Consider the following 72,089-nt stretch of genomic DNA (forward strand, 5'->3'; position numbering starts at 1 on the left):
CAATGTACTTTAATTCTCTCTTTAATTTTGTAGTTATTTCTTCAAGTAATTTATCAACTTGTCCCACTATTCTTGACGAAAAGGAAGATGATCATGAAGAATGTGTCTGAAATATTTCTTAATCGTTGATTTTATATTTATCTGTTTAACCTCTCCTATGACTTATTTATGGGGATGTCAAGACCTTTTTTTGGAGAGCTAGTAACTCTTTTTTATGTAATTCATTATGTCGTGAAATTAGTTTGTTTGTTATTATTAAGTGTGGTCGAATTCATGAATTAGTTTTCTATTGTGTTGTATTTAGAGGCTTGTTTGTTTCATAATTCAGTCATGTGATAAGAAGATTATTTTTTTTATTTTAAAAAAATTTGGATCTCACGGGTTTCACGGGTCTACCCAACCCCAATTCGTATTCGGGGTGGGGCGGGTCCGAAAATATTTAACCGGGGTAGGACGGGTAATGGGTCAAAGTTTTCTTCATGGGGCGGGTCTTGGATTTAGCTATACCCGACATATTGACATCTCTACTCACCACCTGTCTCAAGCAATAAAACCAATACATCATAAAAATTCCCACAATAATACATAAATATATACAAAATAAAATTCATAAATAACAATTATAAGATGTCATTCCATTAAACATCATTTTCATTTCCTTTGCAAGGCATTGATAGGTCATCCGTCGATGGTATACATGTACGTTTCAGTTAAAATCAGTCACAGTACATATGAGTTTAGAATTACCATAGGTAACACCACTATACTATAAACCATCAAGCCATAAAACATTCATTGAAACATTTTATCAAACACGTGGTGTGCGAGTTAAAACCTTAGCTCTTTACTTTGCCCTTGGCATCAATTCCATCTCTTTTCAATATATCAATACATACAATATACATAATCAATGAGTTAAAGGAGCTAAAATCATTTAAAACATAATTTATTATATACATAGTTCATAAAATGCATTCAAATGGAAAAGTATACTTACAACCCAATACACAAGTGGTTGCTAAGCTCTTGAGGGACTCCTACAACACAATAATAATAATATCATCAATCATTATATTAACAACCTTACCTCAACATTCAAACCAAACAACCCAATATCTTCCCGTCAATCACTAACCCAAGGAAATAAGCTTTCTTACCTTGCTCCTAAAGTCTTGAGGAGAAGAACTTCTAATCTCCGAGCAAAGATTAAGGTTTCAATAAAAGATTAATTTCTTGGAAGAAGTTGGATTAAAGGATAAATGAGGAACCCTAGCTTCCAAGCCGATGGAGAGAAGAGAAGAAATGAGGAAAAATTGATACAACATATATTAAAAGCATTCCAAATCCTCAAAACACGTTTTTTAACTTGTTGGGCGCTCGGACGGTCACAAATACCACCCTAGCATGGACCATACTGTTAGAACCCAAAAATCAAGAAGCAGCCGCGCTCGGGCTGTCAAATCTTACCGCTCGGACGTGCTCTGTGCACAACTACTTTTAAGAAACTCCTCTTCCCTTCCGAATTATAAAAGTGGTAAACATGAAAGTTGTAACTCTATATCTTGGCTTGCATCTCCAATTGTCCGCATGGCATTTGAAAGTCTAAGTAAAGAGTTATGTTCATTCTCCCAACATGTGTCATTGTCGGAACGACGATATGCACGACACACTTCGGTGCGCTTTTGGCTCGTCTTCCCTGATTATTGGAACAAAACTCTAAACAGGAAAGTTATAGCCTTATATTTTATATTTCTAATGGAAGTGGCCTCACATCAATTGGATTAATATACAAAACATTATGATAAAAACCACAACTAATGTCACAGTTTCATACCGTTTCAGCACTTCCATTACCTATTTAACTCAAATTCAACCTTCTATTCTACCCATCCATTATCTATTCCATTTTATAACATTCATTACCATTCATATCACAATGTAAAGCCATAAACCATCACAATTAAAATACCGTAATTCATAATAAAAGAAATGAACGATCGACTATTACAATTCTCTTCCCTTTATAAAAATTTCGTCCCCGAACTTTACCTCAAGACGTTAACAAGTCAGGGTAACGTTGCTTCGTCTTTTCCTCAGGTTCCCATGTTGCATTTTGATGACATGATTACTCCATAACACCTTCACAATCCAAATTTCTTTGTATCTAAGCAATTTAACCTTTCGATCCAAAATTTGTACCGGTCGTTCATGATAAATCAAATTTGGCATTAATCTAGTGGTTCGTGACGAAGTACATGAGTTGGATTCGATACATATTTACGAAGCATTGAGACATGAAATACATTATGCACCCTATCGAAATCCGGAGGCAAAGCGACTCGATAAGCTCGCTCGCCAATTCTGTCGATAATCTCGAAAGGTCCAATAAAACAAGGACTTAACTTCCCCTTCATTACAAATCTCATAACTCCCTTGAGAGGAGCTATCTTAACAAATGCATGGTCACCTATATCGAATGTCAAAGGCATTCTTCGAACATCTGCATAGCTTTTCTGTCAAGACTGAGCAATTTTCATTCTTTCTCAAATCAATGCTACAACATCAATCATTTATTGAACCAACTTTGCCCCTAACATCTTTCTTTCACCTACTTAATCCCAAAGCAAAGGTGAACGACACGTTCTCCTATACAAAGCTTCATAAGGTGCCATGCCAATCGAGGACTGATATCTATTATTATATTTGAATTCCACAAGAGGCAGCTTCAAATCCCAACTTCCACGAAAATCAATAATGCATGCCCTTAACATGTCCTCAAGAATCTGAATAACTCGTTCTGATTATCCGTCACTCTGAGGATAATAAGCTGTGCTGAAGTCAAACTTTGTACCCAAAGCTCTATGCAAACTCTTCCAAAATTCAGATGTAAATCTTGGATCACGATCAGAAATAATCGACACTGGTATCCCATGAAGTCTAACAATCTCTTGAACATAAGCCTCAGCATATTGATTCATCGAATAAGTTTTCTTGGCAGGAAGAAAATGTGATGACTTGGTTAAACGATCAACAATGACCCAAATTGAATTATAACCTTTCTGCATCCTTGGAAGTTCGATAACAAAGGTCATTGTGATGTGTTCCCATTTCCACTGAGGTATGGGCAATGACTGCAACAAACCTACAGGTCTTTGGTGCTCAAACTTAACCTGCTAACATGTTAGGCATTCATATACAACGCAATATCCTTCTTCATACCTGGCCACCAGAAGAGTCGACGAAGATCTTGATACATCTTGGTATTACTTGGATGTATCGAATATGGTGACGTATGTGCCTCAATCAAAACATCTCGTCCAATATTATCGTCGATAGGAACACAAATTCGACCTCTGAAGGTCATCAACCCATCACTGTTTAAACCAAACTCAGACTTTCCTTTCAGCTTAGCCTTAGATTTCATTTTAAGCAATTGCTTATCATTCTGTTGTTCATCTTTAATCATATCATTCACAGTAGGTCAAATCACAAAAGCTGAAAGTTGAGCTATCGTACCTTTCTAAACCAAAGCAATCTCATTCCTTTGCAAGTCCAACAATAAAGGTTTTTGAATCATAGAACTCAACAAATCTCCTGACTTCTGACTCAATGCGTCTGCAACTACATTCGCATTTCCAGGGTGGTAACTAATAGTATAATCATAATCCTTAACAAGTTCCAACCATATTCCCTGACACATGTTCAATTCCTTCGGAGTAAACAGTTATTTAAGGCTTTTATGAACTGAGAAAATCTCACACTTCACTCCATACAAATAATGTCGCCAGATCTTCAAAGCGAAAACCACAGCTTCCAACTCAAGATCGTGAGTCGAATAATTCTTTTCATAATCCTTAAGCTGACAGGAAGCATAAGCAATCACTTTTCCAAGCTGCATCAGTACAACACCAAGACCTTTCTTAGAAGCATCAGTGAACACTACAAAGTCTTCAACTCCTTCAGGAAGTGACAACACTGGAACTGATGTCAATTTTTCTTTCAACTCCTGAAAACTTTGTTGACACTCATTTGTCCATTCAAATTTAACTGTCTTTCTTGTCAATGTGGTTAATGGCAGGGCTATCTTTGAGAAATCGGCTATAAAACGATGATAGTAACCTGCCAAACCAAGAAAACTTTGTACCGCAGAAACTGTCGTAGGAATAAGCCATTTCTTCACTGCTTCTATCTTTGTTGGATCCACAGTAATTCCATCTTTAGAAACAATATGGCCTAGGAAAGTCACTTGGTCCAACCAGCACTCGCACTTCTTTAACTTGGCATATAACTGGTTATCCTTCAATTGCTGCAACATAGTTCTCAAATTTTCTCGATGAAGTTCTCGAGTCTTCGAATAAACCAGAATTTCATCAATAAATACAATGACGAAAATGTCCAAATAAGGCTTGAAGACTTGATTCATAAGTTCCATAAAAACTGACGGCGCATTCGTTAACCCGAAAGACATTACCAGGAATTCATAATGATCATACCTAGTTCGAAAAGCAGTCTTAGGTATGAAATCTTCTTTCACCTTCAATGGTGATATCTCGATCGCAGGTCAATCTTGGAAAATACCGTTGCCCTTGTAATTGATGAAAAAGATCATCAATTCGTGGCAAAGAGTACCTGTTCTTAATTGTAACTTTGTTGATCTCTGGGTAGTTAATACGCAAACGTAGTGACCCATCTCTCTTTTTTACAAACAACACTGGTGCCCCTCATGGTGAAGAATTTGGTCTAATAAAGCCCTGATCTAACAGCTCTTGCAATTGGTTCTTTAATTCTTTCATTTTAGTCGGTGCCTTTCGTTAAGGGGCTTTAGAAATAGGAGCAGTACCAGGTACAACATCAATGACAAACTCGACTTCTCTATCGAGTGGCAACCCCGGCACATCATCGATAAAGACATTCGCATACTCTCAAACAATTCAATATCATTAACATCCACATTATTTTCCTTACTCACATCCATTACTGATGCCGAAAATCATTGACACCTTAACCAAAATCTTATTCACCTTCAAGCAAGAAATAAAAGAACTGTCAAGCGAAGTACCTGAATGCTTGAAGACCTTGCTGTCACCTTATTCTGTCGGAAATCGCACCATATTTTCAACATAATATATTACTGCACGATACGATGATAGCCAATCCATACCCAAAATCACATCAAACTCTATCATAGGAATCACAATCAAATAAGCAAATAATTTTTCCTCGTTCACTTGGATAAGACAAGCCTTAATCACACTAGTTGGACAAATCTCATCAACTGAAGGAAGCAAAATATTATACTGGAGAGGTTCAAATCTATGTGCAATACCCAACGATCTCATGAAAATTTCAGACATAAAGGAACGCGTAGCTCCAGTATAAATTAAAGTAAGAGCTACTTTACCTGAAATTAGAATACTACCTGATATAATTGATGCATCCGGATTAACATCCTCCTTGGTCAAAGAGAAAATGCGTCCTTGGACTCGTCCTCGGCCTGAAGATTGGGTGCAATTGATGACAATATGACTTGCACCTCGACATCTATAACATTTTTTGGTCCCTACAAAGCATTTACCCTTGTGTGGCTTGCTGCATTTGGGACATAAAGGCCTATTCGTCTCTACCTGAACCATAAGAGCTTTACCTCGATGTTCTTCTTTTCCTTTTCCTTTGTATCACCCTTTCCAACTTTGACTCGAAGCTTGGCTCTTTGATTAAAGCTATGTCTTCTCAATTGCCTTTCCTTAGCAATCTCTTTCTCGTCATGCTCCGTCATAAGGCTTTCCACACTATCTCTTTGTACGTTGCGGCCTTGGACATTCTGACATCTCTTCTGATCTCGGCTCTCAAGTCTCTCATGAAGTGTTCACCTCGGTCTTTGTCCTTCGAGGCAATGAAAGGAACAAACAAACAACCTTCTTCAAACTTCAAAATATAATCATTCATATTCAAGTTACCTTGCTTTAACTCCAAGAACTTCTTTACTTTCCGGGTTTTGACATCATTAGAGAAATATTTGTCATAAAATAACTCCTTGAACTCACTCCATTTAAGGGTTTGAACATTGATGGCTACCATCATGGCTTCCCACCAAATGCGTGCAGTCTTGGTCAGAATAAACACTGCACAACTAACTCGATCATTATCCTCAACGTGCAGATAGTCGAATATTGCTTCAATAGCTTTAACTCATTCCATAGCTGCAAGAGGATCCGCACTTCCTATGAAATCAAGTGGATTCATTCTTTTAAATCTGTCATACGCTCCCTCTGAACCGATCTCCTGTCTCACAAGGCCTCTATCTCTCCCTTGTACTGGGTTCTGCAATCTCAATAACTGTTGGATATGATCTCCATGAACTTTAACTCGTGATGAGGAACTATCTTCTCCCTCTACAGCTTTCATCTTAGGTGGCATCTCCTACATTGCATCTCAGTTTAAAATCATTTTAAATCATCTTCATACCATTAAATATACTTATCATCATATCAGTACATCAATGAGATGCATAAATATACATACTGAAATGTCTCCAACATACGAAGTCATGTGCCAAACATTGGTCCGAAAAACGTTTGCTCTGATACCACTAAATGTGACACCCTGACTTGTTTTAAAAAAGTAAACTCTATAATGCGGAAGATTTAAAAATAGACTTGGAGGAAAGTATGTGCTTTAAAAATTTCGGAGTTTTCCCTTAAAAATGAACTTAGCCCTCTCTCAAGCAATAAAACCAATACATCATAAATATTCCCACAACTAATACATAAAAATATACAAAATAAAAAGTATTGCATTTTTTACCAAAATAATTGAATCAAGTTTAAACTCTCAAAATATCAAATGTGTTACAACAAAAGATATTAACCACTTCAACCATTTCAAAACAAAATAATTTCTTAACAATTCATAGACAAAATAATCATTTCATCCTTCCTCCAAGCTTGGCACATTTCCTTCTTCCGTCTTAACACCCTGCCGTATCAATTTCGGTTACCTGCATCTGCATCTCATGAACATAACTTAAATGAGTTATAAAACTCAGCAAGTAGACATTGTAATAACAAATACATATACCATAGTGTAAAGAAGGAATATGTATCATTTCTTAACCGTAGTATGCCATCAGTCAATAAAATTCATAAATAACAATTATAAGATAGCATTTCATAAAACATCATTTTCTTTTCCTTTGCATGGCATTGATAGGTCATCCGTCGATGGTATACATGTACGTTTCAGTTAAAATCGGTCACAGTACATGTCATTATGTTGATCAATATCCGTCGTGTGGGTTTAGAATTACCAAAGGTTACACCACTATACCATATAACCATCAAGCCATAAAACATTCATTGAAACATTTTATCAAACATGTGGTGTGGGTGCTAAAACCTTAGCTCCTTTACTTTGCCCTTGGCATCAATTCCATCTCTTTTCAATATATCAATACATACAATATACATAATCAATGAGTTAAAGGAGCTAAAATCATTTAAAACGTCATTTATTATATACATAGTTCATAAGATTCATTCAAATTGAAATGTATACTTACAACCCAATACACAAGTGGTTGCAGGAAATAAGCTTTCTTACCTTGCTCCTAAAGTCTTGAGGAGAAGAACTTCTAATCTCCGAGCAAAGATTAAGGTTTTAATCAAAGATTAATGTCTTGGAAGAAGTTGGATTAAAGGATAAATGAGGAACCCTAGCTTCCAAACCGATGGAGAGAAGAGAAGAAATGAGGACAAATTGATACAACCTATTAAAAGCATTCCAAATCCTCAAAACACGTTTTTTAACTTGCTGGGCGCTCGGGCGGTCACGAATTACCACCCTAGTGCGGACCATACTGTTAGAACCCAAAAATCCAGAAGCAGCCACGCTCGGACAGTCAAATCTTACCGCTCGGGCGTGCTCTGTGCACAGCTACTGTAAAGATCGCTTCCGAAATGCCTCTTCCCTTCCGAATTAGAAAAAGTGGTAAACATGAAAGTTGTAGCCTTATATCTTGGTTTGCATCTCCAATTAGCCGCATGGAATTTGAAAGTCTGATTAAAGATTTATGCTCATTCTCCCAACATGTGTCATTGTAGGAACGACGATACGCACAACACAATTCGGTGCGCTTTAGGCTCGTCTTCCCTGATGATTTGAACAAAACTCAAAACAAAAAAATTGTAGCCTTATATCTTATCTTTTTAATGGAAGTGGCCTCACATCAATTGGATCAATATACAAAACATTATGCTAAAAACCACAACTACTGCCACAGTTTCATACCGTTTCAGCTTTTCCATTACCTATTTAACTAAAATTCAACCTTATATTCTACTCATCTATTATATATTCCATTCTATAACATTCATTACCATTTCATATCATAATGTAAAGTCATAAACCAACACAATAAAAATACCGTAATTCATAATAAAAGAAATGAACGATCGGCTATTACATGAACCAAGCCATGGACCAGACCCTGGTGGGGTCTGAGACATGGCCCAGGAAGGCTCAACCACAGCTAGAACCAACCATGGAGCCAGCCGATCGCGTGAAGTGAGATTGGCGTGGGTGGTGTGTTTGGGTTGCTTCTAGACTGTTGGCGTGTTGCAGCATGCATGGGGATATGAGCTTAGGTTATGTAGGTCCAATAGGATCCTAAGGTAGGCTAGGAAGGGTTGGTCCAAGGCTGGTCCGAGACGGTAGAGCCTAGGGTCGACAATTTTCAAGTTTAGCATATTAGGGTTTCGAACGTGCATTGGGAGAAAAATTCAAGCAGCATGTGGCCTTGTTTCCGTGGGTCTTAGTGGGCTGGAAAGTGTGGTTTTAAGGCTGGTTGGGTAGGTTTAGTACATGATTAGAGTTTGAGAAAATTTGGTTTAGTTTCGGGTTGATTTGGGTAAAATCGGGACCCCGATCCAAGTTTTAAAACGAATCGATTAAGTTTGAAACGGGCTTCAGTTTACGTCTAAGAAACGCTTATAAATATGTTTTGGGATGTTTTAAGGAGTTTGGTAAGTTTCGGGTCGAAATTTAAAGGTCCATGGGTAAAATGGTCAATTTGGGTTTCCAAGGGCAAAATGATCATTTTGTACCCGAGTTAAGTTTTTAGTCCTGGCAGTGTCCTGAGCAAAAATTTTTCATGTTTTAAATGTTTATGTATCATGTTCATGATTTTTATGTAAATATGAAAATAAGTTGCATGCTTGGTTTCAAGGAAAATTTACGTATATGCATGATTTTATTAAGTGACGAATATGATGACATGTTTTGAATGATGTGCATTGATTGTGACTAATACAATGAAATGATGACATGTAAGGCTAAGACTCAGTGGACAGGCAATGTTGTCGCTGATGTCCCCACCGTCAGATACCGCGATTACACGTAGATGGATCCATCGACTGCATGATGATACCAAAGTCACAACTAATGAACGGAATTCAATTAAAAGAAATGAACCGTATATGATGTTATGTTGAGATATGTTTTGACACGTATACTTTATTATGTTTACGTTTACGCTTTAAAGATCATGAATAGTACTTTTATTACGGTACTTTTCACTGTTGCCTGCATATATATGTACTTGGTATTAACGTTACAGGTGTGTTGAGTCTTTAAACTCACTAGGTGTGAATAATGAAGGTGAGCATGTTGATGAAGAGGCTGGAGGTGCCGAATTCTAAGTAAGCAGATATGGTTGTGCGTACATGACCCGAGGACCTTATTTTCCGCACATCACGTGTTATGAGTATTGAGTAGACTTGATCAATTGATTCGCTTGTATGATAAGTTGAGTATTCCCATGATTTTTACTTGTTTGATTATCGATGGTCGTGTTGGCAAACTTTAAACAACAGTTTTTTATTTGTAATTTGATTACGATTATTTTTAAAAGGCGTATTTTTCAGAAATCTTGAATGCATGCATTTAAATGGGGTTTTCGTGTATTAGCTTTTTAAAAAAATAAAAATTTTAGTAGTATTTTTAAGCACTAGATGTTTGATAATATTTTAAAATATTCTACTAACAAATTTACATCTATATTAATCTATATATACTATACTTATATTATTATTAATATTGATGAATTTAGAGTAATTAATTTTAGTATCATGATTTTTTTTTATTATCAAAAATAGCCTCCCCAAATTAAAAAAATGAATTATTTTTTTAATAAAAATATCATAAAAATATATTTTAATAAATTATAACTGATCTGCAACTATTACATCTTATCAATTTACAAATTTTTTGAAATTATAAAACAATTTTTTAATATAAAATTTTGAACTTTTAAATAATCTCACACACTTCCTACAATAAAAAAGTTATAAATAGTCATAAATTAAAAAATAGCAATAGCTATTTAATACAAAAACCTTGTGTAAATGCATTTATTGTATACGCTAATTTAATCTATATAGGCGTTGATTTAAAAAATAAAGGTAAAGTATTTTCTGTTCAAAAATAATATTTAAAATATGTGTATTAAATATTTGAATGTTGAAAATAAGAGTTGTAAATATTGAAAATTAATGTGTGATGATGTAGATAATGATTAATTTATTTTTGGATTATTTGTAAAGAAATTCTATAAATAGCCTCACCATTTGTGAAAAATATATAATTGAGTAGAGAAAAAAATATTATAAAGTATATAGTTTGGTAAATTTTAAAAGATTGATATTTTTACTTTTTACCGTAAATTTTTATTTTTTCACGATATTTCCCATGTAATTCAAGTAATATATATATATTTTTTTTTTTGATTTGAATTGAATGGATGAAGAAACCACCGTGTTTGGTTTGGTGAGCGCAGACAGAGTATACACGTGCGCATGACAACTGAAAATGGGAAAACCCCAAAATATTGCTGACTGCATCCTTTCAAGTTCTAAACTCAAATCCTCGTAATCTCCCTCTCCAAAGGGCACGAACACTTTCACCGTCAATGCGTCTCCTCTCTTGGTCTGTATATAAATCCATCCCAAGAAACAAAGCTGCTTTAGGGTTCCTCACAGAACAGGAGGGCTGAATGAATTCTTGTAACAACTCTTTCTTTGTTTATCTTTTCATGATTGTTTTCTCACCCTTTCTGATATGCGGCCGCGCACTTCTCAGAAGAATTGCCTCCTTTTAATTTTTGTTTAATCTTCATACGGTGCAATTCAGTTTCTTTTTTCCTTTTTGCTCGTTTCTTTGTGCTTCACTTCACGGCATTTGCTGAATTTGGTGATTTTACGGAGACCATCTTGGTAATTTGTTGCAATGATCAAATCTTTATTAATTTTCCATGCTTCAATGGGATTGGACATTAATTATGTTGATTCAAGGGGTTTGGGGTTCTTTTTTGTGCTTTGATACATAAGTTAATTGATGTGTATAATTGTTTTCTTTAATGTAAAGGGGTTTTGAAGGAGGGAAGAACTGCTAACGTGGAATGAACAGTGTCTTCAGTGAAGAAATTCTTTCCGACAAGCTTTCAAAGCTCAACAGCACTCAGCAGTGCATTGAAAGCATCCTATCTTCTACTTTTACTTGGTTATGCCTTTGATTAATCTTCTATATATGTGTGCGTTTGTGCGTGTGTGTGTGTGTGTAGTGCGTAGTGCATGTTGAGTACTTCTTGGATTCCTTTATATAATAACAAGGACAAAGTGACTTCGGCGGTTTACTCGAATTTGTAATTTTGGAAACTATAATACTTCCAATGCTCAAAGTGGATTTGGCGGTTTAACAATTAAGTTTAGCGAAGAAAATAGGATGAGAAATTGACCTTGTTTCGAAACTGATCTTTCGTAGACATCTTTACTTTCTTGTTATGTTTGCTATGTTTTGGGTTGTTTCTATATTTTTATGATCAGGGGCGTCAGACAATGGAAGTCTGTTTTTTATGTTATTTTGACATGCATTTAGTCTTGAATTTAACGGTTATAACGGTTTCTTACCTACCAAAGCGGATATGTTCGGTAACCTCTTATTTTAATGTTAGTTTAGATAATTTTGTTTGATTTCCATAATTTTCAGTCGAACGATTTTTGTTAAAATTATAAAAATGTTTTACACATGTTCGTTGTCCTATCATGTAGCTCTATTGTTGGATACATGTCTACTTTTCCTTGAATTTCGGTGATTTATGATTCTATACATTGATTAAATGATCAAATCTTAAGTTTTTCTTGTATTTTCCAATTTCCTCTATTTTTTTAACTTACTTTTGTTAATATTTTTAGTACAATTGATGATATGTTGACAGCATGGAGAATGTATCAAATGTTAGGAACTGCAATAGTATGAATTGGGAGTTGGTAATGACTATATAACATTTACGAATCTGTTTCCTCTGCTAGTCTTCTTATGGCATGGAATTTACTGAGATTTAGGAAGTTTATTCATGAATTGTGGTTCAAGATACTTCTCTATGTTTTTCTCTTGTAATAGCAAGCCTCATTATACATGTGTGTGTGTGTGTGTGTGTGGATTTTCACATATAGAACCCTTCGTATTAACTACTTTTGGACAATTTGGTCATTAACTGTAACATTCTTTTCTACAGCTTTTCTATCAATATGCGACTTTTCTTATTTTGTATGAGAAGTGGCATTTATCAAACGTCACTGTCTATTTGTATTTTGTTTTTTCCTCTTATTGTAATTCTGATGATTAAAAATTTCTTAAACTCATAGCTTGATATTGTTTTGTGGATGTTTTGTATGGATACTTTTTGGAGTTCCTCCTTACAGGGAACGATTACCTCATGATATAAAGCACTGATTTTATTTTCGATAAATTTCTCGGCCTACTATTTTACCTTGACTTCATCAATAGCATTGTCCCACTGGTGCATCTTTCATCGTAGCAAAGCGGAACAGGTTGTTGCAACATGGGATAAACAGTTTCATAGTTCAGAAATAGCTCAAAAAGTTCCTCTTCTGTACCTTGCAAATGACATTCTGCAGAACAGCAAGCGAAGAGGGACTGAATTCGTTACTGAGTTTTGGAAGGTGCTTCCTTCAGCAATCAAAGAGGTTGAAAACAAAGGTGACGATCGTGGAAAGAATGTGGTATCTCGATTGGTGAGTTTATTCTCAAGAGGATGCCACTGCTATATCTCGAAGTCCCTCAACACTCACTTGAACTTAATCTGAATTTTTTTTCGTAATAATTTGTTATATGGAATTGTTTAGTAGTGTATTTAAGCCTTCAAAATTTTAACATAATTTTCATATCATGTTATAATGTCAGTCTAACGAGTCTTGACATCAAACATGCCACAATGAATTTCGCATTTGATTCTTTGAAATTTCTCAGCTGATTATGTCTGTTTACAAAAGGTTGGCATATGGGAAGAAAGGAGAGTCTTTGGTTCCCGAGCTCAAAACCTTAGAGACACAATGCTTAGTGTGGAATTGCCTCAACCATTGGAGCTTGGGAAAAAGCGTTCTCGTTCGGTGCGAATAGTTAAAAGGGATTCACGGTCTATAAGAACTGTAAGTTCTTAATGATATTGTTTTCTTGCATTATTATGCGGGTACTTTTGGCATTTCTTTATCTAATACCAGTGACCTAATTGCTATATATTTTAGATAAACGATTCTTACATCTTGAATATTTGTTTTCAAACCAGAAACTGAGCGTAGGAGGCACTACAGAAAAAATAGTGTCTGCTTTTCACTTGGTGCAAAGTGAATGTGCCAAAGAAGATGAGGAAATGAATAAATGCAAATCTGCAATTCATCATGTCAGAAAGATGGAAAATGATGTTAACATTGCTTTGACAAAGGGTAAGCTGACATGACAAAAAATAAATCACATTTTACACGAAGTCATTCACTTTTGATTGAAAAACTTCAATGTAGTTCACGTGCAAAAATCAAGACCCTATATATAAAGTAGAAATATTCACATTTATTCTTGGCTAACATTTTGACCCTTGTAATGAAAATGTCAATTTTTTTGCTGTTTGGGATAGCAGCTAGGGATCCATCGAGGAAGACTCTTGCCAAGGAATTGGAAGGGGAAGAAGCTCGTTTAAAACAGTGCATCGAAAAGCTTAAAGTTGTGGAAGCAAATAGGCTGGCACTCGTTTCTCAACTACGTGATGCACTTCACGAGCAGGTGGGTGAGAAATCCTCTGAAAAATTTTGTTTCAACTTTGTTACTATGGAATTTTTCATTTTCTGCTTTGACGTTCAATATCTGTGCTGATTTTGTGATGTTTTTAGGAATCTGAGCTAGAGAATGTCCGGACACAGATGCAGGTTAGAAATAATTTGCTTACAATTTTTTTGCTTCTGTGCTTCTTTTCGAAGAAAGCTGAGTCTATTTGTTATTCCATGATATATCTGTCTACACCATCATTCCCAGCGAATAGGAAATATTTTGCTGCTAAGGGCAACGAGATGAGTTACACATATACAGAGACTGGAGATAACTATAAAAAAGGGGTGGGAGATGTTTGAACAGATTGTTTTCTTTTTTATTTTTTGGATATGGATTGCTGTCAAGTGAAGTAATTGCATTGTCTTCATTGTAAAAATGGATTGCTGTCAAGTGAAGTAATTGCATTGTCTTCATTGTAAAAAATTACCATTATAATAATTTGACTGATTTTTAGTATGCATGAGTGTGGATTAAAACTAATTTTGAATATACTAATATCTGTGCATCTACATGAACTTTCAGGTTGCGGAAGCTCAGGTCGAAGAAGCTGCAAGCATGCGAAAGAAATTGGAAGAAGATCGGGTGTTCTCGAACAAACCATCTGCCCCATCATCTTTTGCCAATGCAAAACAAGAGCAAATGACAAAAAAATCTGCAGCGGCAATTGCAGCCGAGGTTGCGGACAAGCTTACAGCTTCAAGCTCTTCCCAGGACATTATGATATCTGCCCTTTCTTCCTTAGCAGCCGAAGAAGCTAAAAATGCTGCCCTGATGAATTCTTTAGCCTCATCAACTCCTTTCTCGACGGCATTCAACAGTAGCTCAATACCAAAATCCATTTCAGAACATAACTTGCCAGCACAACCAAATCCTCAGAACAGCCCTTATCAATCATTTATGCCGCAGGCCTCAATTCAAGGCCAAATTTCCAGCACACCAGCTCTCTATCATTCTACCCTGAACCCACCCCCGTTTCAGTATTTGCAACCATCTGCTGGAAATATAATCTCCTACGAGTATGGTAATCTTCCTCCTCTGCCACCTCCACCTGTACTTCCGTCTTACATGGTTAGCCCAATGGTGTCGTTGAACCAGAACAAAATGCAGATGGCTCAGCAGGAAACACATAGTATCCTTCAGCCCTCCACATTATCTATGCAGCAGCCAATGCCATTGCCTCAGCAACTTCCTGCACCTATGAATTTTCGCCCTTTGGCTCCAGGTCAGTCTCCAGGAGTTTTGTACTATACACACCCCTATCAGTCACATTGAGAAACTTATATCAATCTCCTGACCTATCGAAGGGCCAACTTTTTATCGACTATCTTGAACTTTATTTTAGAAATGACCGTGTAGTTACAGAAATATTTAGATTATTGTAACGGAAGGTGTCTTGTAGTTTTCGGCATGAACAGAAATTTTTATGGTAATTTTCGGGTTGAATCTAGTCTGTTTGATTGCAAAATTCTTGTTGTGTAATGAGAAGACTTAGGCTAGAGGGAGCTGGCAATTTTGTATTGCTATTTGAGTTACATGATGAAGTAATGCTCTTTTATGGTAAAATACATTCATTTTGACATAGATTTATTTGGGTCTGGCAGTTTATTGTGACAGTTATTAGAATTATTTTGAACATTAACGTGTACTAATTTATTTGGAGAAAATGATGATTTTAGTCCCCTACTTTCGTCCCAGAACATTTTTGATCTCTTGAACATTTCAGCTTAACAATTTTGATCCACAAACTTAAAAGAACATGACATATTTAGTTCCTACTGTTGTTTTTAATCATAATTAACGATAAGGACTACACACGTCACATTTTTTAAAACTTGTAGCTAGAAATGTTGCTTTGAAATATTAAAAACTAAAAATATTATTAGTAAGAATAATATGAAAAATAAACTCACATTTATGACATGAATTTATTTATTTGTGATATTTCATCATAATAATATACATAAAAATTTGAAATAATTTTCAGATAAAATTTAAACATAATAAGAAAATTATAACGAGGTTTAATGATTCAAATCTCATTAGCAATTTTTGTAACATATTATTTTAAAATAAATAAAAAAATTTACCGCCATTATAAAAATAATTGATCTGCGTAAAACGTTTTTTGTTGAGATAAATTTGAACCTAAGTGTTGGTGATCACAAACTAAGCTGCTCTAATTTAAGTTAAATTAATAAATGCATATCAGGAACTGAATTGACAAAACTATCGCTGTTTTAATATCAAGTGTGTTGATCAACTACATTAATATAAGATGAAACGGAAAGATAATTCGATTTTTCCAACTATTTTGATCTGAAGAGTATCTACATCATCTTGAAGTGAATCAAGCTGACCACAATTACTTTGTAGCAGAACAGATCAGCTTGTAGACTGATTTGACAATATTTATCTGCAGACAACATACAATCATCTTCGAGTATATTTCATAGATTCAACTAAGACATATTAAAAGATCCGCTGGTTACCTTTTTTAGCTAGTGTCCAAGAATTTGAATTGGCTGTTAATATTTTCGGAAAAATGACAAGGATACGTGACACTCTATTCTTAATTTTTGACTATCCAGTACATCTGTGAGTACCGCCTTTATTTTTTAACGTTGGGAACCAACACTTAAAAAAGTAAATGCATCAAGAATGAAGAAAGCTACTGTAATGCCCCAAAAATTTGAAAGTCCACGCGAACCACATGCATACAAGTTATTAAATTCCTTGTATATTTCAATTAATTGTTTTAATTGCATAAATTAATTATGTTGTGCATATTGACATGTTTAAAATATATTTTTCTACATGGTTGTATTAAAATGTATTTTTAAAGGTTATTCGAGTTGCGATCGAAGAACGGAGATCGAGTGCTGGAAAATAGAAAATGTTTTTACTAAATAATTATTTTTAATTATTTAAAATATGATTGATGCTTTTTATTATTTTGAAAATAAAAGGTTTTGAAGTGATTTATACGCCGGAACGTAAATTTTATCGGTGTTGGATGTTCAACAAAAATACAAACGTTTTGACAACCCGGCTAATAAATTCACAAACTTTAGTAAACAAAATAATTTTTAATATTTTAATTAAACACTAATAGGTAATTGGGCCTAATTAAAATTGTTAATGAGCTTATGCTACCATTAGTATTTTATTAACTATTTAAAGTACAAAACCAACCACTTTACCCTTATTGTTCTTTCACAAATACATTAAACACACCATAGCATCACCACAAGAAAAATTGTGTTTAACGACCGAAATTAAATATGTTGTCATTAATTAACGACAGAATAAAAATCTGTCATAAATATAATATAACGACATAATTTATTTTTTTGTCACAACTAACGACGGATTTATAAAAATTGTCGTTAATTTACCGACAATTAATTTTTTAGTCGTTAGTTAACAACAAAAATTTTTAAGTTGTCATTAATTAAGGTTAAAAATTCATATATATGTCATTAATTAAGCCCCAAAGTCCAAATTTTTCTTTGCAGATACAAACTCGTCGCCCTTCTTCCCCAAAACGGCAATAACCCCTTTTCATCCCCAAACCCGTCGCCCTTCTTTCCTCGCCAGAAATGGATCGTGCATTTACCTGAATCGAAGCAACAACCTTTGTAGAGGCTGGAACGGGAAGAAAGGAGCAGATCGAGCCCTGTTAGCGAGCCGTGCGTGAGCTTCCTCTGCTTGTGCTCTTGGTTCGCATTAGGTGAGCTCGTGCTTGTAACTTAGTAGTTTTGATGTTTTTTGAGGTAGTATTTGAAGCCATTTCAGTTCCCTTGTTTTTCCAGCTTAGTTTTGGTCGACATTTAAAATTTTTCGGCAAGTTCTGGTAAACGCACCTAACAAGGGATGTTTTTTGGGATGTCATTTACTGCGTGTATGTAAACACTGGAGTAAGATTGGTATCAACTTTTTTTAAGAAGAGATTGGTGTAGTAAACTTTAAGCTTTTGTTTGGTTGTTGAAGAGTCATTTCAACACTGGATGTCATTTTATTTGGCTCGTAAATGAAGCAAGATTATCGAGCCATGCTCGTCCCAGTTTTCGTTCTTGACGAACTCTAGTTGAATTCCACATAGCTTTTTAGATAATTCCCAAGTTCTAAGCAAGCCAATTTGATATTCTGTTCAAGATTATTGAAGATAGGGTCATTTGATTTATTGTTCTTGCTAAACTTCGATGAGTTGAATCTTAACTCCTAGATGAACTTAAGAAGCTTTTAGTAGCCATTATGTTTAGCGATTGAAGGGATATAAGCTTACCGGAACCTACTACTAGCCTCAAGATTTTTTTAATGTTGATTAGATATTAAATGGCATTGAGTTCAATTTGGCTTCATTGAATCAGATCCCTCGTCTGTTGCATGTTCTTTATCTGTAAACAAGACACAAAATGATACAAATATTATTTTCACAGATTTACAGTGTCCCAGGTTTTCAATACATCAATGTGTTGATCATACTCTTGGATAAGACCTGAGAAGTATACTAGAACACACTCACGCACCAACACACTAAAGTTGCATCATTTTCATAACTGAATTTGGGATAGTTGGCATCAAGATTTGCAATTAGCCGAAAACCACAAGTGTGCATATTGTTCCTTTCAAAAATTCTATACTTTCAATTTAGAACTCCTTGAATGATTATTTGTTGACTAGTAAATGAGGGAATATCTTTGATTACTAAAGAATTGTTGACTTAATATCTTCTCTTTTTTTATATCATTTTATTACTTTACAAATGTATATATTATGTAAATATTGTTAATAATTATATTGCAATTGTGTTAGGCATTCTAATTAAACCATGAACGATACAAGATCTTGGATGTACCGTAGGTTGGAAAATGGGTTCATAACTAATGACTTCTTTAATGGTGTTGAAGAATTCAACCCCAGAGGTTCAAAATCAACTTTATATATTGGCGGTTGGTGGGGTTAAAAAGAGAAAATTGTATGGTGTTGGCTCGCAGGCTGAGGTGTTGTATCCTGAAGCTATGTCGGGACGTGCAACACACACACACGTGCTAACTGTATGGATGTGGCTGCCGCTGCGACTTCTAAAGTAGAGGAACTTACAAGGGAGTTGAATAGCTTAAGGCAGCAAGTTCGTTACTTGATGGCGCATGCACTTATTGACCCCCAATCCATCTATTCTTCGAGTACTCAGGATTATGACGATGATAGCACACAACCATAGTCCCCTTAGATTATGACGATGATAGAACACACTCTTTTTGGAGATGTGGCTACTGATTTTGTAATTAAGCAGGGGGATGTGTTGATATTTTTGGATATGGATGGATTAATATGTTTTGAATGTTAATAGGTGGAATGAAGGTGTTTATTTTAATTTGATGTGATTTTTATTATGTATATTGTTGGTTGCAAAATTGACACTGTATTGGATTTGTTGAATTAGAAATTGTGTTGGATAAAAGGGAATTAATAAAAAAAAAAAAAGGGATCAGGGGGCTGCCCAATTCAACATTTAACGACTGAAATTATAAATCCGTCACTAAAATTAGTGAAGAAAACTATCATTTTGTCACTAATTTTAGAGACAGATTTATAATTTTTGTCGCAAATATCAACGACTAAAACATATATCTATCGCTAGATTTAATGACGGATTTATGATTTCTGTCGCAAATATCAACGACAGAAACTTTAATCTGTCGCTAAATTTACCGACGCCTTTATAATTTTGGTCGCTGCTTTAGTGACGGATATATAATTTCTGTCACAAATTTAGCGACGAAATATTTTTTGGTCACTAAAATATTGCGACAAAATTTAAATTTCCGTCGTTATTATTTAACGACAAACATAAATATTCCATAGTAAATAACGACAGAATTGCAGTTTGCGTCGTTATACAAGACCGCGACGCTAAATTCTTCGACGATCGATATTTCGTCGCTATTATGTCGCTAAATACTTTTAGGGACAGAATAGCGACAAATAATTTCGTCGTTATTTGTTAATTTTTTTGTAGTGCATGCAAGAGGAAAGTTTCGGCTATTGCTAGGGGAATTCAAGCCAAAGTCCCTTCGTCATCGTTCTTCGATTCATCGACATTTATTCGTACGTTAAACACGCAATGACACGCCATATTCTTCCTTTAAATCATCTATCATACTATAGTATTTTTTGGTCATGTTTTAAATGAAAATAAGTCGCACAATTCACAATTTTCATAACTATGCATATGCTTGTGCTTAACCCTTGATATTGGATAAAAAACATGTTTATATGGTTGTTCAAGGGGCTGTCATGATAAGATATGATCAAGGATGATTTGCACAAGTTTTAGAGTCATAGAAATCACCACAAACGTTGCACAACATGAATAGAACACCAGCTGAAACCAACTTTCTGTCATGGGGTTTGAAGGGCTCGGATTAAGGGAGATAGTTGTTGGGCTTGGGTTCGACTTGGACCAGGGCTGTCTAGGGGTGTGTATGAGCCAAGGGTGGAGTCCTAGCCACGCTAGGACTCGAGCACCAGAGGTTGGGAGGAGTCCTACCAAGCGAGGACTCCCTCCCGAGAGCATGAAGGGGACGCATAGGGTGTGTGGCTTACGCAGGATGTAGGGTCTCAGCCAGGGGGCTTTGGGCTGGAATGGGCTAGGGCTAGGTCCTTAAGGTCCTAGGAGGGTGAACAAGGGTCTGGGCAGGTGCTGTTGCAGCTTGGTTGCCTGCTGTTTTAGAAAACGAGAGGGAACCATGGAGGGGCGCAGCTACTGATTGCTCTAATAGGTGGCTCGCTTTGCAGGTTCCAGGGCTTGCGCTGGTCTGAGCAGGGTCTGGGCATGGTCCAGGGTTAGTTAGGGTCAGGGTGATTGCGGTGTGGCTCAGCTAGAAGAGACCTAGGCTAGCTAGGAGTCCTAATATAGTCTAGGAAACACTCAAGCACACATGCAGAATATTGGGTCAAGTTTCAGCAGGGTTTGAGCGAGCTAGGGCTAGGTTCTATGGGTCAGGGTTGGTCAGGAGGGTTCCTAGGTGGGTTTTCTAGGGTTTGGTTCCGCGTGGCTCGGGCGTGGCTCGAGTAAATTGAGAGAAAGCTCGGTGTGTTTGGGTGAGGGTCATTATTTCGAAAATCAAAAGGAAAATTGGAACCATGGGTCCACGGGAGTGGTTCATGGCTCACGAGGGTAGAATAAATGATAAAAATGTTCTGATTAAAGTTTGGGAAGAAAATAACGAGTTTTGGATTTATCCGGGATTTTATTGTCGTACGAAACGTTAATTAAAGAATTAATTGAAACGCCTAGTTTTATGCAGAATAAAATTATGAAAAATTATATTTAAGCTCAAATGATTATTAAAAGTCTAAGTTTGTTATTTGGGAATTTTATATTAAGATTTGGTTTTATTCGTGATTAAAACGCATTAATACGTTATATTTAAAGATTAATTTAAAAGTCCTCGATTTATGCTAAATAAAAATATGAGAAAATTCATGTAAGCTTAAATAATTATTTGGGACATGTTAGATTCAGCAAAATTAAGAAAATGTCAAAAACGTGATAGTTTACGTCTAGGGATAAAACAGTAATTTCACACATGAAAATTAGTAAACGTCATGACATTGTCCTGAATGCTGTTTTATATGCTAATATGATTATTTCAAATGTTTGTGAATTTTTATGATATTAAAATGTTGATTTTAAAGGTTTATGATTTAATATGTCAAAATGTTATTTTAAATGTTTATGATATTAAAATGTTATTTTAAAGTGTTTATGGATTTTTAATATATTGAAATGTTTGTTTTGAATGATTATGGATCTTATGATCTAACATTTTATGATTTATTATGTTTGTGGATTTTATGGTTAAACGATAACGTTAAAAGATATGTTGCATGCATAGTTTAAAAGAAAAACGTTATATGCATGTTTAGATTTTATAAAGTGATGAGAAAATGAAACTGTTGAAGGAAGTGAAGTAATTGTGACTAATACGATGATATGTTGGAGATATCGTGAGGATTATGGTCTCAGTGTGAGTCCGACGAATGTATTTCTATATATACAAATATGATGATATGAATGGAGATATTGTGAAGGAAAAGCCTTAGAGGGAACCCATTTACGGGAGAAGGCCTCAGAGGGAGCCCATTCGTAGGAGAAGGCCTAGAGGGAGACCGTATATGAGAGAAGGCCCCAGAGGGAGGGGGCTCGACGATCGTATTTCCATATGAGAATATGATATGCCAAGGCTCAGTTGACGGGTGGGAGTGTCATTGATGTCCTCGTCGCCCAATACTGTGGTTACATGTAGATGGATCCATCGCTCAATACGTAGACGAACACGAAAGTCACAATTAACGATTTGAATTCAAGGAAAGGAAAAAGAATACGTATATGTTGATGATAATATGTATATGAATATGTTGATGATGATATGAAAATGATTATAAAATGTTTATGAAAATGGTTGTGTTTAAATGAAAGGATCGGTTGGTAAGAAGATAAGTGTTTAGAAGGGGAGGTTGAATAAACATTTACTGATTTTTTAAATTCTTTCCGAATAATGGGTGTAGTTTCGTTACAAACTGACACTAGGTATCTCGTCAGTCGATAACAATCAATTCAACTGAAATACAGTTGCGGAAGTGAACTGACTGAAAGATATAATAACTCAAAGTAACTGAATATGAAAAACACGCGATATGTTTCTGGATGTTCGGAGAATAGAATAACTCCTACGTCACTCCTTCTATCACAAGGATATGATTTTTAATAAAAGACTTTGATCAAATACAAACGTTGTACTGACCCACTTCAGTTTGGACTTAACACTGCCAAACTGTAACTCTTAGTTAACAATACTTTTACAGTGTAACACAACTGAATGAATCTTAACGAAGATCTCAAAATGCTAACAAGCTCGTAAGGTAGCCTTAATTGCTACTAATAAATCTGATAAGAGTGAGCTTTGAAATCTGAATGTGAATTGTGATTTTAGCAGAGTAACAGCAAGCTTGAATAGAATAGTAGTTCGCGTGATTGTTAAAAGTTGTTTCTCAGCTGCTCTCTTTACTTATTTATAGGCTTCCATCTCAACGGTAATATTAAATATCATTTGAATCTTTATATCCGTTGATTGCCACGTCTATATCTTCTGACATTCGTACACTTCAATCTCTGAAATGCAACGTCCCACTACTAGTTTCAGTCTGTTGTACTATTTGTCGGTTGTCGTTGTCAACTGATAATATGTACAGTTGAGGGATCAGCTGAAAGATACATTGCTGGAAAGTTCATAACTAATTTGTTTCAACTGATTAGTTTCTAAACTGATCAGTCAGTTATAATGTTGCTTCAGCTGATGACGTCTATAATTTATAGCTGGTACGCATTAATCTTCAGCTAGTGGCAAATAGATCAGTTAGCTCGTTGCTTCGTTTACTTTGATAAGTTATACAAATACGTTTCGAAGCTTATTTTGTCAAATCACTGAAATTTCGTTTACAACAATTTCCCCATTTTTTGTGATTGACAAAACTTAGAATGTAATAAGCCGATTTGAAGATAAGATAATTTCTAATGTACAGATCCGTGCAAAGAAAACAAATAATCTTCAAGTAATAACTGATAAAAGAATGTCTCTTCTCTTCAGGCAATACTGATAACAGAATGTCTCTTCTCTTCAGCTGTATCCTCTCTTATTCTTTCATTGACCTAGCTCCTTCCCCTTTTTGTCAAGCACATCGACCTTGAGAGAAATAATCCTAACATCAGCTGCAATGTCTTTGACGACAGTCAATACAGTAGTCTGCAGCAAATCGATCTTCTTGGACACAGATAGTTCCATGGAATCAACTCTCTTGATGATTGATTCTTGAGTAATAGAAAGGCTTTCAGCTATGCCTTTGTTCTTTTTGATTTCGTCGATGGCAAAGGTGATGGAAGTCACAGATGTTTGAATGGATTTCAGTTTGCCTGAATTAAATTCACTGGAGGAGTTCAACTGCAGAGAATGAGAAAACTGAGTGTGTTGAATCTGCTTTATTTCTTGTATTATTTTATACATGTTGAGTTGAATGTCCTGAATTTCTTCAAGAACCAAATCCATGTCTGAAGGTGGAGGAGGTGATACGGGTCCAGATGGCCCTGGTTCTTGTTCCTTGGATGATTGATCAAATTTTACAAAAGTTCGGTCAGAAACATCTGTAACCTCCTGTGTCAGCTCTGGCACATCTTCCATATTTACTTCTTGTTGGACTGGAGGGGAAGAAGACAGAATAGGATCAGTAGATGGGTTGCCCGGCTGATTCAATTGTGTATCTGCTGTAGTTTCAGTTGGCGGGTCAGGGACTGATGGTTCTGACTGTTGGTCAATTGAGTCTTTCTGCGGTTCTTCAACATGCAACTGAGCTTCCTCAGTGACAACATTGACTTCAGTTGGCTCAACGTTTGATTGAATGGGTACATCAGCTTAAGCCTCTTTTTCAGCAGAGACAGGTAGAGGAGATTCAGTAATTGCTTGATCAGTTGGGATGTCATCTGATTCTGTTGAAGGCGCATTTGCTTGAAATTCTTCTACCACTGACTGAATGATTTCATCAATATTATCAAGTGTCAAGTCAGCTTCTGAGTATATTTGATGATCAGCAGCATTAGATTGAGGCACATCTTGAGCTGGCTCTTCAGTCGTAGCAGCAGCTTGTTTAGGGGATGGCTCTCTGGGTCGAGAAGGTGAATCATCTTCTTCTTCCGAAATGCCTTCATAATTGACCTAGTTCCTGATCCATCTCCCAAAATTTTATTTGAGATTGCAGCGACATAAGATCAGTTTCTAGCTGTGTGAGCACAGCTCGATCATTGTAGGCTGTTGGACTTGTGGGAATATAGTTAGCTTTCAATTTCCCGATCAGTTGGCCCAACTTCTTGGCTCTGATTTGATCAAAGAAATAATTCTTGCACCCTAATGCCTCAACTATCGTAGCAGCCTTGACTATTCTTAGAACGATTGCCTCCATTTTGACAAATGTGTTCAGCTTTGACTTCTTCTTCAGCTGTTTGGCAAAAATATGTGTTATAAACCTCGTCCAAGTTTCAAAAAATTTCATTTTTGAGGCAGCAAAGACATTCACCTGTTCTCATATGAGGTCAATGTGAGTTTGAATGACATTTAAGGGCCTTGGTTCTTGGATCATCTTGCCCTTTCCTTTCTCATCAGTGAGAATATGTGGAATATTCAGTCCAGAGTGAGTAGCGTCCACTTTTTCCTGAATGACAATCCCTTAGGTCGAGCAGGAGCAAGGATCGAAGGTCGATCGATTTGAATTAAAGGGGCTACAGCTTTTGCTGATTTTTTCTTCTCATCAGCTAGAATTGCTTTCAAAAGAACAGCCTGAATGGGCTGTTGAGCATCCGAGGGCTTTAGTCTTTCAGTGGGGATAGAAGTCAACGAAGCCACGGTCTTTGTTTTATGTGTTCTTTGTTTCTTGGTGATGAACTGAAGCGGTGTTGCCTCAGAATCTGATCCACTGACGATCAGTTTCCTCTTGGTAGATTTCAGTTGAGCCAGAGACTTAGCCTTTTTTACTGATTTTGGAGCAGCCTGCTGAATCTCAATCTCCTTATTAATCTTCAAAAACTGCTCGGGAGAGATGTCCAGTTTGGTCTTCGGTGGCTGAACATTTTTAGCATTGAAAACCTTGAACTTAGATGTTCTTTCTGAATCATCAACCACCATCCCTTTGATTTTCAGCAAGTAGCTCAGTGGAACAGCAAATGCCTTGGATTGCTTGGTGGATTGGATCATATTCTTTAAAATATTGAAAATAAGACGCTTCTGGATGAGTCTTCGTTTAGCCATGATGACAGAGATGGCTTGAAATTTTTCCAACGTCCAGCAAAGGATCGTGCCTTCGCCAAAAGCCCTTTGACCACAATATCGGCTAGCAACTGTACTTCATGCTTTAGTTCTTTCTTTGGATCGGAAACCTTGATTTTCCATCCATCAGCGGAGAGAAGGGTTTGCATCTCTTCAATGTCAGATGCTTTCACCTCAGCAAGATGTGTCATACCATCAGAAGGCAGCAAGAATAACTCTCCAAAGGAATCTTCAGAAATGGTCAACAACTGACCATTGATAGTAGAAACGATGTTTCCATCAGAGGTGATTTTTCCAGTCGAGTAAAATTCTTGAAGTTCCTTTGGGTATATATCTTGAGACGATTGCCCCAAAAATGTCTTTAGTCCAGATGATTCGAGCTTTAGAAAAATGTTTTTGATATCGGCTTCTCCAACTGTTAGGACTGATCCAAAATTGATCGCCATAACATTCAACATATGTGCGAGAGTTTGATTTGCCATTTGTCGTGAATGAATTCCTATGAGAAAGAGGGCTTGATTTTGCTTTTGCTCTAAAAATTTGTTGTAAGCGTAAGAAAGAACTGAATGGAGCGGGTAAAGTACTAATGTACGTGACTGTTCGAATTATTGGACACGTTTCAGTCCACAAAATTTTGAATTCAAAAATGTGTATACGTGTGCTGCATGCATGTTAAGAATACGTGGATTAAAGGGGTCCACGTTTCAACCTGTCATTTGATGAAAGATATCATTTAATGCTTGATAATCAGTCACGTCTCTTGATTTGGAATATATTAATGGTTAACTTGTTAACTTACGTGAGAAGTTTAGCGAAATCATCAGCTGAACGATCAGTTGTAAAACTTTCTCATTTCAGTTTGAAGATTTACTAACTGATGTCTTCTCAATTAAATTGTTAAACCAATATTCCCCCTTAATAAATGCATAAAACAAAATTTACGAGAACTTTAAATGAGATGAACTAAATAAAATCTTATGCTTAGAAGACTAATCGTCTTCCGTAATGACTTGTCTTTTCATCTTCCTTGACCCTGGACTATAAATAAAAGTAGCTTAGTTAGGCTTAAACATATCAGCAAGTAATATTCAGTAGATAAAGAAAATGGCATACACAGGTAGTTCAAAGGCCCCGGATATGGCATATGATTTCATGCGCGCAGCTCTAGAGAAGCATAAGGTAGAGATGGAAGATGAAGTCTTTCATCAAATCCTTCGCTACTGAGAGGAGCTGCAGCGACTCCAGTTTCTTTGGTAGAATGAGATAGCTACCACCCCCATCCTGCTGGAAAAACTGGAGAAGTACCGGGAGCGTTTGCACGTTGCTTATACGGAAAGTATTTTCGAATCAGACCATATCTACGAGCTGATGCTTTATAAGGAAAGTAGAATCCTGGAGCTCATAGCTGAGTCTGACAGCTTCCTCAAGACTTCCACTGGAGATATAAGACAGTGGATGGCTAATTGGAGAGCTTTTGTTCAGGAAGAATTGTACGATGTAATTCACAACAATTTCTTCAAATAAATAAAAAGATATTTTTCAGTTTATCTTTGCCTTTCTTTTCCTGCATTTTCTAATTCTCATTGATTAAATCACTAACTGAACAAGATAACTGAAGAGAAATTAGCTGACGTGTGATTAACTGACATCAGTTGAGATTCAAATAGATGAAAGACTCACTGAATGATCAGTTCATGACAATAGAATTGACACATTAACAGTTAATATAACAGCAGCAAAACTAATTATGATAAATCAATTAATCCAAGTATATTGCGAAAATGAGAAAACTTAGTCTCGGGCAATGGTTTGGTGAAGATATCAGCTGCTTGTTATTCAGTTGAGACGTATTCCAGTCTGATGTCCTTCTTCAAGGCATGATCTCTGATGAAGTGATGCCTGACATCTATATGCTTGGTCCTGGAGTGAAGAACTAGATTGTAGGTAATAGCAATAGTACTTTTATTATCACAAAATATGGGTGATTCTTTAGCATCAACTCCATAATCTCTCAATTGTTGTTGAACTCAGAGCAGTTGAGCACAGCAGCTTCCAGCAGCAAGGTATTCTGCTTCAGTTGTGGAAGTTGCTATGGATGTTTGCTTCTTGCTGAACCAAGAGATCAGTCTGTCTCCTATAAACTGACATGATCCACTTGTACTTTTACGATCAAGCCTACATCCTGCATAATCTGCATCTGAATATCCAACTAAATTGAAGGATGAGTCTTTAGAATACCATAACACAACATTTTGTGTGCCCTTAAGATATTTCAAAATACGTTTGGCAGCTGAAAATTGTGATTGCATAGGATTCGCCTGAAATCTAGCACATACAGACAGCAAATACAATATCAAGACGACTAGCAGCTAGGTACAGTAATGAACCTATTAAACCTCTGTAAAGTGTCGTCTCAACTGATATTCCCCTCTTGATCAGTGTCTAATTTTACTGATGAGCTCATGGGAGTACTTGCAGCTGAACACGATTCCATGCCAAATTTCTTCAGCAATTCCTTCGTGTATTTAGTTTGACTGATGAAAGTGCGTGTCTCCAATTGCTTCACTTGTAATCCAAGAAAGAATGTCAGTTCACCCTATCATGCTCATTTCAAATTTCTCCGGCATCATTTTAGCAAATTTCTCGCATAATTTGGGGTTATTTGACCCAAATATGATGTCATCAACATAAATTTTAACAAGTAAGATGTGATCATTCTTTGAAAATTTGAACAATGTCTTATCAACTGATCCAACAGAAAAATCGTGATCAGTTAGGAATTTTGAAAGAGTGTCATACCGAGCTCTTGGAGCTTGTTTAAGACCATACAATGCTTTTTTCAAATAGTAGACATGATCAGGGAAGTGATGATTGACAAAACCTGGAGGTTGTTCAATGTAAACTTATTCTTGCAATTGGCCATTTAGGAATGCGCTTTTTACATCCATTGGTGGACTTTGAAATTTTTGAATGAGGCGTAGGCAAAGAATATTCTGATAGCTTCCAATCTTGCGACTGGTGCATATGTCTCATCGTAATCAATTCCTTCTTCTTGCCTATATCTTTTTGCTACAAGTCTCGCCTTGTTGCGCACAACTGAACCATCTTCGTTCAGTTTGTTCCTGTACACCCATTTTGTACCTATAACAGTTTTTGAAACTGGTCTTGGAACTAGGTTCCAGAAATTGTTATGGGTAAACTGATTTAGCTCTTCTTTCATTGCATTTGTCCAGTTTGGATCAGCAAGAGCTTCATCAGTTTTCTTCGGTTCCAATTGCGATACAAAAGCTGAATGAATGAATAGATTAAGCATTTTGTTTCTTGTTCTTACCGGATCAGATGTGTTACCTATCACCAGTTCTGGAGGATGTGATTTCTTCCATCTGATTTCGGCGTTAGATGCTTCTATATCAGCAATTTCTTCAGTAGGTGGCTGACTATTTTCAGTTTTAGTTGGAGCTATTTCAGTTGGTAACTGAATATCATTTCTTTGCTCTTCAAACTGATTTTCAGGAACCACTTCCTGTTCAACTAATTGATCTACAATTTCAGGTTATGGTGTTTGATCGTCTTGTTGTGCCAGATGTTTCAGATTTGAAACGACATATCTTGTCAGAAGCGCATAGCAGTCGATTCAGTATTCATCCTGGAGGCAGGAAGATGTATAATGATTTGAAAAGACAGTTTTGGTGGAAACAGATGAAAGCGGATATTGCAAAGTATGTTTCCAGATGTCTGAATTGTCAACAGCTGAAAGCTGAGAGAAAGAAACCAGGAGGTTTATTACAAAGCTTTTCTATTCCTGAATGGAAATGGGATCACATTTCCATGGATTTCGTAACGAAGCTACCGAGATCCTCCCGAGGTTGCGATGCGATTTGGGTTGTAATTGACAGATTAACCAAATCCGCATGTTTTATTCCGTACAAGATGACGTGCCGACATGACAAGATGGCAGAGATCTATGTCAGAGAAGTGGTCAGATTACACGGAGTGCAGAAGTCGTTTGTATCAGACCGTGATCCTCGGTTTACTTCACACTTTTGGCAGAGTTTGCAGCAGGCTCTAGGTAAGAAATTACATTTGAGTACCGCATATCATCCACAGACCGATGGACAGTCAGAGCGGACTATCCAGACACTGGAAGATATGCTGAGAGCTGTAGTGCTTGATTTTAGCACTAACTAGCAAGATGCATTGCCACATTGTGAGTTTTCGTACAACAACAGCTATCAGACGAGTATTGAGATGACTCCTTTTGAGGCGTTGTACGGTAAGAAATGCAGATCCACTTTGTATTGGGATGATATCTCTGAGGTTCCTGAAATTGGACCTGATATAATCAGAGATATGACAGAAAAAGTGAAGATGATTCAAAAGAGAATGAAGGCAGCTCATGACAGACAAGCCAAATATGCCAATGTTCGACGTAGACCATTGGTATTCTAGGCAGGAGACCGAGTGTTCTTAAAGATTTCACCTTTCCGAGGAGTTGTCAGATTTGGAAAGAAAGAGAAATTGTCTCCACGTTATATTGAGCCGTATGAGATTCTCGAGAAGATAGGAGATTGTGCCTATCGACTCGCATTACCGCCTTCGTTATCTGGAATACATGATGTATTTCATGTATCTTTGTTGAGGAAGTATATTCCTGATGCTTCAATATTATTCAGCCAGACGAGGCAGAACTTGACGAGACACTGAGTTACTTCGAGAAGCCGATCCAGATTCTCGATCGTAAAGAAAAGCAGCTCAAGACGAAGACTATTCCGCTTGTGAAAGTTCAGTGGAGTCGTCATGGCATCAAAGAATCTACCTTGGAGGCTGAGTCTGATATGAGGCAGAGATTCCCAGAGTTATTTAACTGATGTGAGTTTCTATTTAGCTTCTGCTACATTTCTTTCGGATATGATTTGATTTCCTGTGATTTCAGGGACGAAATTGTATCTTAGGGGGGGAGAAATGTTGTAGTATCCCGATGCCTAATTTGAGTTAATTATTGGATTAATTGTATTTCGGTGGGATCGGAAGGACCGAACCGGGTTCGGATCGTCCGAAGTTGGTTCGGATCGTCCGAAGTGGGTTCGGATGGACCGTTCTGTTCGGAGTCAGATGAGTCATGTCATGTCAGAGTTCGGATCGTCCGATCAGGGTTCGGATCGTCCGAAGACAGGTGGCTGGACACGTGGAAGACATGCAATGTTCGGATCGTCCGAAGTGGATCGGATCGTCCGAAGTGTACCGGATCGGAGCGTCCGAAGTGGATCGGATCGTCCGATTGTTGTCTATAAATAGAAGCGCGAGGCTTCACTTTTCACTCGCCAATTCCGAGAGTTCCAGAGCGTTTTAGTCGTTTCTGATGGGTTTCTAGCCTTTTCCCGAGGTTCGGGCACTAGCGGGGAGCTACTGGTTTTGTAGCGGAGCTGTGCTCTAGTTGGGGGCTAGCGGCATCAGTGGGCTGACTACGGACGCAGGTATAGTTCTGGGTTCCCTTTGAGATTTGGGAGTATCTATTAGTCTAGTTAAGGCTTTTAGATGTGGTTTAGTGATATGGTATCACTTGGATTGTAGGCTTGATTCTAGGGCTGATTGCTAGGATCTACTGGTTTGAGGTACGAAAGTACTATCCGAGATAGCAGGATTGAGTATGCTTTACTATGTGTTGCATGTTTATATGTTGCATTATTATCTGTCATATGATGCATGGTTTATTATGCGGCATTTGCATAATCATGTTGAGCCTGATTATCTTTGAGATAGCATGTTGAGAGGGTGCTCAGCCCTCATTTGTTGTGGATGGTTGGACCCCGTTGGCCGACGGTGGTCAGGTCACCGGTATATCCACAGGTTCATTTGGTATGGGAGCCACCTCCTGGTGCGACGGCGCAGAGTGCTACATACCTTGACGTCATTTGTCTGAGCAGTATTTCGTTATACCCAGATCCTGGTATCCAGTACATTTTGCATACATGCATGTCATAGTCTTGTATACTCATGCTTTCGGTACTGAGCGTTTTACGCTCACGTCCTCGGTTTATCTCTGTTTTGGACACCCTATTCGATGGGGCAGGTCTCAGGTTAGACGGTCCAGGAGGGAGTGGACAGGGAGCTGGCAGAGGTTGACCTGTAGTTGTTGGTATTTGTTCTTGGAATTTAGTTCGATCTGGTTGTTTAAGTATTTTGTACTTACAGATTCGATTGGGTTGTATTATTGTTTTTCCGCTGTTTACCTGATTCAGTTTTAAATGTTAATTTTGCATGCTTAAGTTCTGATTAGTAGGTGATTCTGGAACGGGTCACTACATTTATGGTATCATAGCATGCATTAAGATTTTGGGATTTAGAACTATTCTTTTGGGTTTAATCTCTGGTAACTTTTGTAGCTAAGAGATGTCTGGTTTTGACGACGATGCTAGTAGTCATGGCAGCGTTGGACGCTGGGGAGACCGCGACGATCGGGAACGTCGTCGAGAGCATCGAGAACGTCGTCAACACCGTCGTGATGAGCCTCGGAGTTTTAGTATGCATCGGTTCTTGCAGATGGGGCCGAAACCTCTTTCGGGCGGTGAGACTCCGGATGTTGCGGAGAACTGGCTTGAGAGGATGGAGAGCTGCTTCAAGACTTTTCAGTGCTCGGCGGAGCAGCAGATTGATACCCTTGATTTCTTGCTGGAGGGTGGTGCGCGCAAGTGGTGGAGGTCTACCTCTGCACCGATAGTTCAGCGACAGGGTCGAGTTCTTTGGGCCGATTTCCGAGCCGCTTTCATGTTGCTTTACTTTCCGCCAGCTCTTCTGCAGACCAAGGCGATTGAGTTGATCAATCTGAAGCAGGGAAGTTTGTCTATTGATGAGTATCAGCAGAAGTTCTTTGAGTTGCTTCCATATGTTCCGCATGTCAGTGACAATGCTATGGCCAAGTATAACCATTTTCTTCAGGGCCTCAATCAGGAGATTTATGATCGGGTTGTTGTCTGCGATGATCCGACATCGTATGAGGGCCTTGAAAATCGTTGTCGCCAGGCTGAGGGCAGTTTGTTGAGAGGTCGAGCCATGCAGTCTGCTCGTCCTACTAGTTCTTTGGGTCCCCGCGCCCAAGCATTTAAGAAGGCTGGATCTACTTCTTCTTCCTCTGGATCTGGAGGAGTTCACCATTTTGGGAAGAAGAGGGGCCCGTGTCAGCACTGCGGGAAGGATCACCCGACGGAGCGTTGTCGCAGGGTTGCGGGTGCTTGTTACAAGTGCGGTAAGATGGGCCACATGAAGAGAGATTGTCCACAGACGGGCGGAGGATCAGGATCTGGTTCTCAGGCTTCAGTTCATCAGAGGCCACAGCAGGGACAGTCTACTCAGGGTTCTAACCTCCGACCGCGTACTCAAGGGCAGGTCTTTGCTCTTAACCAGGATCAGGCGGCTGAGGAGAACGAGAGAGTTATCGCAGGTGTGTTTTTATTATGTGGATTACCTGCTTACGTTCTCATTGATACTGGTGCATCGCATTCATTCATATCGGCGAGATTTGCTAAGCGTCATGCGTTACCTTTCACTTCTTTGGACGTTGTGGTATCTGTTTCCACACCGATGGGTCATTCGGTGCTAGCTAAACGTCTAGTTTTGGGTTGTCCTCTAGAGTTTGAGGGTAATGTTTTAACTGCTAATTTGATGATTCTTGCGATGGAGGATTTTGATTGCATTCTGGGAATAGATGTGCTGACTGTGTTTAGAGCTACTGTGGACTGTTATCAGAAGTTTGTGCAGTTTCGTCCAGTTGAGGGCGACAGTTGGTTTTTCTATGGAGAGGGAGCGCGACCCCCGATGCCTGTGGTTTCTGCTCTGAAAGCCTGTCGTGCTTTAGAGTCGGGCGGGGAAGGCTACCTTATCTATGCTATTGATTCGTCCGCAGGTAGTATCGGTGTCGGTGACATTCCAGTGGTTTGCGATTTTCCGGATGTTTTTCCCGAGGAGATTCCTGGTTTTCCTCCTGTTCGGGAAGTAGATTTCGGCATTGATTTAGTGCCAGGCACGGCACCAATCTCTAGAGCTCCTTATCGTTTAGCTCCATCGGAGATGCAAGAATTGAAACAGCAGTTGCAGGATCTTCTTGACAAGGGGTATATTCGACCCAGTGTGTCCCCGTGGGGAGCACCAGTTCTTTTTGTCAAAAAGAAGGATGGTTCTATGCGGCTCTGCATAGATTATCGGCAGTTGAATCGTGCGACGATAAAGAATAAGTATCCGTTGCCACGGATTGATGATTTATTTGATCAACTGCAAGGTACCTCTGTGTATTCCAAGATTGATTTAAGGTCTGGTTATCATCAGCTTCGAGTTCATCAGGGAGATATATCGAAGACTGCATTCAGGACCCGGTATGGGCATTATGAGTTTCTGGTTATGCCTTTTGGGGTGACGAATGCACCAGCAGTTTTTATGGATCTGATGAATCGGGTATTTCGGGATTTCTTGGATAAGTTTGTTGTAGTGTTTATAGATGATATCTTAATCTATTCGCATGATCAGCAAGAACACGCACAACACTTGAGGATTATTTTACAGACACTTCGCGAGAATCAGCTTTATGCGAAGCTAAGTAAATGTGAGTTTTGGATTGACAGGGTTGTATTCCTTGGTCATGTCATTTCTAGCGAGGGAGTTTCAGTTGACCCGAGCAAGGTGGAAGCGGTATTGAACTGGTCGCGTCTGACGACAGTAGCCGAGATCCGCAGTTTTCTGGGGTTGGCTGGGTATTATCGCCGTTTCATTGCCAACTTCTCTCAGATTGCTAAGCCACTCACTCAGCTCACTCGGAAAGATGTTTCATTTGAGTGGACATCAGAGTGCGAAGAGAGTTTCTGGGAACTTCGCAGACGTTTGACATCTGCGCCTGTTTTGACTTTACCGTCTGGATCTGGTGGTTTCAGTGTTTACACCGATGCCTCTTTACAGGGACTAGGGTGTATTCTGATGCAAAATGAGCATGTGATTGCTTATGCGTCGAGACAGTTAAAGCCTCATGAGGAAAACTATCCTGTTCATGATCTGGAATTAGCAGCGATCGTTTTTGCTTTGAAAATCTGGCGCCATTATCTGTATGGTGAGCGATTTGAGATCTTCACTGATCATAAGAGTTTGAAGTATCTGTTCACTCAGGCTGAGTTGAACATGCGTCAGCGTCGTTGGATGGATCTACTCAAGGATTACGATTGTGAGATCAAGTATCATCCAGGATCTGCGAATCTCACGGCCGATGCTCTTAGTCGCAAGGTGAGGTTATCTGCTCTTCAGACTTGTGCTGTATCTGGGATTATTCAGGATTTCTGTTCGATGGGATTCAATTGTAAGCATCGGAAGGGAACAGAGAGTATCCGTATAGCTACTATTTTGTCCGAGCCAGTTTTGTATTCTCGGATTAGAGATGCTCAGATGTCTGATTCTAAGGTTCAGAAATTAGCTCGGTTGGCTGATGGAGATAATACTTCTGGATTCCACTATCAGTCCGAGGGTCTTTTGTGCTTATCTGGTCGTGTTGTTGTACCGGAAGATGACACTTTGAGGGAGGAGATTTTGTCCCAGGCTCATCGTAGCAAGTTGAGTGTTCATCCAGGGAGCAACAAGATGTATAAAGATTTGAGGACTCGATTTTGGTGGAAGGGTATGAAACGTAATGTTTATCAGTATGTCTCCAAGTGCCTAGTCTGTCAGCAGGTGAAGGCTGAGTATCGACGACCCGGAGGTTTGTTACAGAATCTTCCTATTCCGGAGTGGAAGTGGGAGCATATCACGATGGACTTCGTGACTCACTTGCCTATGTCTGTGGGGAATAGAGATGCTATATATCTGGGTGGTAGTGGATCGGCTTACTAAGTCTGCCCATTTTCTTCCGTATAACAGAGATTTCACTTTCGATCGGATGGCACGGTTGTACATTCAGGAGATTGTACGGTTTCATGGTGTGCCCGTGAGTATCGTTAGTGACAGAGATCCTCGTTTACATCTAGATTTTGGGGCAGCTTTCAGCAAGCTTTGGGCACTACCTTGAGTTTGAGTACTGCATATCACCCAGAGACTGACGGTCAGTCAGAGAGGACTATTCGTACTCTTGAGGATATGTTGAGATCTTGTGTGATGGATTTCGGGCCAGCTTGGCAGGATCATCTGCCACTGATAGAGTTTGCATACAACAACAGTTTTCATAGGAGTATTGGTATGTCTCCGTTTGAAGCATTGTATGGTCGACGTTGTCGTACTCCCCTGTTCTGGGAAGAAGTCGGAGAACGACAGGTCGAGGGTCCAGAATTGATTCAGCAGGCCATGGACAAAGTTCTTGTGATCAAACAGCGGATCAAGACTGCTCAGGATCGACAAGCGAGTTATGCGAACACCAAGCGCAGACCTCTTCATTTTGATGCAGGCGAGAAAGTGTTTCTCAAGGTATCACCTTTTCGGAGGATTCTGAGATTTGGACTCAAGGGTAAGCTATCTCCGAGATTCATTGGTCCTTTTGAGATCTTAGAATGTGTGGGAGATTTGGCCTACAGATTAGCTTTGCCACCGTATCTGTCTAGTGTTCACAATGTGTTTCATGTGTCCTTGCTGAGACGATACGTAGCGGATGAGTCTCATGTTTTGCATCCAACAGAAGTTCAGCTGAATCCGGATTTGTCTTTTGTGGAAAGACCGGTTTCGATCTTAGACCGGAAGGATAAGGTACTGCGGAATAAGACTATTCCTCTTGTCTTAGTGCAGTGGCAGCGCCGAGGTACTGAAGAAGCTACTTGGGAACTAGAGAGTCGCATGCGGTCAGAGCATCCAGAGATGTTCTAGTTGTAGTATTTTCAGTTATGATTGTAATTTCAGTTGTGCTTTCAGTTGTAATTCATTCTTAAGTTGAATGTATTGTTGTTCAGAATTGTCATTTTTCAGACTCGATTTCGCGGACGAAATCCTTTTTAGAGGGGGAGAATGTAGTATCCCGATGCCTAATTTGAGTTAATTATTGGATTAATTGTATTTCGGTGGGATCGGAAGGACCGAACCGGGTTCGGATCGTCCGAAGTTGGTTCGGATCGTCCGAAGTGGGTTCGGATGGACCGTTCTGTTCGGAGTCAGACGAGTCATGTCATGTCAGAGTTCGGATCGTCCGATCAGGGTTCGGATCGTCCGAAGACAGGTGGCTGGACACGTGGAAGACATGCAATGTTCGGATCGTCCGAAGTGGATCGGATCGTCCGAAGTGTACCGGATCGGAGCGTCCGAAGTGGATCGGATCGTCCGATCGTTGTCTATAAATAGAAGCGCGAGGCTTCACTTTTCACTCGTCAATTCCGAGAGTTCCAGAGCGTTTTAGTCGTTTCTGATGGGTTTCTAGCCTTTTCCCGAGGTTCAGGCACTAGCGGGGAGCTACTGGTTTTGTAGCGGAGCTGTGCTCTAGTTGGGGGCTAGCGGCATCAGTGGGCTGACTACGGACGCAGGTATAGTTCTGGGTTCCCTTTGAGATTTGGGAGTATCTATTAGTCTAGTTAAGGCTTTTAGATGTGGTTTAGTGATATGGTATCACTTGGATTGTAGGCTTGATTCTAGGGCTGATTGCTAGGATCTACTGGTTTGAGGTACGAAAGTACTATCCGAGATAGCAGGATTGAGTATGCTTTACTATGTGTTGCATGTTTATATGTTGCATTATTATCTGTCATATGATGCATGGTTTATTATGCGGCATTTGCATAATCATGTTGAGCCTGATTATCTTTGAGATAGCCTGTTGAGAGGGTGCTCAGCCCTCATTTGTTGTGGATGGTTGGACCCCGTTGGCCGACGGTGGTCAGGTCACCGGTATATCCACAGGTTCATTTGGTATGGGAGCCACCTCCTGGTGCGACGGCGCAGAGTGCTACATACCTTGACGTCATTTGTCTGAGCAGTATTTCGTTATACCCAGATCCTGGTATCCAGTACATTTTGCATACATGCATGTCATAGTCTTGTATACTCATGCTTTCGGTACTGAGCGTTTTATGCTCACGTCCTCGGTTTATCTCTGTTTTGGACACCCTATTCGATGGGGCAGGTCTCAGGTTAGACGGTCCAGGAGGGAGTGGACAGGGAGCTGGCAGAGGTTGACCTGTAGTTGTTGGTATTTGTTCTTGGAATTTAGTTCGATCTGGTTGTTTAAGTATTTTGTACTTACAGATTCGATTGGGTTGTATTATTGTTTTTCCGCTGTTTACCTGATTCAGTTTTAAATGTTAATTTTGCATGCTTAAGTTCTGATTAGTAGGTGATTCTGGAACGGGTCACTACAAATGTAATGCCCGAGATTTTATATAATGTTAAGCTGAGATTATTGATTTTGAATTGATATGATTATAGACGAGCTATTCCGAGACCAGATTGGGAAAAGTATATGAATTACACAATGTTGGACATAACTATTGGCGCCTGAGCGGTGGTTTTTGACCGCCCGAGCGCCAATGTTCAACAAGGATATGTTTCGGACAGAACCTCTCGCGATCGAGCGATAAATTGCAACCGCCCGAGCGCCATATATATATATACGTATACAATTCATTCCTCAGCCAAAACAAAAAGGAAGAAAAGGGAAAAGAGAAGTTTGCAGAAAATACTTACGCCTTTATATTTCGATCCGTCCGTTACATTTTCAATCCGATTTCAGTACCGTGTTTCTATTTACGAGAGCTTCAACTGGAAGTAAGTTTTGTTATGATTTTTTATCATTTGAAATTATGATACTGCCAGAATCGGATATGATTCATATATGATGTTTCTGATATGTTAGACATCGTATAATCGAAACCGGATTGAAGAACAGATACCGTATGGAATTGTTATGAATTTCAGAGTTGATTTGATTAAGATGTGATATCAGATTTGTATCGTTATTGATTATGAGTTATGGGAAGTGATATCTACTGATTTTTTTTGCCGGGTATATTGAGATTGTGCAGTTTTGCCGTTGAAACAGAATTTGATTTAGTTCTGATTATATTCAGTATTGATTTAGTGGGGTATTGATATTGCATTCCTCACTATTTTCATTTCCAGATTGAGTATTGATAGACTTTGAATTTGAGACTTCGATTTCAGCAGATCGACAGAAAGAAATGTATAAATCAATGTTGATACGGGATTGCACAACTCGAGTTTGATTTGACTTGAGTTTCCCAAAATTACCTACTGAATTGCCATTGCCTTGATATGTTGCAACGTGTGATATTGATATGCTTATTCTATTTATTTATAGCAAAGCATGAGATAGAATTTTGGGCAGATATGCCTAGTCTTTGGCAGAACCGCCAAGTCACTGGACTTTTGGGTATATATCGATATGCTTAGGAGTAGATCGACTTCTATTGCAGATATTCGATAAAGATAGCCAAAGTCTGGGAATAAGGATGTACCACCATCTGGATGGGGAAAGTAGATGGGTGAACGTTGCATTCTTATTCAAACGGGATCCCTAGATTAGAAATGAGTCGAGTCTGAAGTGACGAGTCTAGAGTTTTATTTATTACTTGATATCGATACATGTCTTTCAGATTTGATACATGCTATTGATATGTGCTTCATGCTTTTATATATGTTTTTATATGACTGCATGTTTACATTGTTTATACTGGGATTATATTCTCACCGGAGTTATCCGGCTGTTGTCTTGTTTGTATGTGTACATGACAACAGGTGGGGCAGGATCAGGATTAGGAAGAGGATGAGAGATTCAGAATTAGCGTGGAGATCTGGACTTAGAGTAGATTGATTTTCAGTAATTGATATAGTGACTGGACTTTGGTTGAGATAAATAAATGTTGTACAAGACTTGTACCTTTATATTGATATGTATATCAGATTGAGTACATTATGTTTCCGCACTCGCATTTTAAAGAAAAAAATTTTATGTCCCACATTTCTTAATTGTTATATTGAATCTTAATAATGATTAAGAAGACGAATTAGGTTCGGGTCCCCACACACATTCACAGTTAAACACACACACACACACACCTATTTCATTGTGTTCATTTTATTTTTGAGAACCAAAACCTAGGGTTCTAAGTGTTATAGCAGCCGCCCCTTCCTCTACAATTTTTACAGCAATTCTCGTCAACTTTTCTTCAAGAAAATCGAGCCACAAATCAATCTGGATCAACCCTCGCACTCGTTCCGTTTCGATATCGTCGTTTCGGTAACTTTAAATATCAAAAGGCATGTATATTCTTTTGTTTATGCATCGATCTCGTTATAGTACATGTTCTTATGTTTATTATGTGTAAAAATTCATGTATGTTGTGCAAAGTTTGAGCAAAAATTGGTTGGATCGATTTTGAAATGATTTTAGATCTAAAAACCCGAATTTTGCTGTCATTTCGATTTCTGTGAAAATTTGGTCGACTTTTTGGAAAAACTTTCAACACATAAAACGTAGTTCGTTTCGATACCTTCGATTTTACAGTATTCAAAATTTTTGGACAAGAATCGAGTGAGATATGATTATTTTGATGAGACTGCTCAAAGTGAAATTTTCTGAAAATGTGTTTTTGACGGGTTCTTGAAGTTTATTTGTTGCAGGTTTCGTTGGGAACCGTCGAGTGATAGCTTCAGCATTTAGGTATATGGAGTATGATGTTGGAAAGAATTTTGATGCTTCGTTTCGTGTCGATAGTCTTTGGGTGCACTTGAAGTCGTAAGAAGCATCTGGTGTCAAAAATTTGAGTTTATGAGTTTTATTGCGTGGCGTGTGGTGCGTCGTTTCTCTGGGGACATTTTTATAGAGTAGATTCAGTTCCATAGCATCCTAGGATGAGTCTCGATGTGTTGTTTCATGGTCCGTATGATTGAGTTAGGAGGATTAAGCCACAAGTGTAGTGAATCCCGCTGGTTTACCATTTTCGTAGGCACACGGACCCGGAGCCAGACCCTGACACGGGGTACGTGCCTTTGTTAAATTCGTAGGTTGATTATGCCGTGTCTTCTATTGCTTGGGAAATGATCATGCTTCATATAGAGATTGTTTTGGGGTTCGATATCATGTTTTAGTACGATGATTAAGCATGGTCAAGTCCCGAGAGAACTGGAATATCATAAGGAAATTTGCCACTTTTGATGTGATCATGACTAATACATCTAAGTTATGAAAGTTAAGTGCTTGAACTCATGCTAGTATGTGCAGCAGTGGCCCCATGCGAGATCTAACGAATCTCTCAACACCATGTAAGTATGTTCGACGTGTAAAATGAGAAAATATTTTAAATATTTTGTAAAGCATTAAAATATTTGCAAGTTGAATGAGTAAAAATATTTTGGTATTTGAAGAACACATAAAATGCTTCAACAATACTTATTTAAAACTATGAAATGATAAGTAAATACAATAAACAAATAGACACGAATTTTTTTATGGATGTTCGGAGACTTCAAATGCTCTTACGTCACCCCTTCTTCCCCTTGGGAAGGATTTTCTAGAAAACTTTGATTTATACAACTCTTTATACAAACTCACTCAACTAGGACTTACCCACTGCCTAAACTGAACTCCTGGCACTCAATATTGTAGGCAGCACCTCACAATCATCATATTGTTTAATGTCTCATATGCAAATACTACATGTTGGAACTTTTCAAGTTCGCAATTTTGATTTTGATGTAAACAAAACTTGTTATTGTGTTTCTAACATATTTACTCAGGTGTGAAGTTGTTAACACAAGAAGCAAACTGAAACCGAATTTTGCACAAACTGAATTCTGGCGAGCTTCGGTGTTTTGATGATATCTCCCAGCTGGATGATTCAAATTACAATCCACCAATTGGACTGATCAGAAAACTAAATTTGGAACAAGTCGTATTTCACGTCAGTTGGGCAAAATCGGATGTTATCATGGTCTAACGGATCGCTCAATTACCCAACTGATCACACGAAAACAGCAATTAGTTGTGTTTGAGCAGCTGCGATATTTTGGTCATATCTATCAGCTAGGTTATCTAAATGAAGTGACTCAGTATGCTTTGAAAAGATAAGACAAAATCTACAAATCATCTTCAGAAGTCAAAGTCTGAATCGAAGCTTACGATACTGATAAATGACGATGAAGCTACTGGTTATGCACAAACTGAAATCAGCTAGACCCCAGCTGAAACTGAACCAACTGAACCAGCTGCTGACCAGCTGACCAACCAACTGAACTGAACCAGCTGCTGACCAACTGAACTGACTGAACTACAGCTGCTGGCCAAATAAACTGAACTAGTTGCTGACCAGCTGAACTCAACTGAACCAGCAGTTGACCAACTGAACTGAACTGAAGCAGCTGCTGACCAGTTGAACTGAACGACCAGTTGAGTTGACCATAGTTGACAAGTCGGGAAAAAGTCCAGCAAGCTTAATTTGACCGTTGCAATTTCAGAAACAGTACAGAAACTTTCCAAACGGTCATATTCTTGTGTCTAACGTATATATCATTGTTGGTGCTTATAAATACAACATATTGAAGATCAAACAAGAGCTTTTGAAGAGGATTCGAAGCATGGGCAGTTAGAATGAAGAAATCAGCTAGTTGAGAGCACAAGCCCTTGTGTGAGGATACATTTGAGATGTAAACTGTAACTGATAAATTCTTCACACATGATCACTCACACATATACAAGAGAGTTTAATTTCAAAGATTAGTTGAGTGAGTCTTGCACAAAGACGTAAAACTTGTGTATGTAGTCTTTGCATATGAGACATTAGACAATATGTTGATTGTGAGGTGCTACCTACAATCTTGAGTGCTAGGAGTTCGGTTTAGGCAGTGGGTAAGTCCTAGCTGAATGGGTTTATACAAATTGTTGTATAAATCAAACTCTTCTTGTGAATCCTTCCCAAAGGGAAGAAGGGGTGACGTAGGAGTATTTAAATCTCCGAACATCCATAAACAAATTCGTGTCTATTTGTTTATTGCATTTACTTATCATTTCCATAGTTTTAAAGATGCATTGTTGAAGAATTTTATGTTTTCTTCAAATTCCAAAATATTGTATACCAATTGTTTGATAAAATGCTTCAACTAAAATATTTTTTTTCATTCAACTTGCATATATTTTAAATGCTTTACAAAATATTTAATATGTTTCTACGAAAGATTATTTCGAGTATCTTCCGCTTGGTTTCTAACCAAACTCGATTTAATTCATCGGTGTTCAATATTTCAAGAAACGAGCTATTGTAGCTAAACGATTACCCCCATTGTCGATCCCAACACTACATACACAAGTTTATTGTCTTTGTGCAAGACTCACTCAACTAAAATTTGAATTTCAACTCGCTTATATATGTGTGAGTGATTGTGTGTGAGGAATTTATCATTTACATTGTACATCTCAAATGTATCCTCACACAAGGGCTTGTGCTCTCAACTAGCTGATTTCTTCATGCTAACTGTCCATGCTTTGAATCCCCTTCAAAAGCTCTTGTTTGAATCTTCAAGATGTTGTATTTATAAGCTCCAAAAATGATATATACGTTAGACACTAGAATATGACCGTTTTAAAAGTTTATGTACTGTTTCTGGAATTGAAACGGTCAAATTCGTCTTGCTGGGCATTTTCCCGACTGGTCAACTCTAGTCAACTCAACTGGTCGTTCAATTCAACTGGTCAGAAGATGGTTCAGTTCAGTTCAGTTGGTCAGCTGCTGGTTCGGTTCAGTTCAGCTAGTTCAGTTGTTCTGGTTCAGTTCAACTGGTTCGGTTCAGTTCAGCTGGTCTAGTTCAACTGGTCTTCAGCTGCTCTGGTTCAAATCAGTTGGTTCGGTTCAACTGATCTGGTTCAACTAGTCTTCAGTTGGTTCGGTTCAGTTCAACTGGTTCATTTCAGTTTCAGCTGGTGTGCTGAAATCAGACTAGCTGATTTCATTTTGTACAGAACTAGTAACTTCATCGTCATTTATCAGCATCTTAAGCTTCGATTCAGACTTTGACTTTTGAAGATGGTTTGTAGATCATCGTCTTATATTTCCAACGAATACTGAATTGCTTCATTTTGATAACCAAGCTGAGAGATATGACCAAAATACCGCAACTGCTCATACTTAACTGATTGTTGTTTTCGTGCAATTAGTTCGGTACTTCAACGATCAGTTAGACCATGATAACATCTGAATTTGCCCCATTGATGTGCAATACGAATTGTTCCAAATGGAGTTTTCTGATAATTCCAGTTGGCAGATTGTCATTTGGATCATCCAGTTGAGAGATATCGTCAAAATACCGAAGTTTGCCAGAAATTCAGTTTGTGTAGAATTCAGTTTCAGCTAGCTTCTTGTGTTTGAAACTTCACACTTGAGTAAATATGTTAGAAACACAATAACAATTTTTGTTATCATCAAAATCAAGATTGCAAACATGAAATGTTCCAATACTCTCCACCCGGTAAAGCATGACCAAGTTAGATCAGGATTGGAAAGCGGTAAAATATGACCAGGGACCAATCCACCCGGTAAAGCATGACCGGGGATCTCATGTATGTGGTAGTGGATTTTTCCTGTCAGCCCAGTACTGTGGTTTAGTCTTATCAGGTAGCATTTATGTTACGTGTCATTTGCTTTGAAATATATCTCTACGCAAAATGATGAAGCTATACATGTTCAAGTATGTATAATGCAAGTATGTTTATTAAAAGTTTTACGATGATGGCACGTCTATGTTTATGTTATTATGTTCAAGTTTATGTATGTACGTTCTAATTTTAAGTTCCATGTGGTTTTATTACGTATTACTTGTTATCTCTAGTTTATACTTGTTGAGTCTTTAGACTCATTAGACTTTATCGATTCAGGTGAGGATCAATATAAGGAGACGAGGGGTGGAGACCAATGAGCCGGCTCGCTCTGCGCAGGAGGCTAAACCCGAGGACCGATTTTGTTTTTAAGAACTTTATACTTGTTTCAAATACTCTGATTTCATGATATTGTTGACGATGTTTAAACAAGTGCATTTGCAAACTTCGGTTGTGGTTGTTTATTTGAAAATATTTTAGATGAACAGATGATTTTTATTGCAATTTGGATGATTACTACTTATTTAAGAAAATTTTTATTTTTCCGCAAATTTTAAAATAATTTAAAAGTACGGTACGTTACAGGAAGGGTGCAGCTTTGGTGTTCCTACGGCCATGGGGGCTGTATAGGACTCTAACCGGGTCTTGAGGGAAGGATAAGGTTCCTAGGATGGTCTAGAGATGGTTTGATTAGAGCTTGTTGGGTTCGATCGAGTGTTGTAGTCGAAACACCACAAACATGCACATGTGGTGTTGTTTTTGTGCGTGGGGTTTCCTAGGGCTAAGGGGTCGGTTCAAGGGCTGGTCCAGGGTATTGGGACGTGTATTATGGTCCTGGTGAGGGACTGGTTAGAGCCAAGAGTCAAACAAAGGGGCTATGACAGCTGCTGTACGTGAGAGGACAGCTGCTACGAAAGAGACGCGCGTGGAGGGCTGCTGTTGCGAGGGGTCCATGGAATGATGTGTCGGGTATGTATTGGAAAGGGTTCGATCATGGTCTTACTTAGTGTCTAAGGAAGGGGTCTAGGGCCTGATTCGGGGTCGTTTCGAGCTGTGGTCCATTCGAGGTCTTAAATTGCCCGAACGCGTCAAAAAAGGGGCGAAGTGAGACTAGGTTAAAATGTTATTCCATGTTTCGACTTTGGCTTGGGCTTGTGGACTTCCAGCAGCTTAAATGGTGTATTAGTATGCGAAAAAAGGTTTGGTCTTGGGATTGTTCGAGTCAGAAGCGTAGTTTGGTCATTTGTTTAACCAAAACGCGAAAACGGTGGTAAACGAGCCATCTGGTAAGCGAATTGAGTAATTTTTTAACCTTAGGCTCTAAGATTCAATTTCCAGCAAGTTACTGGATATTTTTGGGTGCTTTTAAAGTTTTGAAATCAGACTGTCTTGGTAAACGAGCCATATGGTAAGCGAATTGAGTCATTTTTTAAACGTAGGGCCTAAGATTGAATTTCCAGCAAGTTACTGGATATTTTTGGGTGTTTTTAAAGTTTTTAAATTGAGTCGTCTCCTTGAGTCAAAGTTTAAGGTTGTCCGGGTACGTATAGCGTTGAATCGTGAGTGGTCAGTTCGAGAAAAATCGAGGGCGGTTTGAGACTTCATAAAACAATTTCAAATCATGTTAAATGTTATTTTTAGAAGTTTTAAAGTATATGCATGATATATGCTATTCTTAAAAAAGTTAACGTATTTGCATGTATTTGCTATTTTTAGCAATCTCGACGTATATGAATGAATTAAAGCATTTTTGGAAATTTTAAAAAACTATGGAAAGTTATGAATGTTTTATGAAATGATAAAGTAAAGGAAAATATATTTAAGGAATATGAATTGATTGTGATCAAAAAGTCAGTAAGGGATCCGTTGAAAATAGAAACGATGAACTTGCAATGAAAAGGGAGTGAACCATCGAAAAAAGGGCGGGAATCTCAATGATAATGCATTCGTTGAAGAAGAGAACGGTGAAGTTATTTTTATTATAGTCGGTGGAATCGTCGAAGAAGTGGACGTTGAATCCGGCGTCCTAGTACTATGGTTTATAGATTGATCAATCGAATGAATGTTGTCACTTTCGAGGTTCGGACTTCACCTAAAAATGATCGTTTCAAATGTAAAATGTTCATATCTATGCATGGTTTAAAAAAGTTGCATATTTTGAAGGAATCATGATTGCATGGAAATATATATTTTTAGTAAAAGTAATTTTAATGCATGTGAGTGTATGTCTACGTATTTGATGTGTTAGTTTGAGCATGCTGAGTCATTAGACTCACTAGGTTTGAATGGTTGCAGGTGATGATAATGTTGAGTCGTGAGGTGCGGAGTATCGAGTCATCCGAGAGGCACTGGTGCATACCCGAGGACCTAGAAATTCCAGATAAGTTAAAATTTTTTGATGATTTTATGGATTATCGATTTTATTTATAGGTTAAGATGATAGAATTGATTGAGTTGAATTTTAAACCTTTATTGATTTATTTACTTATTCCGCACGAAAGGTTTTGGATATTATGGAATTCATTTATTGGATTTTTATGCTAGTTTATTTATGATGAATTAATTATGCATGGTCTAAAAAAAACTAATGTAAATTAAATGAATTTAGAAGTAGGGTCGTTTCAGTTGATATCTGAGCGGTGGTTCTTGAAAAAGGTCATGTTTGCGGCTGTTTTCGAGGAGCTCGACAAGTCACACCTCAATGTCTGTGAGTTTTATTGCTTTAAATTTTTATTATCTTATTATTTATTTAATTGTTTAGATGCACTTGTTTTTATGACTCTCAAAGATAAATGTTAGATGCCTTTCATTTTAAGTGCATGTTGGTTTCGTGGTTTGGATGGTGTGTACAATTATGCTTAAGAGACTTGAGGAGAATTTAGTTTTTCTGTCTCGAATTTTGCACTACCTAAGATTAAGACGATGCAAATTGAACTTGGTGATTTAGGACTGCTTGTTTCGAATTTACATTGTGTAGGAACATAATTTTGAAGTGATGTTGTGGGTTGAATTTTTTAGGAATCATGAACTTAGGGACTGAATTATGATAATTTGAGGGATTTACTTTCAAGTTTTCGGAAATATTGAGGGTGATTTTGCGAAAATATAGGGGCATTGTTGTATGAATCCGAAAACTAAGAGAGCTAAAATGCAAAAAAATTGAGAATTCGAGAGTTTTATGTTTTGATTGCAATTTTAGGAAAATAATGTGGTCATTTTAGCAATTTTCGAAAGTTAAGGGAGCTGTTTTGCATTTAATTCGATAGGTTGAGGTGCTTGAATGCGTTCTTTAGGCTTAATGAATAACCCGAGAACTTTGGGATTTAGGTTGCAACTTTCTGAAAAATAAAAAGGGTCTATTGGAATGTAGTCAGCAAGTAAATTACCAATTAATGGTTACATAAGCAATTGTGATTGAGGAAATTAGACAGATATATAAGTATGAGTATGTCCTAGGAGGAACGAGAAATATTGATATTATCGATTTTGGTGAGAAAGTAAGATTCGTCAAATAAAAAAAATTGGGTATCATAGTGGATTATAGAAAATTACTATTGTATATAGGTGTTATAAGTATATGTCGTGAAACACAAAGTATATAAACATTAAAAAATAGATTTAATCAACAATGGCTATTGTTTGGAGAGTTCATATTTAGGTTTCAGAATTTTAGTAAGATTTTTAAGGGGTCAAATGAGTAAGGAGAACATAAGTAAATGGAATTCGTTTATATTAGGGTATTAGGCATAAAACTGTGGAAGTAATGTTATGAAGGAATCGAGGAATACAAACTAAGAATATCATAGTTCGTATAATTCTTGTAAGCTTCAGCTTATAGGATTTGAAAAAAATATTATTTGAGAAATATACGAGGTAATTGAGAAATGTGGGAAGTAAGTTAAAATAAATAATTTCATTTTGGATTGACACTGCAATTGTTGTGATTTCTAAGGTCTGTAAACCTCTATCTTGAACTTTAGTCGCTAAACCTTATAAAGATGGATTCATTTGGGGAATGCTTAAAGTTATTAAGAAAAAACTTGTAGTACTGTCATAAAAAATTTATTTCTTTTGAGATTATGAAATTGAGAATCTAAGTTCTAATTGGTGATTAAGTACATTTATTTTGGGACCAAATGGAAATAGGTATTGGGATTATATATTAAGTTTTATTAGGCAAATAATTTATGATTTTATGGATGCTAGGTTCTGTGGACTATGATATTTATGGGAATAGATGCAACTGAAATTCCATGGATCAATTTTCAGGCTCCAATATTATAAGATTTATTTTTAGGTCAATGACTAACCTTGTGAATATTAAGCTTGGATGCTTAAAAATGTTGAACACTTAAATTTGGAATATGTAGGACCTTGTGTTATGTTGGAACATTTCATGTTCACAATCTTGATTTTGATGTTAACAAAACTTGTTGTTTTGTTTCTAATGAATTTACCTAAGTGCACAGAAAGATGAAACTGATCAGGCTTCGAACTGATCAGTTACCGAGCCAAAACTGAAACTAACGAGACGCAAACTAAAAATGTCAACTGATTGCCCAAACTGAACCAATCCAACTGAAATATCAAAAACCAGTTCAACTGATTGTTCAGCTGATAGGTGGTTCAACAGAAGACCTTCAGAAGCCCGGCCAGTTGATGAAGAGTTCAACTAATGAAAAGCTCAGTTGACCAGTTCAACTGATGAAAAGCTCAGCTGACCAGTTCAACTGAATCAGTGAAATCAATTCAGCTGACGAGCCAACTGATTTCACCAGACTAGATCAAGACCAGATCCACTGACTAGATCAGAGATTCAATTAGGAGCCGATTAGTTTGCAGAACAAGACTAGCTTATCTAAGTGGAATTAAGCTTGCACAAGGGTATAAAAGAAATTTTCCAATCAAAGGACAATAATGAGCGTTGCAGTAGAGCTTAAAATCGAGACGTTTCAGAATGGTTGTTAGAAAGGACAAGACAAAAATTTTGAGGAACAAATTCAAACTGCAACAAATACATTTCATGAGTCTTGATGTAGGGTCATATTGCCTCTTTAAATATAAGATCAAGACCATCAACAAGTATGTGTCAACATCACAAAGGAGAGGAAGATAGGGCATGCATATCAGCTTACAAGAAGCAACCAGTCCAAAGTTAAGGGAACACTTCTTGTTATCAGCTTAAGATTAGAAGCATAATTCACTCATTATGTGAGAAAATTTTCGTATTGTATTCATAGATTAGTTATCACACACGCACACACCATCACTCACATATACACAGAGAATTGAGCGTATTGAAAAGCTGAGTGAGACTTGCATGGACATTAAACTTGTGTAGCTAGGCTTTGACACATAGATGTTAAACAAGTGTTGGCTGGAAATGTGTTGTCTTCAGTCCAGACTAGGAGTTTAGTTAGGCCGTAGCAAGTCCTAAGATGAGTGGGTTTGTACAAGATGTTGTATAAATATAAGTCTTCTATTGGATCCTATCCAATGTGGTAGTAGGGGTGACATAAGAGCAGTTGAAATCTCTGAACATCTATAAACATATCTTAGTGTATTTAAGTGTTTAGATTTTGTTTTAAAATTGATTTGACCAGTTTGAGCTGATATCAGTTCAGTTTCTACCATAACTAAACTGATACCAGCAAGAACTGAGCCCCCTTAATTCAGTTCATCAGTTGACACAAGTTAAAGGCTCTAAAATGATCAGCTTTCAAAACGAATGATTACTTCGAGTACTTTTTTTCTTGGTTTAAAATAAAACTCGATTTAATTCATCGGTGTTTACATTCTTAGAAAGCGAGCTATTACAGCTTATTGAGAATATTGTGTTTGAAGCACCCTTCCAAGTGCCTAGAACTGATGCCATCATATTATCTTGACTACAATATGTTGAGGAAAGACATTCCAGGATAAGGAAATTACTCTACCTTTTGGGATAACAATTAGATAACAACCATACGTGAAATAAGTCACCACACATAGATAAGCATCGAGGAATGAGTAACATAATAAGTTTTACATTTATACGAAAAATAAGAGTAAATTATATTGGAAGGTGGATACAAGTTTTTTTTCCTAGGGTGTTAAGATGTTCATGAGTATAAGGACATTTGACATAATCTTGAGTTCTGAGGTTACATTAGATGTTTGATTTTAAGGCGGATTTAGAATTAAGTCATAATGTGAAAGGGTGAGTCAATAGACTTGAATCGTTTAAATACTTGGAATGCTTGTGTGTTGGAACATTTCATGTTCGCAATCTTGATTTTGATGATAACAAAACTTGTTATTGTGTTTCTAATAATGCACCCTAAGTGCGCATAAACTGAAACTGATCAGAACTCGAACTGATCAGTTATCAAACCGCTAGGATCGGTTGATAGGTTGAAATGTGTTTAAAAGGGGACGTTGAATAAACACTCACGATTTTATAATCTTTTCGAATGAGTGTCAGTTCTGTGACAAACTGAAACTAGGAATCTTGTCAGTCAATGACAATTAGTTTAACTGATAACTTTTGGGGAAATAAACTGATTGAAAGATAGAATAAATAATTGAAGTGATAACACAAAGATTTATGGATGTTCGGATATTTGAATTACTCCTACGTCACCCCTTCTATCACAAGGATATGATATGCACTAAAAGACATTGATCGATACAAAACTTGTACAGACCCACTTCAGTTTGGACTTAACACTACCAAGACTGAAACTCTTAGTTTACTAAATATCTCACAGTTCTTCGACTGAATTTAGCAAAACTGATCTAGTTAAAGATCAAATAAATAGTAAAAAAATTTGTGCTTATATGCTCGAAAAGTAGCCTCAAATGCTACATATAAATCTGATAAGTGTGAGCTTCTTGATTCTTGAATAAGAGTGATAAATTCAGCAGGGTAACAGCAAGCTTCAAAGAATAGATATATCGATTGATTCTTCAGCTGCTCTTCTCATCTATTTATAGGCTTCTCTTCAATGATAACATTAAATATTATTTGAATCTTTACATCCCTTGATTGCCACGTCAATATTCTTCTGACAATCACACATTGTAAGCTCTGAAATGCGGCGTTCCACTACGAGTTGCAGTCTGCTTTGTACTATTGTCGGTTCAATGTCCTTTTCAACAACTGATTACGTGTATAGCTTAATGATCAGCTGATTCGCTGGTAAGCTCACAACTGAATATATTAACTGATCAGTTTCCAACTGATCAGTCAGATGTCTTCGTAAGTTTAGTTCAGCTGGTTTCAGGTGCCTTTGATAAACTGAAAGAATGAAACTCAGGAACTAATCTATGTACAGATTTGTACAAAGAATAATGAATAAAGATTTCCTGTTAAGTTTTCAACCAGTAACGGAAATCAGTTGATCTTCATATCTTCTTCTTCTCTTTGTCTTCTTTTGTCTCTCTAATTTCCCCCTTTTTTGTCAAGCACATCAACTTTCTTTGATAATATTCGAACATCTACTGCAATATCTGATACAACATTCATTACAATGTTTTGCGGCATATCAATCCTTTTAGTGATGTATTCTCAAGAAAATCAAATTGTCTGCCGATTAATGCTTGAGTTTGGAAATGAGATTCAGTCGACATCCTATCTTTCTTGATTTCTTCCATCTGGAGAAAGAGGTAAGTCACACTCTAATTGATTTGATTCAGTTTGTTCGAGGTAAAATCATTGTTCGAGTTGTTCTTCAACGTGTGTGCAAGTGAGTTGACTGTATTGCAGAAATAACATTCATCATACCGACGAGGTTGGACTGAACAGTTTGAAGTTCTTCAAATAGGGCATCAGTGTCTGAAATCCCAGGAGACATGGCTCCGGAAGTTCTGGAATCTGCTCCCTTTCCTGTTGAGTGAATACAACCATAGCACCGTCAGTTGGTTCTGTTTCATGCGCCACTATTTCTGAAATATTTTCAGTTGTAAGTTCTTGGGGAGGAGAAGAGACAGTTGGAAGAACAGAAGTAGTTGAAGGTTCTTCAGTTGGTTACAAAACTGGTTCTCCAGTTGGTTGATAAACTGGCTCTTCTGCTGGCACTTCTTCAGTTGAGACTGAGTGCAGCTGAGCCTCTTCAATTTGTTGAAAAACTTCCTGTTCAGTCACAACTTCTGACTGAATTGGCTCTTCAGTTTGTCCAAAATGGGCTTCTTGGCCTGTTCTTCAAAACTAACAGCTTTAACTGCTGGTTTTTCAATTAAGACAACATCTTCAACTGATCTTGAAGTTTCCAGCTGAATATCAGAAGTTACTAGTTTGATGACCTCATCAAGATTGGCTAATGATAATTCAGCTTCAGAATAAGGCGTTGGATCAGTAGTTGAAGATGGAAGTGCTTACGATGATGTAGGTTGAGCAACTGATGTGGAAGGTTCAGTTGCCTGTTGGGTAGATTCAGCAATTTTTTCCTTTGAAGGCTCTTGAACTGACTGTTCAGCTGGCTCTTCTGATGATAAATCTTGGGAAGCCGCTGGAATGATCATTTTTTGATCCATTTCTCAGTTTTTTATTTCCATCTGTAGCGAGATAAGATCCGATTCAATGCTGGTTATTCACAGCTGTATTATTGAATGCAGTTGGACTGGTAGGATCAAAATTCAGTCGCAGTTCAGCAACTATCTTTTGTAGCTTCTTAGCTCTCAGTTGATTTAAAAAATAATTCTTTCTCTCCAGAGCCTAAACAATTGTAGAAGCCTTGACTAACCTCAGAACAACAGCCTCCAGGTCAATAAATTTCTTCAGTTCCGACTTCTTCTAAAGTTGTTTTGCAAAGAATTCAGTTCTAAACTTCACCATTCAATGTAGGCTTTGAGCTTGTTTTATGCAAATTCATTGATCTCTTGCCAAATAAGATCAATGTGAGTTTGGATGCAATGGTTGGCCTGGGCTCTTCTTGCATTTTGCCCTTTCCTTTAGAGTCAGTCAGGGCATGAGGAATGCTCAACCATGAAGTAGTTGCATCAATATTTTCTCTGATCACTATCCCCTTAGGTCTTGCAGTAGGTAGAGAGGTGTAGCCAGCAATAGTGATCAATGGAGCCTTAACTCCAGCAAGCTTATTTTTGTCAAGATTCTGTGACCTTCTTCTTCGGTATATTGGTAGATAGAGGCAATTGATCCTCAGTTGAGGGTTCAGTTAGAATAGCTTTCAGTGGAATAGCCATGATAGGCTGTTGAGACCCCGACCGCATCAGTCGTTCAGTTGAGATTGTCCCAATTGCAGCAGCAGGTTTAGTCTTCAAGGTTCTTGGTTTCTTGATAACTTTAGGAGATGAAGTCTTCTCAGAATCAGTTTCACTGACAATCAGTTTGCGCTTGATTCTCTTCTTTTTCTGCACTGAACTTGGGAGCCTCGTGCGTCCCAATCTCCTTCTTTATCTTCTTGAACTGCTCAGGAGACATGTCCAGTTTTGGCTTTGGTGGCTGGACATTCTTAGCATTGAAGATTTTCATTTTTGATGACTTTTCAGAATCATCAGTCACCATACCTTTTACTTTCAGCAAATCGCTGAGCTGCACTGCATAGCCTTTAGATTGCTTGGACGACTGAAACATATTCCTTAGAATATTGAAAATAATATTCTTCCAGTTCAGTTTCCGTCCAGTCATAATAGCAGTCATGGCCTGAAACTTCTTAAGAGTAAGTGCAGCAAAGGATCCAGCATTTGCTAAAAGCCCCTTGGCTACTATATCTGCCAGCAGTTGTACTTTTGGCTTTAGTTCCTTATTGAGATCAGAATCCTTGATTTTCCGACCATCAGTAGATAAAATGGTTGGCATCTCCTCAATATCAGATTCCTTCACTTCAGAAAGGTTAACTAGCCCATCAGTAGGCAGTTGAAATAGGTTGTAGAAGAACTTCCTCCTCAATTATCAACAACTGACCATTTACAGTAGACACAATAGTGCCAGTTATAGTGACATATCCGTTGGCATAGAGTTCCTGAATCTCTTTGACATAGATTTCTTGGGAAGATAATCCCAGAAATTGTTTCAATCTAGCTTCTTCCAGTTGAATAAAGTGTTCTTCACAGCTTCATCTGCTACAGTCATAACTGATTCAAAATCGATTGCCATAGCGTTCATGATATGTGCTGGGATTTGATTCGACATTTGATTGAATATTTTGCTGCGAGAAAGAATGCTTGAATTTGTTTTTGCTTTGTAAATTTTAAGTAAGCGTAAGGAAAAGAACTGAATTGGAGCGGGTATAGTACTAATGTAAGTGACTCTTCAAATTTGTGGACACGTGTCGGTCCAGGAAAATTTGAATTAAAAACGTGTGTACGTGTGATAAAAACATGTGTAGAGTATTAATGGATTACATAGGTCCACGTTCCAAAATACTATTCGTTGAAAGACTACAATTAATGCTTCGACAAACATTCACATCATTTAATAAAGAATATTATTCAATTTATCAATTAACCTATAGGAGAAGATTAGTTAGATCAACAGCTGAATGACCAGTTGAAAACATATTCAGTTCAGTTGAAGACCAACTGACTATTGTCTTCTCAGCTAACTTCTCAAATCGATATTCCCTGTTAATAAATGCATATTATAAAAAGAAAGGGTAAGAAAAACTCAGTCTGTGTTAGTCAAAAGACGTTTCAATTGACTTGGGTATCTTCATCTTCTTCAATATTAAATGTGACATGTCTAAAATTAAGATAAGAAAAATGTTAGATAACAACAGTTCAAAATGTCAAGTATGTCTAGTTTTGTCCAGTTCGAGCATTTCAGATGTCTGTAGCACTACACATCACGTAGTGACACAAAGAACACTTCCTCAACTGGAATTTGTGAAGAAAGACATCGAAGAATACATCTGGATGAAGGTCATGTCTTCTTAAGTTAAAGTTCAAGATCTCCAGTCTATTCGACGACACGTTTCAGTTCCCACTACCACTCAGAGAGCTGTAGCAAGAAAGTACTTCAGGCGTTTTAACGTCTGTCACGTTTCACAGCTGGTCACTGATGTAGTTCTGTTTCATGTGCTGCTGTGGAAAAAATGTCATCAGCTTGAGAAGATCTCCACTTCAGAGTTCTTCAGGGAACTGCATTGCCAAGAACTTATTAATTGGTTAATGATTGGCAACAAGCTGTAGGAAGATAACTGAATGAAGTTGTATGGTTTCGATTTTATTATTCATAAAATCATGTTCTGTATCATTTATGTTCTCTTTAATTTCTGCAAAAACTTAACTTTCATCAGTTGATAAATAGTTAAAGAACTGAATTCAATAACTGATAAATGACTAACTGACATCAGTGCTTTTTAAATATTTTAAAATTCTTTTGGCAACTGAAAAATACGATTGCTTAGGATTTTTTTGAAATCTAGCACACATGCAAAAAACAAATACAATATCAGGACGACTAGCAGTTAAGTACAATAATGAACCTATTAACCCTCTATAGAGTGTCGTCTCAACTGATATTCTCCCTTGATCATTGTCCAATTTGACTGATGAACTCATGGAAGTGGTTGAAGCTAAACATGTTTCCATGCCAAATTTCTTGAGCAATTATTCGTGTATTTGGTATGACTGGTAAAAAACCATTTTGATGCAAACGTGGTTGATCAAGCACCAAAGAAAGCATGGGAGTCGTTGGAGTTGCCCGAAGGACCTATAACGAGGGGACGAAGCAAGAAGTTTAAAGATGCACTTCAAGGACTCATGATGAGCTATCAAGGAAGTCCTACAAGTTGGATGTCTAAATTAGAGGAGGTTGGGAATCATGGGAATGATATTGGAGGTCTTTGGAATTTAATTCAAGGTCAATTGCCGCAGCAGGACTGCACCCGCGCTATGTTATACATTGCACCCGCGTTCCATAATGATCAAAGTGAAGAAAATCCCCGAAGCAATACCGCACCCGCGGTCTAACATGAACCGCACCCGCGGTGCAAGAGTGCACCCGCGCTCCTACAAGGACCGCACCCGCGGTCTTGTAAAAAAAAAAAAAAAAAAAAAAAAAATTTTTTTTTTTTTTTTTTTTTTTTTTTTTCGAAGCCTGACCGCACCCGCGGTCTTTCAACAGCGCACCCGCGGTCCTTTAGTGCACTTCCGTGTCAAAGTTTCTAATTATCTCATTTAAGCTTTTCACACTACTTTTCTTGTATTTTATTGCTTATATAATTGATGTATTAGACTTGAACGAAATTAATCATTGAAGATATATAAAATTGCATTGAGTTCTCTCAATCTTGCAAGGCTTTTGTGCTTTGTGTTTATCAAAATCAAACTTATCAAAGATTTCATCTTTGTGGCGTTTGTCGATTGTTCTTCGCACGGATTGTCAAAACAAGTTCTTTGAAGGTTCGTTCGAGATTCAATTGTTATCATCGTTGATATTTGTTGCTAAGATTTAATATCTTAGAGGTGAATATCACAAATCTTTACTTGTTTCAAAAGATCGGGACAACAAATCGATCCTTGTTTGATATTGAGTTGAGGGTGCGATTTCTATATTCGTGCTTGCCTTTCATTCGTACGAGGATTCGTATCATTTGGTATCAGAGCTTAGGCTCATTGATTCAAGTAAGTTATCCTTTTTTTTTTTTTTTTTGTGTTCAGATCTGTTTAAAAAAAAAATTATTGTTCTGTTTCAGATCTGTGTTATATTGTTGTTTCTATTGTCATATCTATCAAAAACAAAAACAAAAATTCGATCTGTATCAAATCTGTGTTATCCTTTCGTTTCTGTGTCCAGATTTGTGTTATCCTTTGTTCTGCCTTAAGATCTGTGTTATTTTCTATCATCCTTTGTCATTCTTGAATCTAGAATTTTCGAAAATTTGTGTATCATCGTTCTTGTTATTGTGCAGTCCAAGTGAGACAGTTGCGAGTGTCCACGAAGTGAATCTTTTTGTTTGATAAAAAAAAATACAAAGATTGAGCACACCTTTGAGAGAAAAATCAAATTTGAGTGGAAAAATCATTTGAGTGCGAGAGCTATTTCTTTGGAGTGATCGTGAGAATTTGGGTGAGGAAAATCTTTTATTTCTACTAACGTTTTATTGCAGGTATAAAATCTGAAATTAAAATGGAGAAGGAAGTAGGAGAGAGTTCGAACCAGGGGTTGTCTAAGGTTCAAATGGAGGCGTTATTTGGGCATTTTAGTAGAATGTTGAGGGTTGAGTTGGATCCTTTATATGAGAGATTGGATAGGCTTGAAGTTAGTACGAGTGAAAATAAATCTAAGCCTAAAGGTTTGGGTAGAGTGGATGAAGAAGAGGATGATTATGAGTTGGAAGGAGAAGAGGAGAGTCAAAACGAGAATTGGGGTAGAAGCGGAAGAGGTAGAGGATTTGGTAGGGGAAGAAGAGAAGCCTTACGTGGGAGGTACGATGATGAGAATAAGGAAGATAATAACATAGGTAGCATTAAGATGAAAATTCCGTCGTTCAATGGTAAGTCGGATCCAGAGGCTTATTTAGAATGGGAAAAGCGAGTTGAATTTGTGTTTGATTGTCACCATTATTCCGAACAAAAGAAGGTTAGGTTGGCCGTGGTTGAATTTGTTGATTATGCACTTATTTGGTGGGATCAATTAGTGACCACTAAGAGGAGATGCAATGAGAGGCCTATAGAAACTTGGGCGGAGATGAAAAGCATAATGAGGAAAAGGTTTGTACCAAATCACTACTATAGAGAAGTGTTTAAGAAGTTACAAACTTTGAGACAAGGTGTGAAGAGTGTTGAGGACTACTATAAAGAGTTGGAAGTAGTCATGATTAGAGCAAACATTGAGGAGGATAGTGAGGCTACTATGGCTCGTTTTCTGTGTGGTTTGAACAGGGAAATTCAAGACCAAGTGGAGCTTAGACATTACTTGGATCTAGATGAAATGGTGCAGATGGCGATTAAAGTGGAGCAACAACTCAAGAGGAGAGGAGTTGGTCGTACCACACAAACTGGGAATACATCAACACCTTGGCGTTCCAACGTTGTTAAACGTGAAGAAAGCAAAGCAGTGGTCAAGCCCAAAGTTGACATTAAACAGGAGGCGCCTAAGCAAGGAGTGCAAGGTAAACCTGAAACTCCTATTAATCGTTCTAGAGATATTAAATGTTTTAGGTGTCAAGGAGTTGGACATATTGCTAGTCAATGTCCCAATAAAAGGGTGATGGTGTTGAATAATTATGGGGAGTATGAATCTCATAGTGAGGGAGATGATGGAGAGGATGAAGATGAGATGCCTGAATTAGAGGATCCTGATGAGGGATATGAGGCAGTTGTGGGAGAAGCGTTAGTGACTAGGCGTATAATGAGTACCCAAGTCAAGGAAGAAGAAACTAACCAAAGGGAAAACTTATTCCATACTAGGTGTTTTGTCAATGGCAAGGTTTGCAATCTTATTATAGATGGAGGAAGTTGTACCAATGTTGCTAGTCTTGAGATGGTTGAAAAATTGAGCTTGCCTACTTTGAAACATCCCCAACCATATAGGCTACAATGGTTGAATGACTGTGCCGAAGTGAAGGTGAACAAACAAGTTTTGGTTGCGTTTTCGATTGGGAAGTATATTGATGAGGTGTTGTGTGATGTGGTGCCAATGCATGCTTGTCATATTTTGTTAGGGAGACCATGGCAATATGATAGGCAAGTGACACATGATGGGTTTAGAAATAAATATTCTTTTGTACTCAAGAAAGAACCCATTGTTTTACTTCCTTTGTCCCCAAAGCAAGTGTTGGAGGACCAATTGAAAAAGAAGAAAAGAGATGAGGCCGAAAGAAAGAGTGAATTAAAAAGTGAGATGGCCTTTGAAAAGAAAAATGAAATGGCTAAAAACAAAAGTGATAAAAAAATTGAGATAGCCATACAAAAGAAAAATGAGGAAAAAGAAAATGAGAGGAAAGAGGCCAAAAAGAAAACATATATGGCCCAAAAGAGTGAGTTGAAGCAATTGATGCACACACATGAACCACTTGTGTTGATTGTTTATAAGGAGATCCTCCTTAACACAAGTGATATAGCCGGGTCCCTTCCGAGCATTGTAATTTCACTTTTGCAGGAATTTGAAGATGTATTTCCGGAGGAGCTACCTCAAGGATTACCACCATTGAGGGGGATTGAGCACCAAATTGATTTGGTACCCGGAAGTGTATTGCCAAATCGTCCAGCTTACAGAAGCAATCCGGAGGAGACTAAGGAGCTACAACTACAGGTAAGTGAGTTGTTAGATAGGGGTTTTGTGCGTGAGTCCATGTCTCCTTGTGCTGTACCTGTTTTACTAGTTCCTAAGAAAGATGGTTCATGGCGTATGTGCGTGGATTGTAGGGCAATTAATAACATAACCATCAAGTATAGGCATCCCATACCTAGACTAGATGATATGTTAGATGAGTTGCATGGTGCATGTATTTTTAGTAAGATTGATTTGAAAAGTGGTTATCATCAAATTAGAATGAGGGAAGGTGATGAGTGGAAAACGGCATTTAAAACCAAGTATGGGTTATATGAGTGGATGGTCATGCCTTTTGGCTTAACTAATGCTCCTAGTACCTTTATGAGGTTGATGAATCATGTTTTGCGTGCTTACATAGGAAAATTTGTTGTGGTTTATTTTGATGATATTCTTGTGTATAGAAAAGATTTAGAAGAGCATGTTGAGCATTTGAGACTTGTACTGATGACACTTAGGGATGAACATTTATATGCTAATCTTAAGAAATGTGATTTTTGTACAAGCAAGCTTGTTTTTCTAGGTTTTGTGGTAAGTTCACAGGGGATACAAGTGGATGACGACAAGGTAAGTGCTATTCGAGATTGGCCAACACCTGCTAATGTTAGTCAAGTTCGAAGCTTTCATGGTCTTGCAAGCTTCTATAGGAGGTTTGTAAAAGATTTTAGCACATTGGCGGCACCGATGACCGCGGTGATTAAGAAGCACGTTCCATTCCATTGGGGCGAGGAGCAAGAGAAGTCTTTTAATATTATTAAACAAAAATTAATAAATGCGCCTTTACTTGTTTTGCCTGATTTTTCTAATACTTTTGAAATTGAATGTGATGCTTCAGGTGTAGGAATTGGTGGTGTTTTGATGCAAGGAGGACGGCCGGTGGCATACTTTAGTGAGAAGCTCAATGGAGCAGCACTGAACTATCCAACGTATGACAAGGAGTTGTACGCGCTTGTGAGGACCTTGGAGGTGTGGCAACACTACTTGAGACCTAAAGAGTTTGTGATTCACACGGATCATGAGTCTCTTAAGCACCTTAAGGGACAACAGAAGTTGAATAAGCGGCATGCTAAATGGGTGGCATTCATAGGTACATTTCCCTACATAATCAAATACAAACAAGGTAAGGATAATGTAGTGGCTGACGCACTATCACGGAGGTACGTATTAATCTCTACCTTGGATTCGAAAATCTTGGGATTTGAACATATGAAAGAGTTGTATTTGTTGGATGAGGATTTTAAGGAGATATTTGAAACATGTATGCATGGTCCACATGATAAATTTTATTTGCATAATAGGTTTTTATTTAGAGAAGATAGATTGTGCATTCCTAAGTCATCAATTCGTGAATTACTTGTGAGGGAGGCACATGGTGGAGGTTTAATGGGGCATTTTGGTGTGGCTAAAACTTTGAGTTGTTTGCATGAGCATTTTTATTGGCCACATATGAAACGTGATGTTGAACGTGTTTGTGAAAAATGCATTACTTGTAGACAAGCTAAGTCTAGAACACAACCACATGGCTTGTATACACCACTTCCCGTCCCTAGTGAACCTTGGGTTGATATTTCTATGGACTTTGTTTTGGGGTTGCCTAGGACAAAGAAGGGGAGGGATTCAATATTTGTTGTTGTTGACAGATTCTCTAAAATGGCACATTTTATTGCTTGTCACAAAACTGATGATGCATCAAACATTGCAGATTTGTTCTTTAAGGAAGTCGTTAGGTTGCATGGTATGCCTAGGACAATTGTGTCTGATCGTGATGTTAAATTCTTAAGTTACTTTTGGAAAACCTTGTGGGCTAAACTTGGCACGAAACTGATGTTTTCTACTACATGTCATCCTCAAACGGATGGACAAACTGAAGTTGTTAACCGAACTCTAGGAACACTTTTGCGTGCTATCATTAAGAAGAACTTAAAGAATTGGGAGGATTGTTTACCATTTGTTGAGTTTGCTTATAATCGTTGCGTGCATTCTACTACAAATTATTCACCATTTGAAATTGTATATGGTTTTAATCCTTTGACTCCGTTGGATTTGATGTCTTTACCTGTGAGTGACAGGTTGAACATGGATGGCCAGAAGAAAGCTGAATTCGTTAGAAGTTTGCATGAGAAGGTCAAGGATAACATCGAGAAGAAGAATTTACAATACACGAAGCAAGCCAACAAGGGAAGGAAAAAGATGGTTTTTGAAAAGGGAGATTGGGTGTGGTTGCACTTAAGGAAGGAAAGATTTCCAGAGAAGCGACGTTCAAAGCTTTTACCTAGGGGTGATGGACCATTTCAAGTAATTGAAAGGATCAACGACAATGCATATAAACTTGATCTGCCAGGTGAGTACAATGTCAGTTCTACTTTTAATGTTAGTGATCTTTCGTTGTTTGATGTAGGAGATGATCAAGATTTGAGGACAAATCCTTTTCAAGAAGGGGAGAATGATGCAAACGTGGTTGATCAAGCACCAAAGAAAGCATGGGAGTCGTTGGAGTTGCCCGAAGGACCTATAACGAGGGGACGAAGCAAGAAGTTTAAAGATGCACTTCAAGGACTCATGATGAGCTATCAAGGAAGTCCTACAAGTTGGATGTCTAAATTAGAGGAGGTTGGGAATCATGGGAATGATATTGGAGGTCTTTGGAATTTAATTCAAGGTCAATTGCCGCAGCAGGACTGCACCCGCGCTATGTTATACATTGCACCCGCGTTCCATAATGATCAAAGTGAAGAAAATCCCCGAAGCAATACCGCACCCGCGGTCTAACATGAACCGCACCCGCGGTGCAAGAGTGCACCCGCGCTCCTACAAGGACCGCACCCGCGGTCTTGTAAAAAAAAAAAAAAAAAAAAAAAATTTTTTTTTTTTTTTTTTTTTTTTTTTTTCGAAGCCTGACCGCACCCGCGGTCTTTCAACAGCGCACCCGCGGTCCTTTAGTGCACTTCCGTGTCAAAGTTTCTAATTATCTCATTTAAGCTTTTCACACTACTTTTCTTGTATTTTATTGCTTATATAATTGATGTATTAGACTTGAACGAAATTAATCATTGAAGATATATAAAATTGCATTGAGTTCTCTCAATCTTGCAAGGCTTTTGTGCTTTGTGTTTATCAAAATCAAACTTATCAAAGATTTCATCTTTGTGGCGTTTGTCGATTGTTCTTCGCACGGATTGTCAAAACAAGTTCTTTGAAGGTTCGTTCGAGATTCAATTGTTATCATCGTTGATATTTGTTGCTAAGATTTAATATCTTAGAGGTGAATATCACAAATCTTTACTTGTTTCAAAAGATCGGGACAACAAATCGATCCTTGTTTGATATTGAGTTGAGGGTGCGATTTCTATATTCGTGCTTGCCTTTCATTCGTACGAGGATTCGTATCACATTTTCCAGTTGCTTGACTTGTAGTCTGAGAAAGAATGTCAGTTCACCCATCATACTCATCTCGAATTTATCCTGCATTAACTTGGAAAATTTCTCACACAATTTGGGGTTAGTTGTGCCAAATATAATATCATCAACATATATTTGCACAAGTAAAGTATGATCATTCTCAGAAAATTTGAACAAGGTCTTGTCAACTGATCCAACAGTAAAATCATGATCAGTTAAGAATTTTGAAAGTGTCTCATACCAAGCTCTTGGAGCTTATTTAAGACCATATAAAGCTTTTTTCAAATGATAGACATGATCAGGAAAAAGGTGATTGATAAAACCTGGTGGTTGTTCAATATAAATTTCTTCTTGTAAATGACCATTCAGAAATGCACTTTTTACATCCATTTGGTAGAATTTGAAGTTCTTGAATGATGCATAGGCAAGTGTTGCGTATTTTCACTACCGCAAGTGTACGGTGTCAAGTTTTGGTTTGAGTACAGATATCGATCCCACAAAGAGTAATTATTTAAAATTGTATATTAATTACCATAATTGACATAGCTCAACTTTATTTAGACAAATCAAATAGTTGGTTTATAATCAATTCAAATAAAATAACAATTCCTGTAATTCTAGCACGCTGTAGAAAATTCACAGATGGTAAATAAATCTAGAGATATGATTTCGTCTGGTTTCCCCTATGCTAAATTAAAATTGACTGACATATTATTAAATTGCACCATGTTTACTACCCAAGAACTCGCTATATTTTATATTCCCTCTGTCGAGTGATAAATAGAAATGTACTACCTATTACTGATTTTAATATGTCTATTCAAAATCACGTAACACATAATAAATGTAAACAAGGTTCTTTTCATGGATTCACTAGAGTTATACGTCTTTTGCAAGTTAGAAACATCTGACGATGCGATTTCTCCTGTCCTAATTTCAATCCCCTCTGTCGAGTGTAATATCTTAATTATTTGATCAATCGAATTATGGCCAGTAATTCAACAGCATTAATGACAAGAAATCGCAAATAAACACGAAGACTTAATTCATGAAAGTTCAAAACATCAATAACATAGGTTCAACCAAGACTACATCAATCTCTAGAAAATAGAATTAGTTCATACTCGAATTTAAATCAATACAAAACATGTTTGTAATCATTAAAAACGTAAAAGTAAGAAACCGAATTAAGAACGTGTTGGCGAGAGATGAAAGTGCGTCTCTGTGTCCGGATCCAACGTCTTTTATCTCTGTTCTTCGCGTCTCATGCTCCGTGCGCTCTCACTTTTTCTCCTTTTCTCCAATGATATGACTGCTGTGCCAAGAATATTCGGAACCCATAAAAAGTTCCACGCGAAACCTATCTAATTCCGAAAACTCGCGCCGAATCTCACTGCGTTGCCTTCTTCTTGTGCTCGCATATGCGCATATGCGCGGAGCCTTCTGCCTGTACCGCGCATGTGTGCGTCTTGAGTCACGCATGTGCGCGATGGTCACTACTTGTGTCGCGCATGTGCGCGAAATTAAGTCGCGCATGTGCGCCGATGCATTGCCCTCGGCTCTTGCTTTTCTCACACTTCTTCTCATAAGCGCCATTTTAATTCATTTTCACGCCCATGTCGTAGTCGTACCTAAATTCCTGCGATCACACCAAAAATAACAAAAACGTATAATTCTGCCCAAGAAAATTAACAATCTATATGATTTATAAGGATAATTTAAGTGCACAAAATGCACTTATCAAACCCCTCAAACTTAAAGTTTTGCTAGTCCCGAGCAAAATAAAATAAAACATTAACTAAACTAGACTCAACACATCCTAAAGAAAATAACTGAACGAGCAAGAATTGTGGAATAAAAGGATAACCACTAGCCTCAGAGATTACAGTCCCCATCATATTGAATCAAACACATGCCACATTACTCACAGTTCACGTGCGTGTGTGTTCTGCTATTCTTGTTTACCCAATCCAATTGTCAAGATAAGTTCAAGTCTTTTCATCTCATTAAATTTTGGACTCCTCGACACACATGTAATTAGCAAAATCATTGAGACACACATTTATCTTCACAAATCAACAGGATTTGTAGGGTAACATTTGGCTAAATAAAGTGGTAATATGAAGACAATAATTAACCAAATAAAGTCCAATATCATGAGATGCGCACATGTACACAATCAAATTCTGTGTCTATCGACGGCGTTTTTCAAGTGTCCATAGGCTTAACTCTGACAACTCTTCTCCACTAGTATATTGGGTACGTGTGACTCAGTTAATAGGTCTTTTAAGCTTATAACGTTAGGCTATGGTTAATGGCTACAAATGAAGGTAGGGAATCAAAAGTGAGAGAAAACAAACCAATTTATTTTTCAACATGCGTCTCCTTCCTTTTGTTTCATTTCCACTTGCCTTGCCACAACATATTCACCATTTTGTCCTCTTTTTCACATCACATGTCATACTCTTTTACTCTTTATTCAACTTTTTTCCTTCTCCCTTTTTCCAACATCTTTTTTTTTCCTTTTTTTTTCGATGATATTCTTATACGCACGCAAGGGAGAAGAGCTTTTGTAGTGATACACAGGTTCGTTTTCTCTCAGTTTTCGGTAGGTACTAGTGTATATGCTCAAAAGTTGGTAGTTGACGTAGGAGCTTAGAATTGATACGAATGGGGGCTTTGTGTGCCTTGGCACACTCCATTCGATTTTCATTAAGCTCAAACATGGGACACTAGGGTATATATGATGTTATGGGTAGGCTTGAAAGGCTCAAACGTTCCAAAAATCGCCTAAATCATCCCTAAGTCACACAATACCCGTATCTCGCCTCGAAGAGTGCCAAACCAAGTTCTAGACTACTTTCAATTTACCAATCAACAAACACAGATAGATCATGTTTTCGGGTATTCAAACAGAACAAATCACACATCTCATTCTCATTTAGGCTCAAAGGGATAACAAATGACAAATTATTCAAGGAAAAACAGGCCCAACATATTTCAAAAACTGCCCGAATCATTTTTGTGTTAGTAAACATGCAACTCAATAACAAGTAATCACACGCAGGTTTTGGAGTTCATTCATACATTCCAAATCACAAATCACATGAACACTCTCTTAGCATCGGATGTATCAACAAAATCATGAGTTAATGTGTAAACGGTTAAGTAAAGATAGCATGCATTTAGATTCGTAATCGAGGAACAACATGTGTTTCGGGTCAACTCTCCTCAATGTTTGGTTATCACCTTAATTCCACAACTCTATAAAAAAAAAATTAACGACTAAAATGGACAGAAAGACTAAATTAACTATTTTTTTTTAAAATAAATAAATGAACATCAAAATTAAACACTAAAGCATCAATTCAACTCAAATCACCCCCCCAAACTTAAAATATGCATTGTCCTCAATGTATAAACAAGAAAGAACGGGACAATCATACCTCCAACGAAGAGTGTCACTGCTCGCCATCATCATCATCAACATCTTCGTCCATGTGCTGGGGTGGAGCCTGGGGAGGAGGTCCTGGATACTGTGGTGGCCATGCAGGTGGCTGGGGAAACATGGGATCCTCTGGACCTATAGGTGGGAACCGCTGAACAAGCACGGACGTGAAGTCCATCATGTACCCCATGAAGTGGTCGGTGCGGTACTGAAGCAAATCCAGCACCTGGCGCTGCTCAACTAGTAACTGCCTCTGATCCTGCATCTCGTTCTCTAGTTGCCTCAATCTGTCTCCCCTGCGCTCTCTTGCTGCTGTAGGTGGTGGTGGAAGCTGTGCCTGTGGGAGTTCCTCTTCGTCCGGGAACTCATGGGGAACATAAGATGCTGCTCCAAAGAAAGCAACAATGGGAGCCTTCGGCTTAAGCACTTGTTCACCAGGCGACCAGGACACACCGGCCTGTCTGCATAGCTCGGTAACAATGTGAGGGCATGGCAGGGCAACCGTGGCTAATCCTGTGCCGGCTCTTATTATCGATCCATAAATTATTTTCCCCAAGTCGACAGATTTTCCCCTCAAAATAGCAAAGACAAGTGCAACTTTGTCTTTGGTTACGTCATGGTAGTGTGAGGATGGGAGGACCGGGGCCAATATGAACGATGTCCACGCACTTGCATTGGGGCCCATATCAGATTTCTTTAGGGAAATTGGGCCACTCGAGCTCATTTTCCATGTAGCACCTCCCTGACACACGGTCCGAATGACCTCTGAATAATTAACCCCATCTTCTAGGAACTCACTGTACTCGTCTTCTTCGAGGCTTGGCATCTGATAGATCATATTTATCGTTTGAGAATCAAACGATACCAATTTACCTCGCACTAGTACTTTCGACTCGTCATGTCGTATCCGCAGATTGGCATAGAACTCTCGCACAACAGAAATCAGGGCATCTAAAGGAGCGTGAGCAAATTCAACCAATTTTCTCCGCTCCAGTTCATTCACAATCATACCCCGTGCTATCGATAAATTAAATCCCCTCTCCGGGATGATAGACCGAGTCATCGAGCTCTCATACACTTGTTGGGCTTCTTCATTCCAAAATCGGTGCGAATCAAAGCTCGCAGAAGAAGAAGCACCCTTCTTTGATTTCTTCTTCGGTTCCATCTCAATTAACAATGCTTACACCACACTTTAAACTCAACCAACAGACAAAATCAAAGCTAATCGACCCCAATGTGTATAGCAGATATAATTCACCACCAACTAATCCGGATAGCAATAGATGTACAAACACAATGAACACAAACTACTTTAGAGCCACGAGAAGTAACAAATTGACGATATTAAAGATTCTCCAAATAGATCGACACAATATTCCAAGTACGCCGAAAAATTGAACAAGATTTGGTTAAAACCCTTACTTATACCAGAAAATGGCCGGAATTTGGAGACGTGGTCGAAATCACGACGATAATTTAGGGCGGCGGCCGGCTTTCTGAGTGAGAGGCGCGGCGGCGGTCGGTGTTTCGAGGGAGGCGGCTGGGAGGGTTTTTGAGAGAGGCTTGGCTGTTTTCTGATGAGGGTTCGCGAGTGTCTTTTTTTTAAACTGAGTAGCGTGCATATGCGCGAAGGTTTCTACCCGTCGGGTGGTCTTTCGCGCATATGCGCACTCTGAATGGCGCATATGCGCCGATGTCTCTGTAGATTTCGCGCATGTGCGCGCCTTGAGTGGCGCATGTGCCCGAGCCCTCTGCCAATATGGCGCATGTGTGCGGAAATACGTCGCGCATGTGCGCGGGACACACTGTTCATAAGCTTCTTGTTTTTTTTTTAAAAAAATATTACCTGCAAAAAAAAACGATTCAAATTAATACTTGAAATAAAAAAATTAAAATTAATAAATGAGAAATTGAAATAAATTAATAACAACAAAACGAATGCAAAAATAAATAAATGTGGGTTGCCTCCCACACAGCGCTGGTTTTAACATCATCAGCCTGACTTTCTCATGTTCATGGTGGGTCGTATGATTTCTTGGATGCCCTTATTTCCACCAGCTGACTTTCAACTTTCATGATCATCTTTCCTCGTTTCACGTCAATGATAGCTCCAACAACAGCCAATAATGGTCGTCCTAGAATGACGTGAACGTCTTGACTATTCTCCATATCGAGTACCAAGAATTCTGCTATAATTTTCAATTTGTCAATCTTCAGTTCAACATCTTCCACAATACCCAATGGCACCTTCACCGATTTATCTGCTAGCTGCAAGCTTAATTCGGTGGATCTCATCTTGCTCAATCCAAGTTTCTCGTAGAGAGAACTTGGCATTATATTTATACTTGCTCTTGAGTCACAGATAGCTTTTTCTACTAAATGACCCCATATTTCACATGGTACAATAAATTCACCAGGATCTAGCAACTTCTGAGGAGGATTTCTTCGTGTTCCTTCGGTAACTTCACCTTCCACCTGATCTACAAACTCATTATTAATGTGTAGGTTCTTGAGATCTTCAAGACCTTTTTTCTTTTGAAACTCAGCTTGTAATTGTAAAAATCGCTGGGGGTAGGGAAGTAAAGAAATATCAATGTATTGATTTAAATCATACCTCTCAGATTTCTTACCTCGGGCTCTTTTGATTGAACATTGCTTTTCATCCCGAACAGGTGTGAGTTCAACCTCCTTCTCTTCTCTTCCTACCACACAAATCTCTTCATGATGTATAAAAATGGCATTCACCTCTCTCAGATTTGGGTCTGTAGTCTTTTGAACTGCGCTTGACGGTTGAGACGTTAGTTGCTTCGTTATCTGCCCCACTTGCGATTCCAGGATTTTCAAGGTCGCACCAATACTCGCCATGTGTGTCTCAAGGTTGTCCAGTCTAGATTCAGTTCTAGACATCCTTTTACCAGATTCAACAAGAAATGTTCCAACTAAATCTTCAAATGATGGCTTCCCTTCCCCATTTAATGTATTGAACCTCGGTGGAGGATTCAACACATTCTTACTGTTTGCATAAGAAAAATTTTCATGATTTCTCAATCCAGGGTGATAAGTATTAGGGGGAGGGTTACCTCGATATCCTCCATAGCCTCCAAAGTTCTTGTTGTTGATGTATTGGACTTCTTCAGGAAAATGTGATTCTTCAACAACAACCGGTGGTCCCTCAGTGTTTGATGTACCCACTTTATTCATAGTCGCTCTTTGTGTAGTCAATGCTGATACTTGCGCAGTGAGTGATGTGATAAGGTCCACAGCATACACTCCAGCAGTCCTCTGTACTCCTGACCTCTCAGACGACCATTGGTAGCTGTTAATAGTCATCTGCTCAAGCAAGTCGTAGGCTTGAGCAGGAGATTTGGCAAATATCGTGCCACCTGCTGCTGCATCCACTGTTGTCCGTGTCTGACCATTCAACCCGTTATAGAAAAGCTCAATCTGGACCCAGTCTTCAAAACCATGATTAGGGCACCTCCGCAACAACTTTTTGTACCTTTCCCACGCCTCATAAAGCTGCTCAAAGTTCAGTTTGCCTGAAAGTACTGATCTCAATCTTCAATCTTCAATTGCGCAGAATTAGCTGGGGGAAAATATGTAGAAAGAAATTTCGTCGCCAGCTCCTGCCATGCAGTGATACTTCCCAAAGGAATTGATTGGAGCCATCCTCTCGCCTGGTCCCTGAGAGAAAATGGAAACAAGCGCAATCTAATAATATCATCAGAAACATTATTAATTTTTACCGTAACCGTGATCTCCAGGAATGTCCTTAAATGAACATGAGGATCAGAAGTGGCAGTTCCAGCAAATTGGTTCCGTTGAACCATATTTATCAGTGCAGGCTTCAACTCGAAATTGTTTGCGTTTATGTTCCCTCGAGCAATGCCAGAATAATGATTGTTGATCGCCGGCTGAAGTGGTCTCTGATAGGTATGGCGTTTGGCGGGTTATATCTCACGTCCTCTCTGTTTTCAGCCATTGTTTAAATTTCTTCCCTTCTCGTTTTTCTTAGTCTCCTCGCAGTTCTTTCGATCTCCGGTTCAAAGATAAGCAAATCAGGGCTGTGCGATCTTAGCATGCACTGCAAAACAGAAAAGATTATAACGTAACAAAATAAATAAATAAAATAAAATCTAAATTAAAGTCAAGACTACTTAATAACGATATTAATATGCAATTAATTAGTTTACTCCCCAGAAACGGCGCCAAAAATTTGTTGCGTATTTTCAGTACCGCAAGTGTACGGTGTCAAGTTTTAGTACTGATTTGAGTACATATATCGATCCCACGAAGAGTAATTATTTAAAACTGTATATTAATTACCATAATTGACATAGCTCAACTTTAGTTAGACAAATCAAATAGTTGGTTTATAATCAATTCAAATAAAATAACAATTCCTGTAATTCTAGCACGCAGTAGAAAATTCACAGAGTAAATAAATCTAGAGATACGATTTCGTCTGGTTTCCCCTATGCTAAATTAAAATTGACTGACATATTATTAAATTGCACCATGTTTACTACCCAAGAACTCGCTATATTTTATATTCCCTCTGTCGAGTGATAAATAGAAATGTACTACCTATTACTGATTTTAATATGTCTATTCAAAATCACGTAACACATAATAAATGTAAACAAGGTTCTTTTCATGGATTCACTATAGTTATACGTCTTTTGCAAGTTAGAAACATCTGACGATGCGATTTCTCCTGTCCTAATTTCAATCCCCTCTGTCGAGTGTAATATCTTAATTATTTGATCAATCGAATTATGGCCAGTAATTCAACAGCATTAATGACAAGAAATCGCAAATAAACACGAAGACTTAATTCATGAAAGTTCAAAATGTCAATAACATAGGTTCAACCAAGACTACATCAATCTCTAGAAAATAGAATTAGTTCATACTCGAATTTAAATCAATACAAAACCTGTTTGTAATCATTAAAAATGTAAAAGTAAAAAACCGAATTAAGAACGTGTTGGCGAGAGATGAAAGTTCGTCTCTGTGTCCGGATCCAACGTCTTTTATCTCTGTTCTTCGCGTCCCGTGCTCCGTGCGCTCTCATTTTTTCTCCTTTTCTCCAATGATATGACGGCTGTGCTAAGAATATTCGGAACCCCTAAAAAAATCCACGCGAAACCTATTTAATTCCGAAAACTCGCGCCGCGCGCATATGCGCGACACAGACTCGCGCATATGCGCGGGTCTCACTGTGTTGCCTTCTTCTTGCGCGCGCATATGCGCGCCATTGCTCCCCGCATATGCGCGGAGCCTTCTGCCTGTACCGCGCATGTGCGCATCTTGAGTCGCGCATGTGCGCGATGGTCACTGCTTGTGTCGCGCATGTGCGCGAAATTAAGTCGCGCATGTGCGCCGATGCATTGCCCTCGGCTCTGCTTTTCTCACATTTCTTCT

At 38.0% G+C, this 72,089-nt stretch overlaps 2 protein-coding genes across 4 annotated transcripts; one reads left to right on the plus strand and one right to left on the minus strand.

Annotated features, from left to right (window-relative positions):
• Positions 1-10,828: 10,828 nt before the first annotated feature.
• Positions 10,829-15,756, plus strand: LOC140839370 (uncharacterized). Of its 3 annotated transcripts, none has more exons than XM_073206024.1 (8): positions 10,829-11,267; positions 11,419-11,528; positions 12,841-13,088; positions 13,347-13,502; positions 13,640-13,796; positions 13,985-14,130; positions 14,238-14,273; positions 14,698-15,756. In XM_073206024.1, the coding sequence occupies exons 2-8, from the start codon at positions 11,453-11,455 to the stop codon at positions 15,445-15,447; spliced, it is 1,569 nt and encodes a 522-aa protein (XP_073062125.1). In that variant the 5' UTR covers positions 10,829-11,267; positions 11,419-11,452; the 3' UTR covers positions 15,448-15,756. The 3 variants fall into 3 exon arrangements, with proteins under 3 accessions (XP_073062125.1, XP_073062126.1, XP_073062127.1); XM_073206025.1 differs by having other exon boundaries at positions 10,829-11,057; XM_073206026.1 differs by having other exon boundaries at positions 10,831-11,267; positions 13,988-14,130; positions 14,698-15,753.
• Positions 15,757-68,675: 52,919 nt separating this feature from the next.
• On the minus strand, positions 68,676-70,492 carry LOC140839140 (uncharacterized). The gene is made up of 4 exons (XM_073205774.1): positions 70,409-70,492; positions 69,743-70,181; positions 69,293-69,625; positions 68,676-69,142 (listed from the first exon to the last, which is right to left on the minus strand). Exons 1-4 carry the CDS (start codon positions 70,490-70,492, stop codon positions 68,676-68,678), a joined length of 1,323 nt encoding a protein of 440 aa, XP_073061875.1.
• Between the last annotated feature and the right edge of the window lie 1,597 nt (positions 70,493-72,089).

This window comes from Primulina eburnea, chromosome 8 (genome assembly GCF_022965805.1).
Source record: "Primulina eburnea isolate SZY01 chromosome 8, ASM2296580v1, whole genome shotgun sequence".
NCBI lineage: Eukaryota > Viridiplantae > Streptophyta > Magnoliopsida > Lamiales > Gesneriaceae > Primulina > Primulina eburnea.

Coding starts and splice junctions, on each gene's coding strand:
- LOC140839370 (XM_073206024.1), top strand. CDS start 11,453: ATGAACAGTGTCTTCAGTGAAGAAATTCTTTCCGACAAGCTTTCAAAG. Junction 13,089..13,346: donor AGAATGTGGTATCTCGATTG/GTGAGTTTATTC, acceptor TGTTTACAAAAG/GTTGGCATATGGGAAGAAAG. Junction 14,274..14,697: donor ATGTCCGGACACAGATGCAG/GTTAGAAATAAT, acceptor ATGAACTTTCAG/GTTGCGGAAGCTCAGGTCGA.
- LOC140839140 (XM_073205774.1), bottom strand. CDS start 70,492: ATGGTTCAACGGAACCAATTTGCTGGAACTGCCACTTCTGATCCTCAT. Junction 69,626..69,742: donor AGGCTATGGAGGATATCGAG/GTAACCCTCCCC, acceptor TAAATGGGGAAG/GGAAGCCATCATTTGAAGAT. Junction 69,143..69,292: donor TTCAATCAAAAGAGCCCGAG/GTAAGAAATCTG, acceptor ATGAGTTTGTAG/ATCAGGTGGAAGGTGAAGTT.